Source organism: Pelodiscus sinensis, chromosome 4 (assembly GCF_052426305.1).
Source record: "Pelodiscus sinensis isolate ZL-2025 chromosome 4, ASM5242630v1, whole genome shotgun sequence".
Classification (NCBI taxonomy): Eukaryota; Metazoa; Chordata; order Testudines; family Trionychidae; genus Pelodiscus; species Pelodiscus sinensis.
In genome coordinates this window covers 130,847,350-130,911,570 of record NC_143055.1, presented here as the reverse complement: position 1 = coordinate 130,911,570, position 64,221 = coordinate 130,847,350, and the positions used below count along the sequence as shown (strand labels likewise).

The following is a 64,221-nucleotide window of genomic DNA, read 5'->3' as shown; positions in this document are numbered from 1 at the left end:
TTCTGATCATACAAAATGTCAATTCTGAGTCTAATTTGTCACTTAGTAGCGCTCTCCAGTTTTCTAGAAATCAGTCCGTATCAAATCTGAGGGGATCAGAGTCTGAACGTTCCAACAAGCAAGTCACTTTGTTCCATTTTGGCCAGAATAGATTGGGTGGAGGCATGGCATTTTTGGCCCATCGTTTCTAGAATGCCTTATAGCTGCTTGGACACATTGGTAGCCATTTCAGGCTCCTTATGCCTCTTACGGAGTCTTGCAACCGTTGCACCAAGACCTACCGTGATGTGCGGCTGAACATTGAAAACAGGGTGGCAGTACAGCTAGGATTTCTGCTGTACAACTAGGTACCAAGAAACATTTTTTTTATGGCATGGAATGGCTGGATTTTTTCATTGTTTGTGTAACAAATTGGTGCACGGCAAATACGCCTTTCTAGTTATCACCAGCGCTCTTTGCTGATGGTGGAACGCTTTAGTTACCTGACTGTGCTGGCCTGCTGACAGCATTTTGCAGTGTGGCTTTCATAGAGACTAAGGTCAGAAGGGACCCTTATCTTCATTTAGTCCTGTTTAACATACACCATGAATTAATTCCTGTTTGAAAAAGTCGATGTCTTTTTTTAAATCTAGTATTGCTTTAAAAATTGCCAGTGATGGAAAATCCACCACAAGCTCGGTAAATTATTCCAAGGGTTTTGATTACTATCACTTTTTAAAAAATGCCAAGGTATTTCCAGTCTGAATTTGTTTAGTTTCAGTTCCGTTGTAAGTTCTTTTTAGGGGAATGGTTGAGGTCACCAACATGGACATTAAATGTGAATCTTCCTTTTAATTTTTGGAAAAATAAAATAGAAGAAGTTGGAAAAGTCATCCTACATGGAACAGCATTTTTACAATGCTTTCTAGGGATGGGGTATCCTGACCTCTTAAGACAGGGGCAGCATCACATTACTATAGGGCTTGTAGTCTGGACAGAGGGTGGGAGTTAAAGGCGGTTGCCACAAGGCATGCTGGGAAAGGGCTGAGTGGGGAGGGCATATAAATGATTCCCTTTGCCCATAACTAACAGAAAATCCAGGAAGAAACAGAAGTTAGAGCTACTGAGAGCTTCTGCATTAAAGGTCCCCCTGCCTGTCTGCAGGTGGGTGCTCCAGTAGGGGAAGTTTGTTTGGTTGCATGTGACCCAGGGAGCAACCGATGAAAGAAAGGTTGGGGACTTTGTCATTTATTTGCACTTCTGCCTCAGGCTGTCCAGGGAGCGTCTAACTTCTGGGAAGGGCTAGCAGAAGGGAACCTTTAATTTTTGCAGCTTCTGTGGGTTTTGGGGTGATGTCATTTTTCGGGAGGACTAGAAACAGCTGAGCCAGCGAGTATGTAAAAAGCCCTATGTCAGAAAGAGGCAAAGGAAGGAACCCGAAGAGGCTGAGAGATTCTGTCAAGCTATTGGCTTTCCCTTTAGGGGTAAATGAGGGGAGTTTACTCTTGCTTCTCACTTGTGTACTGCAAAAGAAAAAGGCAAAAATCCCCGAACCCAGGCCAGCCACCAGCCTTGTACACTCAACCCTCGCACTTACCACTGGTGGGCAGGCAGCTGGCAAGCAGGGCTTGCCAATAGTCATGGGAGGAGGCAAAAATATGGGACAATTTGCCCATTGTTAAGAAAAAGTCAGGACTGCAGCAGGAGGCCTTAAGTAAGCCCTTGGCCACCTCATGGGCCTGCTCCCTGCTGCTTAGCCAGGCTCTGACAAGTGTCCCTGAGGAGCAAAGCTGATGAGGTCGACCAGCAGTGTTGAAGGGCCGAGGTTGGTTCTCATAGACTTTAAGGTCAGAAGGGACCATTATGATCATCTTGTCTGACCCCCTGCATAACGCAGGCCACAGAATCTCACCCACCCCCTCCTAGGATAATCCTCTCACCTATATCTCAGATATTGAAGTCCTCAAACGATTCTGGAACGTGATGGTTCCCTGGAGTGATCTTGGATGTACAAATGGATTATGCCAGCCAATGGGGATTGCTTTTTGGTGAAATTAGGAGCTGCCCTGTCCTGAACTGCTCTGGAACTGGCTGTGTGTGACGTGTGGGATGTGTAGGGAATGTGGATCTTTAGCTAAAAGATTTTGCAGTGGGAACAGTGAGAGCCGGGAGCACTTTCAAAGGGGCGTGCTTAGCCAACAGTCCCTCAGCCCCTGCAAAGAAATCATTTATCAAGAAAGCAGTACGGAAAATATATCTCCCCTGGGGAATGAGGGTGTACACATTTGGAGACTAACGTTGGCTATTTAAATAAAATAGAGAACATTAAGTTCTGTTTCAAAAACAAATCCAGTTGCAACCTTCACGATGGAGCCTATCAGGTTGGTTAGGGTTGCCAAGTGTCTGGTATTGACCCAGACAGTCTGGTATTTTCGCTTCCTGTCCGGTAAAAAAATTCAGAAAATACCAGACACCTAAAATGTCCGGTATTTTCTGGTTTTTTCCCTGCCAGGAGGCAAAGATACTGGACACCTGGCAACCCTATGACATACTCAGCAAGTGGGCACATCCCCCACCTCCTGGCCCGCTACCCCCAACTTGGTTCCACAGGGAAGCTCCCGTCTGGCTCGACCAACAAAACAAGATGGCCGCCGGGAAAAACCTAAAGACCCGAGCTAGGGGAAGTGATGCCTTCCCTGGATCTTAGTGATCAACCTTCTCTCTTCCTATCCCTATTCTGACTCTGCACACAATTGCAGGGGCCGTGCTGTTTTATTTATTTATTTATTTGCTTAACTCTTGGAGTCCTTTTTTTTTTCCTCAACAACTTTGGTCTCCCCCCTCTTTTTTCCCCCTCAACAGAATGTTTTGGTTTTTTGGGAGGGGAGAGGGTGTTTGGTATTTTTGTTGAAACCATCTGGCAACCCTAAGGTTGATTCCTCCTTAGGGTGGCCTAAAGGAACTAAATGTCCAGTTCTAATAGACTGGTGTGCCCCAGGCTGTTTGTCTGAAAATCCCAAACCATAGTAGTGGGTGTACAGACCTGTAAGGCTTGGCTACATCTACTCCTCGGCTTGGCTGTGGAATGCAAACTCTGCCATGAAGCTGAGTCAGCACTAGTGAGCAGCAATGAAACTAAGACTCTGCAGGACTCCAAAGATGCCCGCTCATTCTGGGACTCTGCTGTCGTTAGTAGCAAGTTAATTGCAATTGGTAAATAAGCGGGGGAGAGGAGTGTGATATTCCCTGCTGGTGTAATTCCATAGACGTGACTGGAATAAACGCCAGTAGAGATTCTTGCCCGTTGTGGTAGAAAAACACAACACCGGTGTGTCACCATGCTGTTTTCAAAACAACACAAACATAACAATACGAATAACAACGCAAACTCCCCAATAACTCAGAAGACTTTTCCCCTTACCAAGCACTGGGGCAGAGTTAATGCAGGAATAGCTGCTTTGCTTGCCTCTTTTTTTAAAGTTTTTGACGCTGGAGATGCAGGATACTGGCTCCTGCTCCAGGAGCTCAGCGGCCTACACTCCTGGCAGATCAGTGTGGGACCGTGAAACGGGTGGTGCTGGTCTGTCTTTTGGAACTCCTGTTGGACCTTCATTGCTTCTCTGGAGCAAAAAAGCTGGAAGTGGCTCTGAGGAGCCCAACCCACCTGAAAACGAATACCGTTTTCTAGGGCAGGTGAGGCCGGGAAGGCAATTGATGCAGGGTCAGTGCACCCCCGCTCTTTGAGGAGGGACAGGCATTGAGATGCTTGGACAGCGTCCTTCAGCCTGGCCGACAGCCTGCAAGCGCTTGGGGCAGGTTTACCGTTAAACCTGAGTGTTGTCGGACGAGTCCTGTGCAACTCTGTGGGAGGATCTGCATGCTGCAGGCGAGCGCATACAGCTCTGCAGGGTTGGCCGCGAGCTCCGGCCGCCCCTTGTCTCCTTTGTAGCGGGGATGCATTCCTGCCACCCTAGGCTGCTCGGCGTTTAGCAGGGCCGGGAGGAAGCCGTGGGCCTCTGTGCACCAGACCTGTAGTAGCTACTTGGGAAGCTTCCTAATCAGGAGTCCGCTGGTCACCAGATCTAGGCAGAGGCAGAAGGTGCTCTTCATGTCCGCAGGCCCCTACCCCCTTCCTCTCTCCAGATGTCAGCTTCTTTTCTTGTCCTGTACTAATCACTGCCCTACCATACTTCTCCCTGACTAACTGTTTTCATCCCTGGACGGGATCTTGCGATGTAGCGGGGTTACCCACTGACATGCCTAGAGTCTCTCCAGGGTTTGATTCTGCCCTTGGGGAAGAATGCAGCTTCCTCATAAAAAGGGAGTAAGAGCTGGAGCATTGATGCTTCTGCTGCTTCTAGCAACCAAGCCTACATCTATGCTGCAATTCAACATCCACAGCTGGCCTAGGTCAGCTGACTCAGTCTCGGGGGACTCAGGCTGCCAGGTTCTAAAATTGCTATGGAGTGGTTGGAGCCAAACTCCGGGATGCCACAACGAGTGAGGGTCTCAGAGCCCAGTTAGCTCTTGTGGTTAGCTAACCTTGAAGCCATAGGACAGCTGTTAAGTTTTCTGCATGCGCCATATGCATACGTGATTATAGGCTGCCATCTGCTGGTCAGCACAGTTCAGCCCAATTAAAAATAATCCTATGGCAAAGTCCCCCCACGTTTCTTGCCTGCTATGAATGTCTTTAGCTTGCATAAAGATTGTATGTGTCCCATGATAGTATTGCAGTCAGCGCTAGCATGTTACAAAATCACAGAAATCTCTGTGAAACATGCAACATCAAACATTCATCTAATAGCAACGCTAACAGTGGGTTATTTTTGTACTGTAAACCTGGTTTTCCAAAATTAGGTTTGTCATTAAGAGTGTTGCTATTTCAATTGTTGGTTGTAGTCACAGCTGGGACGGGCAAACTAAAGTATTTCCTAAGTTTATAAAGGTCATAAAAACAAGAATAGAAGACTATACCTCCTGCTAGATATTGTTTTCCACACGGGACTCCCAGACTTTATTAAAATGCTTTATTTTCACAGATGTTGCCTGTCTACACTGGCCTCTTCTGGAAGAGCTCTTGTGCAAAAGGGCTTCTTCCTGAGAGAGAGCATCAGAGTTCTGGTGCAAGAAGCCCTGATTTTCTACAGTACAATGTCAGTTTACTTGCGCAAGAACACGCGGCCAGTGTAGACAGGCAGCATGTTTTTGTGCACGAGCGGCCGTTTTCACGCAAGAACACGCCAGTGTAGACACAGCCTAAATGTTCTATGAAAACTCTTCCCTTAATGCAAGATCCCCCCTCTCAATTTTTTATGTTCTAAATTTTTTTCTTCTCTCTGGAAATATTAAAATTACAGAGAAAAGTGGAGGTCTGAGTCCAAAATCAAACCTCCAAATGAATGCTGGTCTGTGCAGATGCATTTCTCTGTCTTTCTATTAATTACCCCATTGCAGTGAATATGTGGGTTTCAATATGTATTATCCACTCCTGTTTTTCCATATAGATAGAATACAAATGACATGTGCCAATGAGTTTCAAATAGTCCCCTACTTGAACCACTGCTGAGAACTTAGACTAGGACGTCTGGGGTGCACACAGTGGATTTCTTAATGTTATCTGCTGTTATAGAGCAAAATCCCTCTCGGATTTCTTTTTTCACTGAGGATCTTCCTGCCCATGGTGGTTGCTTCACAAATACAAATGAAATTTAACAAATCCCCACCACCCCAAATGAAGGCAGACAGTTAATAAAACACAGCAAAGGGGCCAGGATGGAAGCTACTAAATCCTTGTTGGAAAAGAGGAATTTTCTCCTGCCGGACGTCCGTCTGTAACGACACTCTCTGAGTCACAATTGTTTCCTCAGCACCCGTCCACTTCTCAAACCAGATTACTCTGCCGAGGCCTGTGGGGTCTCTGAAGTGAATCCACCGTCTGGACCTCCTTTGCTGCACCTATGGACTCTCATTGTCCGTAGCTGTGTACGTTACTTCTCTCCACATGTGGTGTCCTCAGGAAAGAGAGCCAATGTCCTTCTCCCGCTTTAGCTTGATGCCTCCTGAAAGGCAGGCCCCGAGGGTGTACACAGTACTACCTTGTTGCAACTGATACAGCAAGGTTAGATTTGAAACAGAAAGCAGCTGGCAACCTGCCATGCCTCCTGCATGCAAAGCACGTAATTATTTAACCATTGTGTTGTCCTATTTGTTTCTAATCTACGCTCCTGGCAGATAGGGGTTTTAAAAACCACTTCTGGCATCATCGTCTTCAGCCACGATGCTTGTTACATGTAGGGATGTTAAAATGCGTTTATTTAGGTAAACGTGTAACCACTGAAAATGCCAGTAGCTTACACGGGGGGAGGAAGGGGAACTTTTAAGCCGGCTTCCCGTGAGCACTGGCTCCTAGGGAGCCACCTGCCTCCCTGCACTGCTGTCTCGGGGCTGGGAGGGAGACTGAGGTTAACCAATGAGCCCAGACTTATTAGGCTTAACTCCATAAGAGGCATGTGAGAAATAAAGTCCTTTGCTATTTGTACTAGCCCCCTCTGGGTCTCCTCTGTTTCTCTCCCACCGTGCCTTGTAAGGCTGCTTGGCCTCCGGTGACTGAACCAACACTTCCAAATTGCCGAACTGGCTCATGAAGCAGGAGCCGCTATCTCTTAACTCGCCACAAGCCCTTTGTGACTCAGCTACACTTCACCATGGTGGCTGCTTTGTGATTCAGGCTCCAAACCACATGAGTCGCAATCTACCAAGGAAGAGGTAATCGTCGCTTTCCTTTAGGAATTAAAAACACGAGTCAATATTTAACCATGGTGATCAGAGATCTCACACCTGTGCACCTGGTCTGATACACTGCTGCTGGCCTTGACGGCAGATTTGACACTTGGAACAGCAGCGGGCCTTAAATCCCTTGAAACAAAAGACAGCACTATGTAGCACTTTAAAGACTAACAAGATGGTTTATTAGGTGATGAGCTTTCGTGGGCCAGACCCACTTCCTCAGATCAAGTAGTGGAAGAAAATAGTCACAACCATATATACCAAAGGATACAATTTTAAAAAAATGAACACACATGAAAAGGACAAATCAAATTTAAAAATCCTTTTCAAATGTGTTCATTTTTTAAAATTGTATCCTTTGGTATATATGGTTGTGACAATTTTCTTCCACTATTTGATCTGAGGAAGTGGGTCTGGCCCACGAAAGCTCATCACCTAATAAACCATCTTGTTAGTCTTTATAGTGCTACATCGTCCTGTTTTTTGTTTCAGCTACACCAGACTAACATGGCTACATTTCTTTCACTATTTTAAATCCCTTGGGCGCTTTTCAAAATGTTACCCTTTCTCCTCAATAACAGCACTGCTGTGGGGCCAGGAAAGACATCGCGGGCCTTCTACCTTCTAGGGAGGTAAATTCCTGGTTAAAAAGTTAACCAGTTAACTCTGGAGCAGCGCCCCACCCTCGGCGCAACACATCGGGCCGAGCTGGCCTGCTCCAGCCTGTCCAGGCCAGCCATACCATGGGCAGTTCCAGCCAAACCGGGGCGGGTGTGGGGCTGCTCCAGCAGGGCTGAGCTGCCAGTTCACCAGTTACTGGGTAAGCATGCCAGTAAAGCTGATGCTTAGCAGGTAACCGGTTAATCCTCTGCATCACTACTGCCTTCCCTTCATACCCAGCTGGGCACTGAGGCTGATGCTGTGCAATTGTAACTCACACCGTGTGGTACGTGGCATGGGATGCTTTGTATAAAACACCACCCTATGTGGCCATTTAGTCTCTGAACCTGTTAGGCAGGGATGAGGAACCTTTTGGGTCGGGGGCCCCTGACCCACAGAAAAATCAGTTGGGGACACAAAAAACCCTCCTTGACATGACACCCGACTGGGAAGCAGAAAGACACTCCCCACATTCCCTCATACACCAGAGCTTACGGGGGGCCAAGACAACTCCATTTTGTGTGTGCCAGTCCTGTGGTGAGGCAGGGGGGCTCTGAGTTTGGGGGCTGGATCCAGGCAAGCTGGGGGCTGCATCTGGCCCCCTGGCCTGAGGTTCCCCACCCCTGCTGTTAGGCATGGAAGGACCTGGCCTTTTTCTGTTGACGGTTCATTTAGTATCACTCTCTCCAGCTGTTCTAAGGTTGGTTTAATTTTCATGTGAGAAACGGGACACTTCCACCCACTCAATTAGCCTCATTAGCACCAGCGCTACAATTGACAGGTAATTTTTTTTCCCCTCTCCCTTCTTTTTCTGTTATAAATTCTGGGTTCCTGTTTTTTCCACTCCAGCTCATCTAAGGAAATGGGTTTTGCCCACAAAAGCTCAAGATCCTACATATATTTGTTAGTTTCTAAGGCCACTGCGGCGCTATTTTGGGATACTTCCGGTAGCCTGAAATAGCGTTTTTTGAACAAGCCCGTTATTTCAAAATATAACGAGCTCACTAGTCCAATGTCCTGGTAAACCTCATTCCACGAGGAGTAAGGGACATTTCAGAATAGTGGGTTATTTTAAAATTTGGCACTGTGTAGACCAATTTGGCCAAATTACCAAATAAGCTATTTCAAATGGACTTTAAATAAACTATGCGTAGCTTATTTCGAGCTAACGGTGCAGTGTAGAGCGTAGATGCCCCAGGACTACTCTTTGTTTCAGAGATGGATAGGACAAGGATCATATTTATTTCAAAGTCCTCTTCCAGCAGCTTTTCGCAAGTGCTATTTATGGATGCTCTTGAAAGCGTTTTAGCGGTAAGAAACTGACTAACCAGACTTGCATTTTAATGTGCACGGTTGCAGTTGCATGGCTTAGAAGTCTACTCTGTGCTTTACCCGACATTTTTTGTAGTATTTCTTCCGGTGGTTTGTGATCTCCCTGCCTTGATCGATCGCTGCCCATAACGCTCATGACTAAAACAGCTTGCATCTAAATCTGATTGCCAGCCTTCCTGGGTCAGTGGGCGCACTGCTTTGTTGCTTTAGTCAACATGCCAGCCGTTCCCTAGATCTGCTACATCGACAGCCGGTGGATCGATCTCATCGGCAGTGCAGACCAGTCGTCTCCAATTTTTTTAACCACAAGATCACTTTTTCAATTTAAGTGTAATGTCAGATCTACCTCAAACCCAAATAGCCTCGCCCCACTTCCTTCCTGCCCCTTCTTTGAGGCCCTGACCCTGCTTCACCCCTTCTCCGAGGCCTCCCCCTGCTCACTCCATCCTCCTTCCTCCCCCATCCTCACTCACTGTCATCAAGCTGGGTGGGGGGTGGGGGGCAGGCTCTGGAATTGGGCCAAGGAGATTGGAGTGTGGGATGGACTAGCCTACAGTGAGGGATTAGGGTCCAGGAGGGGTTTCAGGGTGCACGCTCTGAGAAGGAGTTTGGGTGCAGGGGGACACACATCTGGGGCAGGAGGTTGGGGGCAGGAGGAGGTTCAGGGCTGGGGCAGGGGTTCAGGAAGCAGACTCTGGCTGGGCACCATTTAACTGAGACGGCTTCCGGGTGGTGGAGCAGTGGGGTTAAGGCAGCTTACTCCTGCACTGGCCCTGCACCGCTCCTGAAAGCAGCTGGCATGTACAGCAATGGTGCCATGTGCTGCCCTTTATCTACAGGCACTGAGCCTACAGCTTCTACTGGCCACGGTTCCCTGTTACTGAGCCTTGGCAGCTGCTGGAGTGGTGTCTGCAGGCAAACACAGCGTGTGGAGACCCCCTGCTCTGCTTCTTTCAGGGACAGCAGGGACGTGCCAGCCGCGTCCAGGAGCAGCAGTTACCAAAGGGATAGTTACTCCAGCCGTGCCAGCTTAGGCATTTGAGAACTCACTACCCAAAGAATTAAATATGAGTCAGAGAGACATGAAAAGGATGAAATGCTCAGACCAGTCACAAACCAAAACGAACCCACTTTGCAAGCAGTACAAGGAGTAACAACGACCCCCCATGTATGTGTTGGGTTGGAAGAGGGGAGGGAAGGACAGAGAGAGTGTGTGTGTGTGTGTGTGTGTGTGTGTGTGTGTGTGTGTGTGTGTGTGTGTGTGTGTGTGTGTGAGAGAGAGAGAGAGAGAGAGAGAGAGAGAGAGAGAATGACAAAGACACACACAGGGTGTGAGAGTGACAGATTTGCATTGCTAAGCTCCCTCCATCCCCTTCTCTCTGTGTGGAGACAGGGTACAGGAGTGGGGGGGGGGAGAGACACTCTGACATCAGCCCTCCCCCTCTTCTCCCACACCCTGCCCCGCAAGCTCCTGGGGGGCAGCTCTAAGGCAGAGGGCAGGAGCAGCAGGACAGTGGGTAGAGGGGCAACTAAAGTGCCAGCACTTGACAGCTTCCTGGCCAAACCAGTCCGGATCCCCTGTCAGAGGCTCTAAGATCTACCGGTAGCTCCCGATCTAGTGGTTGGTGACCACTGGCGTAGCTGTAGCCTGAGACAGTCGGCTGAACTCTCATAAGGACAACGGACCATCACAAATCTCCCCACCTTTTGTTTCCAGCATGGCATGTTTCTTTTGCTTTGCCTTGGCTGACAGAAATACAGAGCAAAACGAGTATTAGCGCCCCCCCCAAATAAAAACAAAATCAGCCTTCCTCTGCTCTCCTACTGTCCCCCTCCCTGCCCCAAATCCTCCTCTTCCGAAACAAGACACCCCCCTGTGCTCGCTTCCCTTTCTGGGCGGAGGGGGAGAAGATAAACCACGTGTGACCAGTGTGCAGTCAGTTGCTGGACGCACTCGTGGCAGGTGCTCGGATATTTCCGATCCGACGGCGATGAGCGAGGAACTCCCTCCCGTAAGTCGGCTTTCTGGGATCTAGTAAACTGGCACTTGCCTGGCTAGCTGGAGCAGAGGCCAGGATCCATCCTTTTGAGTGAAAGAGCAGCTGCTGCACCTGCAGCTGGAAAACACGGAGTGGAATAGAAGTGGAAACTACAGAGGCAGTTGTGCCAGGGCCGGGTTCATTTTCACAAAGGATTTCCCGGTTTGCTGTTTCACATGTGCCCCGAGGCGGCTTTGCTACCCGGTAAGTGCCGTGTGGCTGTTCCAAAACTTTCAGTGGAGGATTCGTTAGCATAGCGGGGATGTGATTTGCAGATTCGCTCCTCGGGTTTAACTTGGCTTCCTTCTGCAACTGCCCAACCCTTCACCCAACCAGGGCCGGCGTTTCATTCCAGCCCTGCGTCATGGACCGCAATGAATCTCGTGCATTTTTGGCCCGAGGCCAAATTGCATCCCTGGGGCCCTGCCAATGACTGTGTTAATAATGTTCATCTCCATGTAATGTTACTGTTCCCTGTGTCCTACACCTCCTCCAGAGACTCAGCCAAGCATTTAAGCATGTGCCCAACTTTGAGCCGATCCAAGTGCAGGCAAGGGGTTACTCACCCCTGGTCTCCTGAGGGACTTACTCAAAGTTCTGCAGGTTGTGGAGGGCGATGTTCCTTTTAATTTTTTTCCTCAACCAGGTGCAGAATAAATTTTGTTCTGTGCACCGGGCCATGTGCAGATGTGCACCACCAGCAGACACACATGCTGCTGACTGTGGGCGCTCTGCTAAATCAGCTGGGCAGCATGACCATCTCTCCTGGGCAGCTTCCCAAGTGCTCAACTTATAAGGAACACAGGGGGAGGGGGTGGCATGGCCCAACCACTCATAAGCCGTGATCCTGCCCCTCTGTAGGAGCAGGGGCAGGCCCAGGTCTCTGCGGAGTGTGGGGAGGAGTGTGGAATGTCTCCCCCCATCTTGAAATATCTGAGCTGGCCCCACGGCGCCTCACACCCTTAAAGTTAGATCCGTGTGTCAGTCTCTTGCTTGAGAGGACAGGAATCTAATGACATCAGCTGGGAAGTGGCCGCGGAACAAGCTGTTAGCTGTGGCATCCAGCAAGCCCACTGGGAGCAGAGTTTGCTGGCTGGGTTCGGAGCATTGGCCGCACGCGAGGGCTAAGTGGCACGGCAGGAAGCTCTGCAGCAGACTGGAAATGGCGCCACCGCTTCATCTCCAGCAGTGTCCCGAGGGCCGGCTCGCCTGTCAGCCGGCGTTCCCTCGTGTAGCCCCCCAGCCAGGCCAAACTGCAGGCGCAGAGGTGCCTCTGGAGAGAGGGGAGGCCAGCGCGGACGGCTGTGACCTGTGGGACGGGCTACCCGGCTGCCTTGACAAGGTGGCAGCACGTGGGTGGCCCGGCGTTGCTGTGGCTCGTGTTAGTCACCCCGGGCCGAGGCCTGGGCGTGAGCCGGCACCTGGCAGGGTTGAGCAAGGCAGCCCTTTCCCACGGCCGGGGCGTTCGCAGCAAGTTCTGCTCATCCCGTCAAGCTGGGAGAGGGTGAAACCAAATGCATTAAAGGCTCGTGTTTGCCAACAGGCCCCACCCCGCACGCCTTGGGCGAGCCTCAAAAGCTGCAGCCCAGCCCGTCTGTCCTTGTTTCTCTCCTCTCCGCCTCCCTCCTCCTCCCGCCACTAGTCCTAACAATCCCCCCCCAGAGGGTGACCACAGCACAGCCCGGCTGTTTGGGACAACCCCAGGACTCAGGGATTTATCTGATCTAGGTGCCTCTTTTCCCTCCTCCCCTCCCTGATTTTTCTCAGTTGCTCCCTGGTCACGCGCTTCCCTCCCTAATAGCTTTCTGGGTCATTTCCATCTACTACAGGGGTCACCAACCAGTCGATCGGGATCTACCGGTCGATCTTGGCGCCTCTGACAGGGGATCCTGACAGGTTTGGCCAGGAAGCTGACAAGCACTGGTACTACAGTTGTCCTTCTACCCACTGTCGTGCTACTCCCCTGGATGCCTCCTGCTTGCTGTGCAGGGCGTGGGAGGGAAAAGGGGGGGTGCTGATGTCAGGGTGTTCCTCTTCCCCCAACTCCTGTACCCCATCTCCACACAGAGAGAAAGGGATGGAGAGAGCTTGGCAATGCAAATCTCTGTCACTCTCTCACACACACACACACACACTGTCCGTCACTCTCCTCTCCTGACCCAACCCGTACGTGGGGGGTTGTTGTTACTTTTCCTGCTTGCAAAGTGGGTTAGTTTTGGTTTTTGACTGTCCCCACTCTGAACCCCATCCTACACCCAACCTCCTGCCCCCGATGTGAGTCCCCCTGCGCTCAAACTCCTTCCCAGAGCTTGCACCCTGAAACCCCTCCTGGACCCCAGTCCTTCCCCCTGGGCTAAGCCTGGAGCCCCTCCCACACTCCAGATCCCTTGGCCCAAGACCAGAGCCTGCCCCCCAACCCCCTACCCCAGCCTGGTGACAGTGAGTGAGGTTTGGGGAGGAAGGGGGATGGAGGGAGCACGGTGAGCCCTCGGAGAAGGGGTGGAGCAGGGGCAGGGCCTCAGAGAAGGGGCGGGAAGGAAGCGGGGCGAGGGTATTTGGGTTTGAGGTAGATCTGACATTGCACTTACATTGAAAAAGTGATCTGGTGGATAAAAAGGTTGGAGAGCTCTAGCATAGACTCTTTCAAATATATGTCTGTGTGTCCACCGGTCTATCTGTTCAAGAACTCATAAATGGTAAGAGCTAGGACCACCAAATTCGGAATGCAGCTTCCTCCGATCTTAACTGAAAACAGGGTCAGGGGTTGGTGGTGCCAGAAAAATGGGAAGTGCCTGGAATGGGATTGTTTCTCCTAAAACCATACAGAAAAGAGACAATCACCAGGCTGGCGAAAGGAGCTGGTTGGGGGCCTTCCCCTCCCTCAGCCAGGACTGCCCCATCCCCCCACCCCCTAGGCACCCATCTACAGATCTCCCCTGACACTAAGGCAGGCTCTGGAGTCTAGGAAATTGACCAAACTGGCTCCCAGCGCCTGAGCACTACAGTCTGACAAGGCTGCAAGAGCAAAAGGAAGCATGATGTTCGGTTTGGCGCACTGCAGCCAAGCGTTAAATGCCCCCGATTCCCAAAGCCCCTCACCAGCGCAGGGCGGACTGGCCATGAAGGAGGGAACAGTCCCTGTTGAATTGTTTTCTACTTGCCCCAAAAGGGAGTTTTGCTACTCATGCCAGGAGGGCAGGGCCATAACCCTGTCTAAATGAGCAGACAGGGTCGATCGTTCCGCTGGATTCAAAATGCATGGGGGTGATTCTCAATCATACTAGGGCTCCTCGACATGCCTCTGCTAATAGCGGCTGGCGGGCTCCATTTGCTGCCACAGCGGTGACACAGACCCTAGTGGAAATGTGAGCTATTGGTTCACTGTGGCAGATGGCTGCGGTGAGTTACAATAAGTTAAAGGTGTGATTTCCACTCTCTTGGGGGAGTCACTTACCCCCAGGCCAAATGAGCAGAACATCTCTCACATCAGACCTGCAGTGACATGTGCTTGCCTCACACGCAGGTGTGAGAGATACACAAGGGGTCGAGGCAGCGGAGAATCAGAGCCCGGGTATTGTTGAATAGGCTCCTGATTGGAAACTGATACACTACGGATCCCAGCCCAGTTTTATACTGTGCCGCTCCACTGACTTGAATGTCGTCGCTCCTGCTTTAGACTGGGCTAAGAGAGAGGGGCCGCTTGCAGTCTCCTTTTCTACTGGTTGGCAGAAGAACAGATTGAAAATGACTCAGAGGGGGAACCATATTAGTCTGTAACACTGAGGACTCACACAACTGCACTCCCTCTAATGTGATCAATGCCTCTGTGCTGTGTACATTGGCCAAACTGGACAGTCTCTGCGATGAGGGATAAATGGACACAAATTAGACCTCCAAAAAGGTAACACACATAAACCATAAATCATATAGGGGAAGATTTTAACCTGCCTGGTCACTCAATCATGGATTTAAAAGTAGCCATCCTTCTACAAAGGAATTTCACTAACGGATTACAGAGGGAGAGAGTCTGCAGAACTGGAATTCATCTTCAAATCTGACACCCTTACCCTGGGCTTGAATAAAGACATTAACTGGTTAACGCACGACAAAGCCAATTTCCCCGTCTTTGACATTTGCATTTCCGCATCCAAAGCTAGGATTGGGACACATCCAGTCCACTTAATTAGCTTCATTAACACGGGTCCTACAATTGACAGGTAACTGCTTTTGCTGTTCTGTACATACCTTGGATTATGTTATTTCCACTCCAGCTCATCTGATGAAGTGGGCTTACCCACGAAAGCTCATGTTCCTATATATTTTTGACAGTTTCTACGGTGCCACAGGACTGCAAATGGTGACTGAAAATGCCTTTTGCATGGGAACCTTCTCGAAGGAATTTAACTCCTCTCTGCCGAGGAGGAAATCAAAAGCAACGTTAATTGCCCAGGAACCACAGGAATTGTGTCCCAGGCCTTACGCAGCATGTGTCTCCCCATCCCCAGGTAGCGCAAGTGAGCCTGGAAGCGGGTGGGTGTCAGGAAGGGGCGATAAAGGACACTGACTAAAACTATCTGGATTATTGCATCCAATTCTGGGCCCCCTATTATAGAAAGGATGTGGACTCATTGGAAAAGGTCCAGCAAAGAGCAACCAAAATGATTAGGGGGCTGGAGCACATGACTTATGAGAAGCGGCTGAGAGATTTGGGCTTGTTTAGTCTGCAGAAGCGAAGAGTGAGGGGGGATTTGATAGCAGCCTTCAGCTTCCTGAAGGGGGGTTCCAAAGAGGATGGAGAGAGGCTGTTCTCAGTGGTGGCAGGTGGCAGAACAAGGAGCAATGGGCTCAAGTTACAGTGGGGGAGGTCTAGGTTGGATATTAGGAAAAACTATTTCACTAGGAGGGCGGGGAAGCACTGGGATGGGTTCCCTAGGGACGGGGTGGAATCTCCATCCCTGGAGGTGTTTAAGTCTCGGCTTGACGAAGCCCTGGCTGGGATGATTGAGTTGGGTTGGTCCTGCCTTGGGCAGGCGGTTGGACTCGATGACTCCTGAGGTCTCTTCCAGTCCTCGGATTCTATGATTCTAATCATATCAAACAAGAGGATACTGAAGGCTACAAGTGCTCAGAGAGGTCAGTCGCTGATGCTGCAGTAGGGAAAGGGGCGTGGGACCATCTCGGAGCGCTGATTAACCTGCGTGCACCAAAGTAAATGCTGATAGACGGGCCCTGGGAATATCCTGGAGAAATGTGCACTTGTGAACTCAGCAGTGTCGCACCAGCATAACACAGGGGCTTGGAGCTCACTGATGAGTCCTGAGGGGCCCCGACGTGTGTTTACATTAGCAGCATTTGCCTCAGACAGGCGTTGTCAAGCCGGTACCTTGGTTCTGTGGGGAAGGAGCCGCGGTGGGGGGGCAGCAGACCCGGGACTGTATTCTCAGCTTCGCTCGCCGTGCCTGGCCTCCCCACGGATGTCCTGGTGATGACTGTGCTTATCCAGCTCTGCCAAGTGCCTTGACCTCTAGGGCTGAAAAGCATAGGAGGGAATCTGGGTCATTTTGCTGTTTAACCCAGCCTCTGGCCCCTGCTGTGGTTATGGGGCAGGTTTCACTGCACAGCCCTGGCGTGCCTGTATTGGAATGTCCCACTCCTCACGGCCATTGGGGGGGCACGTCTGAACAGATGCAGCTGCCTTTAACAGGGTGCCACCCCATGACGTGATTAAACATCTAGCGGAAAATATAGTGCTTCGAGAGTATGCTGTTCGAACACTTCCAAGTCTATTAACTCCAAGCCAAACGTCTGGCCGCAGCGCCTCCTCCTCTACCAAGACTTTTTTATTTTATTTTATTTTTTATTACAAAGGCAGTCACACAAAAATGAGAATTTCGGAACGTGGGGAAAACATTCTATTCCCTGCATTTAGATCAGCTGTTCTCAAATTTTAGCTACCCGAGGAAGCTCCCGTTTTGATTTAAAATTTTTTACAGACCCCCCCACTCTCGCCCTCCGCCCCAGCCACCACCTCCACCCCTTTTTCCAAGGCCTCACTCTGCCCCACCTCTTCCTGTCTCCACTCCACCCCAGCCCTCCTCTTCCCTCACCTGAGCGCGCCCCATCTCTGCTTGCTTCCCCCCCCCAGCACCTGCCTCACGCTGTTTCCCTGATGATCAGGACAGGAGCACTGGTAGGGAGGGGGAGGAGCTAATCGGGGACCTCCTGGAACACCCCCATGGATCCTCTGGGGACCGCGGACCCCCATTTGAGAAACACTGATCGAGGCGATTCAAAGTAACCCAAAACCGATTTCAGCAAACGTCCATGAAAAACAGCACCTCTGATGTGAGATCGCAAGGCAAACACCTAATTTCAGATCCTCACTTTCCGCCCAGCTTTGTTCCAGAAAACAGGGTTTTATAATGAAAATGCTTTCCCGGTGAGCTCTCCGAGGACTCGAATGGTACCTTCTCAGTCATTGCAGAAGCTGAGAACGTCTCAGTCGTTCAGAGATTTTAGCTTCAGAATGCCCGGGCAGGAAGAGAAGTGGCAGTGTTCCCATTGTGCAGAGGGGGAACGGGGGCTCTGAAAAAGGAAGTGACTGGCCCGCATTCCCATGTGAGGGTCTGTGACAGAACCAGGAACTGGACCACGGTCATTTGACTCCAAGTGTACTGTCCCCAGCCCTGGGTGCTGGAATTAGAGATGGCGGGAGTGGCGTGAAGTGATTTCCAGCACATACAGTGTGGTTCAATACCTCCCAGCAGCCTCACTAAACTGTTCCAGCACCAAATTGTTCTAACATGAATGCAGCTACCTATAAGCATGCCTGTGAGGGGGTTCAGGGCCGATAGGGTGCTCTACTAAGCCAGATCCTGCCAGCCGCTCTGTGTGGACAGCCCCCTGTCCCTCTGAAGGCAACGGGCCTTGGCAAAGCAAGTAAATGAGAGGATGGGGATCTAAGAGATGTACTGGAACAGGGTCTTTGTTTGTTTCTAGAAGCCTGCTCTCATTTCTGGCCCTCAACCTGACAGTCACTAAAGCACTTTTCAAGGTAGGATTTCAAAAGCACTAGGGCTTGGCCTAATGCTGCCCTCTTTGAAATGGATAGTAAATTTCCCATGGACTTCCCACACCCACATGACGTCCTCCGAGTGCCTAACGAGTAATTGAACTGGCTGCCAGCTCCGTGAGGGCAAGAGGAAGAAATGATGGAAGAAGGGCAGGCTCTGGGTGTCTCTAATGCTAGAAAATCTAGCTACCAACTTCCTCCAGTTTTGTGCAGCTGCACTGGTGCTAGGTCACTCATGAAGACATTTTGCAGGCACTTCACTGCTAGGTCATTAAAACATGCTCCGTTGTACAGCTGCCCCAGACTCATCAACATAAGCACCCCCTTGCTACCGAGTGCAGGTGCCCGGTCGTGAGAGTTTCCGTAATGCTGGGTTGTGACTCCGGTATCAGTGGATCTCAGCTGCTCTGACCCACTAAATGGACCCCAACTTGTCATTGTCATCATCTGTATCTTAAAAGGATCATGCAAGGATCGTATTGGAACTGGTCACATGCTGGCCATTAATACTCTTGAGCGGTGCATGCAGAGGTGATATATGGAAAATTATAAATATGTGATGGCCCCTAACGTGGTTGGCCAGCAAGGGTGAAGTCACCCTGCTTTCGACAAAGGAATGTGGACCCGCCTGCTTGAATGTCTCCAGTAAAAACTGAGCAAGGAGAGACAATGCAAGTACATTTACATCAAAGGCCAACAAAGCCTCCGAACTGGCAAGTGGGGGAGATAGCTAAGAAGCTATCTCAATGCAGGACCACTGCACTAATCAACATCAGCTCGCTGATGGGCCCCTAGAAAGACTTTGAAAACAAAGATACAACGGGGAGGCCATAAGCAGAGAGAAAAAGCCATTTGGGCAGCTTTCTCCTGAGAGGAACCAAAGAAACCCAGATGCATTGAGCTCCATATTTTGGGTCTTGGCTAAAGAATGGGCCAGCCATGCTGCAAGAAGGTCAGTGGTGACAAAAAGTTCCTGGGACTCTGGGTTAAGCTGCGTTGTAGTCTCAGGCTATGTCTATACAGCTTCCCTCTTCCGCAAAAGCCTATGCAAATGAAGCACGGATGAGCATATTGCTGCACTTCATTTGCATAATTAATTAGGAGCTGTTTTTGCACAAGAGGTTTTTGCGCAAGAGCCGTTCTTCCTGAAAAAATGAGGAAGAATGGCTCTTGCACTAGAGGGGGTTTTGCACAAAAAGGCGCTGCGTAGAAAACCGCTCGCGCAAAAATGGCTCCTAATTAATTATGCAAATGAAGTGCAGCAATATGCTAATCCACACTTCATTTGCATAGGCTTTTGCGGAAGGAGGAAGCTGTGTAGATGTAGCCTCCGAAGCGTCTTTTTTTCTTTCTTCGTTCTGTCTTTGTTCCTAAGTTCCTTAACCCTATGTCCTATTAGACATAACCTGGTTTCACAGAATCATAGCATTAGAAGGGACCTCGAGAGGTCATCAAATCCAGTCCCCTGCCCTCCTGGCAGGACCATGCAGCCGCTATCATAATCTTTTAACCGTAAGCCAGTGCAAGGCCTGGATGGATGTGGGGAGTTTGTCAGCTGCTGTGAATCAGCTGCTGTGCTATTGCTGTTAGAGTTGCCAGGTGTCCGGTATTTTTGCCTCCTGTCCGGTAAAAAATTCAGAAAATACTGGACACCTAAAATGTCCAATATTTTCTGGGTTTTTTCCCTGCCAGGAGGTGAAAATACTGGGCACCTGGCAACCCTATGACATACTCAGCAATGGGGCCCCAGGACCCTGCCCCCAGACTCCCTGCTTACCTGGTTTTGCAGGGAAGCTGCTTTCTGGCTCGACCAAGAAAACAAGATGGCCACCGAAAAAAAGCCTAAACTTAGGCCCCGGAGAGCTGAATCAAGGGGAAGCAATGCCTTCCCTGGGTCTTAGTGCTCAACCACTCCCCTCTGCCTAGCCCTGTTCTGACACCACACTTAAAGGGGCCGTGCTGTTTTATTTTATTTATTTATTTATTTTTGCTTAATAGCTCTTGGGGTCTTTTTTTTTAGGGGGGGTTAACAACTTTGGTCCCCCCTTTTTTCTCCCATCAACAGAATTTTTTCCAGGTTTTTTTTTTTTTTTGCAGGGGTGTGTGTTTGGTATTTTTGGTCAAGCCATCGGGCAACGCTAGTTGCTGTAAAGGAGCCACCAACCTGATAGGGTTTTGTGAGTGCTACAGTCTGAGGGGCTGAGCTCTGCAGAGCATGATGGTTTGGGGGGAGTACTCGGATGGAGGAAGATGACTAGGGCCACTGTGCTGTGTGCAGGCTCTGAGCCAAAACCCCTTACTTGGGTCAGTTGGACCCCAGAGGGTCACATTCTCCCTCCCCCGAATATTTTTTTTCTCTATTTGTGGGTGAGGCCTCTTTCCAGTCATCGGGTGGCATTTACTATACACCTGGGCACACAGCAAACTCACCCCCTGCTCTGGATCAATGCCAATCCATTAACACGCCCCCCCTCCCCCAGCGTTTTCTTCTATTGCATCCCACGGAATAACAGATTTTAAGGAGCAAGATGTTGATCAAATAGCAAATTTGGAATTTGTCCACAAATTTGACACTGTTTCCCTGGGCTTGAACCAAGACATTAACTGGATGTTGCATTATAAAGCCAGTCTCTGCTGCCTTTAACAACTGCATTTTTACATCAAAAGCTAAGAATGGGACACTTCCTGCTCACTTAACAATAGCACTGGCACTGCTATTGACAGGGTTGGTTTTTTTTTCTGCTATAAATATCTTGGTTTCTGTTATTTCCACTCCAGCTCTTCTGATGAAGTGGATTTTACCCATGAAAGTTTCTTATCCTGTATATTTTTGGTAGTCTCTTTTGAGAGAGGGTTGCAAATGAAGACATTCAAAATTGCAAATGAAGCCACAATTTAAAAATCCCATGCTTCATTTGCATAATCATGTTATGCAAATACAATATAAATAAATAAAATATAGCGCTATTTCAAAATACAAAACGCAGTGTAGATGCGTTTATTTTGGGAGAACACCCTTCTTCCGAAATAACCCTTATTCCTCATTAAAATGAGGTTTAATAGTTATTTCAGAAGGGTGTTCTTCCGAAATAACCACATCTACACTGCATTTTGTATTTCGAAATAGCATTATTTTGAAATAGTGCTATTTCTAAGTAGCACCATAATGTAATTATGCAAATAAAGCATGGGATATTTAAATCCCGGTTTCATTTTCAATTTCGAATGTCTTCATTTGCATCCCTCTCTCAAAAGAGGATGCAAGTGTAGACATACCCTATGGCGTTACAGGACCATTCGTTGTTTTTAAAGTTACACACTACCACGGCTACCCCTCTGAGACTTTTTGACAGCAAACATATAACAATATCACCAACCCCAAAGAGTCAAAAGTCCTGTTACCCCCCCAACTCATACAACTGGTTTTAAATCAACTCAACTTAGCGCCTCCTCCACTCAGTTTTATTTGCTTTTTGTTATTTTAGCCATCAGTTTTGCTCACTTGCTTCATGTTTTAAACATTTCTCTGTAACCAGGATGGCTAGGGGCTGGGTTTTTTTTTTAAATTGAAATGTGAGATTCTCCTGCTCTCTCTTGGCTTCAGCAGCTGGGCCTTAAAAAGCAGAACAAAAGCACATAAGACTGGCCAGAATGGGTCAGACCAAAGGTCTATCTAGCCCAGTATCCTGTCCTCCAATGATGGCCAGTATGAAGTGCCCCAGAAGCAATGAACACGCAGAGGATCCTCAAGTGATCCACCCCTTGTTGCCCATGTCTAGCTTCTGTCAAATAGAGGCTAGGGACACTACCTCTGTCCATCCTGGCATTGATGGGCCTATCTTCCATGAATGTATCTAGTTCTTTTGTGAACCCGGTTAAAGTCCTGTAAAAGAAAACACCAACCCCGACAAGACATGGGGTAAAATTGTGACTTTGAAAAAGAGGCTGAATTACAAACAGGACGACGCCATGTCCTCATTACTAACATTGGTGGTGGGTGCATGAGCTGTAAGGGAGCCCTTTGGGGGGGGAAATGGGGGCTGCTCTAGGGCATGAAGCCATACCCCACCAGCTAAAGGTGTGATTTCAAACCAGTTGTTTTACACATACACACCCTGTGGCCACGCTCCTATCCCTGTCTTACACCAGTGCAGCTTGCAAGATGCTTGTAAAACCTGTAGGGCTGTGTCCCGTCCCCCGCCTATTGCAGCCAGCTTCCCCGCAGGTGTGACTTTACACCCCTCGCCCCCCGTGTGGACAGAGTCTTTCATACACGTGGCCTGGCCCCGGCGGCAGCAGCTGGAGCGCGCCCCGCTGCCAGCCAATGAGGCCCAGGGGAGTCGGGCTCCCAGCCCCCGCCAGGACCAATGGGAAGCGGGCGCGCATGGAGAGGCGCCGCGCCCGGGCCGCCTGTAGGGGGCGGGCTGCGCTGGTTGTTGCGCTGCGCTGTTTGGTCCCGGCTGCGGCGGCCGGTTCCTTTGCGCTGCGCTGCGCTTGGCTGCGCTGCGCGCTGCTGGGGGAGGCTGCGGCGCCCCCACCCCGGGGCTCGCATGGAGGCAGCAGCGCTGGGCGGCGGTCCCGGGCTGCTGCTGGGTAAGCAGGGGACGGGCTGGGGGGTGGAGCAATGGGCAGTTCCCACGGTGGGAGGGCAGTTTTCAGGGGGTTGCAGGTGGGGGGAGCCCCGGGAGCAGCCCCCCCGCCTGGAGCCGGGAAGCGGGGGGGGGGGGCTCTCCCCGCCTGGCGCCCTCCCCCCCCGCTGGTTCCCCTGCCCAAAGCCCCCCCACTCCCGAGTGAGCCGGCCCTGCCCTGGGGTGCCCGGGGGCTGGCTCTGCTGCCTGTTTGCAGGAGTTTCTGGCTTTAGCAACCTGCCCAGAGCAAGAGCCTGGGCCGCTATTTTTAGCTGCAGAACAAACATTTTATTTTAAGGCACTTGAGGATTCACGTTCTTTGTGCATTAGAATTATATTGAGGGGGGGGGAAGGCGTGTGTGGGGTTGGGCAGCATGGTAGTAGCCAGAGGGTTTGTCCTGCCTGCCCCGAATGCTCCTGTAGCTCCAAACCTGGTTATTTCTAGCAAACTGAGGCCAAGTAATCGGGGATGGGGGTAGAACCTTGACTCTACAAAACTCCTGATGTGTCCGGTTTGCAAGGTGCAGTTTTCTTCATAGGCCGCTGAGATATTTTCAGCTGCAGAAGTCATCAGGTTGAGTTGTTTTATTTTTGGGGGGCAGCTGCTGGTGGCAGGAGGTGGTAAGAGCCATTAGCAGTCCAAGAAGGAGACCCCAATAAGCCACTGGACTCCTTGGCCAAGCAAGTGAAACATCAGTCGCCCTATATATCAGGGGTCCCTTTATAAATGGCGCGAGAAAGGTGAATAAGTGATAGCCATGGTTGATCTGTTCTAGCCAGCATACAAATGGCTTATAACAATCAAGAACCACGTTGACTGATGCGCTTATGAGGATGTAGAAGGCAGCACTTTTGTTTGTAACAAGCTTCTAACCGCTCTTAATTCTTATTAGCCACTTATATTGAAGCTACTTTATAGAGTGTGGCCCCAAAATCTCCTATATGCAAAATGTGTTTTGGTTTAGGCTTTCAAAAAGTGAACAAACAAACTCCCAAACTTCTGTAGGTGACTGGTGGCTCTTAACATCTGAGAGTAAATAGCAAAGGGTTTGTTTGGGTAGCATGTAAGTTGGTAAATAACATGCAGTTTTAAACAAAATACATATCAGTTAATGTTTGAATTACTACTTGTTAGCCTAAAAGGCATGCTTCAGATGTCACAGCTGTTCCGCTCTCCTCTGTGTGGTCCTTATTCCGTCTTGCAATGGATTCATTTAAACAGTTGTTTAAACATTTTTTTTAAAAAAAATCTCACTTAAAAGAGAGAGAGAGAGAGAGAAAATGAAAACACTGCACCTGAAATAAGTTGATGGCCCAAACTGGGAGAGGTCTGGTAACACTGGAATTAAAACGATCAGAAAGGGCTCTCAGGTAATTCTGAGTGAATGTGATTCCCAGTGGGTGTTCCATGCACGCATTTGAGGGTTGATAGGTTTGCTATGTTGTTAGCAAATGTCATGGTCTCTTTACCCCTCCCTCCCTTTCTGATATATTTCCCCCTAAAGGTGAACCGTGAAGGATTTTAAAAAGACTTGGGCTTATCTTCTCCTTTAGTCCTTTAAGACGTATAAAGAGTGTCCAAAAGATTTTTTTAAATTTGTTTTTCAGCTTTAGGCTGAAAAGTTCCATTGGTATAATGGGGTGTGAGTTGGGTTTGATTTTTTTTTTTTTTTTTAGCAAAATAGTTATTCCAGTAAATCCATAGGGTGTTGTATGGATGGAAGGGTGGTTTATATTAGTGCAATTTATTCCTCGTCCTGAAATGGAATGAGTAAGACCAGGATTAGCACTATGATACTGGTGTAATTATGTCCCATCTGGATTTTCATCACTGCATCTTGTAACAAGCCCAGCAGTTTACTAACATTCATTACACCTATTGGAGTTAGTTACACAGAGGTTAGCAAAACTAGAGATGTAAAGGGATGGACTGGTTACTGGGTGATGCTTCTGTCAGGCTACAGAAGCCCCTGCCCGTGGTGAGGTGGCACAGTGGTCACAGCTGGGCAGGAGCAGCCCCCCGTTCAGGGGATCCTGGTTAAACGAAATGTTTAACTGGTTAACTTTTAAAATGGGATTTTACATCCCTAAGCAAAAGCCGAGTTTAAAATGTCTGGCTAGCCTTGTGGTACGAGATAAAGAAACTAGCAAGGAGAGAAGTTCATCATCTTTCCCCTTCAGTGGGTCTGGTGCCCTTCCCTGTTTGAAGAGGTACAATTTTCAGTTTGATGGAGGGGGCTTTAAACTTGCGATTCAGGGAGACATTAATGAGAGGTGTGGGAAGCTTTTTGTGTCGTGAGGTGGTGATCCATGTGGGGTGAGTCTGTGAACACCACTGAGTCTTTGGAAGCTCAGGGGTTAGAGCATTGGCCTTGTGAACCAGAGGTTGCGAATTCAAATCCCACTGGAGCCTAAGGGGCAGGTTCTGGTCGTGCGTTTTTAATGGGTAGCAGGTTTAAAACAAACACAAGGTGTTTTTCTTTACGAAGCTCACTGTCAACCTGTGGAACTCCTTGCTGGAGGATGCTGTGAAGGCCAGGACTTTTATCAGGGTTCAATAAAGAGCTAAGATACATTCATGGAAGATGGGTCTGTGGAATGGCTGTTAGCCGGGATGAGCAGGAATGGAGTCCCTAGCCTCTGTTTGCTAGAAGCTGGGAAATAGTGGCACGAGAGAGATTTCCTGTGTGTTCATTCCCTCCGGGGCACTGGCCACAGTTGGCAGACAGGCTACTGGTCTAGATGGACCGTTGGTCTGACCCACTATGGCCATTCCTATGTTTATATGCTGCTACAGTCCTATGAAAACTGGAGCCTTGATCCCCTGTAGTCATCTGTCCCTTTGTCTTTGCTCTGACAGCCCTCGCACTGGCTTCGGTGGCAGTTGGGCTTGAGTAAGAAGCTACCGACCTGAGCCCTCACTACCTGTCTAAGCAGAGCGCGGGGTCAGTTGGGAACGGCAGGTTGAATTAAAATGCCAAGTAAAAATTCAGTCACTGTGCTTGGTCTGACATCAGCACTTGGCTGTCTCAGGTCAGAGCTCCCTGGTGCGAGGTGTCGTGCTCACGTAGTACAGGCCAGCCCCTGCCCTGAAGTGCTCATGGAAAATCATGGGAGGGAAGGAGCTGAGAGGGGAAATGCTTTGCCCGAGGTCTCACCCCAGGTCTATGGCGGAGAGAAAGCATCACAGCCTGAAGTCAATCAAACCAGCTGTCATCCAGGCCCAGAGAAGAGCAACAAAAATGATGAAAGATCTAGACAACATGAAGGCTGTGTCTAGACTGCATCCCTTTTCCGTAAAAGTGATGCAAATTAGACACGTCGCAATTGCAAATGAAGCGGGGATTTAAATCCCCCCTGCTTCATTTGCATAAACATGGCTGCCGCTTTTTTCCGGCTCGGGGCTTTGCCGGAAAAAAGCTCCAGTCTAGACGGGGATCTTTTGGAAAATAAAGCCTTTTCCGGAAGATCCCTTATTCCTTTTTTTAAGGACGTGATAGCGGTTTTCATGTATCTAAAAGGGTGTCATGGGGGGGGGCGGGGAGGAGGGGAGGGAATTGTTCTCCTTGGCCTTTGAGGATAGGACAAGAAGCGTACAGCAAGGGAGGTTTCGGTTGGACATTAGGAAAAACTTCCTAACTGTCAGGGTGGTTAAACACTGGAATAAATTGCCCAGGGAGGTTGTGGAATCTCCGTCAGTGGAGATATTTAAGAGCAGGTTAGACAGACACCTACCAGGGGTGCTCTAGATGGTGCTTGGTCCTGCTGTGAGGGCAGGAGACTGGACTTGATGCCCTCTCGAGGTCCCTTCCAGTTCTAGTGTTCTATGATTCTCTCTGCTGACCGTTGCAGGAGCAAGGAAATGTTCTCATCCTAGCCAGGTTAGTCAGGGGGCTTGGCATGTGCAGGGCTGTGCCCTAGGCATGGAACTGACAATGAAGTCAGGCTGCAAGCAGTAGCTTTACAGCAGCACTGCCTTGGGATAGATTGGGTGGGAAAGGCTCCCTGAGAGCGGACTGGCTCTATATTTGACCCTTTGGGGGTAGATCTGTGACCTGTCGGTTGGAACGGGATTGCTGCTGTATTAACAATTCAGGAGAGACGAGCGTTCTGCCCGGTTACAATTACAGGTTCACATGGCTTTATTTTCCTGAATTGGAGTCCTGTTAGACGTTTAAACCAAGATTTTTGAGAAGCGGCTAACAATTCTGGCTGCCTTCAATTTTAGAGACCCTATTGGAAGGGCCTTGAGAAGAGCTGGGTTATTCAGAAATTTCTAAGTGCTGCCCCTTTGAAAATCAGGTCAATCAAAGGTGCCTTAAAGTAGGCATGCAAGATCTCTAATGACTTGGCTTTGTAGGGCCGCAGGTTGCTCATGGGGCTTGCCATGTGCAGGATCGTGTGTCCAAGATGCTTCAGGTCCTGCTGTTGCTTAGCGCTGAACCTCACATGCTGTACGCTAGGGCTACGTCTACACTGGCAGCTTCTTGCGGAAGAACAGCCGTTCTTCTGCAAAAACTTGCCGACTGTCTGCACGGCACGAGGGTTCTTCCAGAAGTAAGTTTACAGTATAGCGTTGTAAACCAGGGCTTCTTCCGGAAGAGTTATTCCTCTCCCCACAAGGAATAAGCCCTCTTGCGCAAGAGCTCTTCCAGAAGAGGGCAGTGTAGACAGGCAACATGAATTTCTTGCGCAAGAAGCCCCAATGGTTAAAATGGCCATCAGAGCTTTAGTGCAGAAGAGAGCGTCTACACTGCCATGGATGCTCTTGTGCAAAAGCATATCTCTTGTGCAAAAGCACATGGCAGTGTAGACGCTCTCTTGTGGAAGAGTTTTTGCACAAGAACTCTTCCACAAAAGAGTCCTTGTGCAAGAAGCTGCCAGTGCAGACGTAGCCCAAGAGTCTAAATTCTTTCGTTCTCCCAGTTACCCTGCCTTAGTGTTTTTTGTTGGCAGATTTACTCACTCAATCACCATTTATTTTAGAGAGTTTGTGTGTCTGTCGGTGCTGAAGAGCTCCTCCTAAGCAGCAAGAGCGAGGGCCACCAAATTTGGTAGGCAGCTTCCTCTTCTCCTGACTTAAAGCCAGGTCAGGGTTTGTTTGTGCCAGGACAATGGGATGTGCCTGGAATGGGATTGGTTCTCATAAAATGGAAAGGGAAGGCTGTAAGAGCACGGACAGCTATACTCACAAATGACCACCGGGGGGCAGTAAGCGCTCCAGGGCTGGCCCAGGGGAGACACCAGCAGGGATGTGAAAGCTTAACTGATAAGCATCACCCTTAACCTTAAAGGGTGATGCTGATCTGTTCCAGTTAACCGATGGGGGCTGGAGCAGCTCCCCGTGGGCAGAGGACAGCTCCAGCCCCGTGGAGACTGTCGCAGGCAGAAGCACTCCAGCCCGGCCTGAGCAGCCTCTGTCCGCGACGGGCCTGGCTAACCAATTAAACAGGATCATCCCTACTACCAGGTAGATGGCCTGCATGGCTACCGCCCACCCTGGGCCGCTGGCTTCTACCCAGGCCTGGGCAGGCTGCGTGGTCCCTGCTGCCCCAGGCAATGCCAGGTCCATGTCTCAGTATCTACGTGTATTTTTTTAAAGGGCACCAGTGAGGGGATGGTTCTGCCCCCGTGTCTTGAGCGTCGCCCGTGTCTGTAGGGGATCGGGGAGCTGTGCCAGCAACTTGCGTGGCCTGCAGGGCGCTGGGTTGTGTGTGCCAGTGAGCTGGAGGCAGGCGGGGCGGTGAGGAGCTGGAATCTGCCATGCGGATCCACCCACCTCTTCCTCCGCCCCAGCCCACAGGGAGGCGGGGGAGGAGGACGCGGGCAGAAGCTACCACAGGCTTCCCACCGGCCGAGAAGCAGCCTCGGCAAGTGAGCCCCAGCCTGCATTGCTCTGGCTGTGGGTGTGGAGGTTTAGAGTAGCTACATGTGCTCGGAGCAGCCTCCTGCTTCCACCAGCCACTGCCTCTCTCTCGTGCCACTGGAGCGTGCTCATTCAGGAGAGGCATGCCTGGGGAGGGTGCGGTCTGTTCCCAGGGCGACTGGCATACACACACAGCCACCTGCAGAGCAGCAACCCTGCCCTCTGCACCACACGCTGGCTGGCAGACGGGCTCCCCTCCCCTCCCCTCCCCTCCCCTCCCCCCCGACCATTCGTGCCCAGCCGAGACCGCGCTCCGAGGACACGGCGCCGAGGAAGGGGAGGGAGCCGTCTCTTCTTGGAACAGGTGTAACTCGTCAGTCCCCCCCTTCCTCCCTGGGCCCTCAGATGCTATTATGGCAGGCTTCAAGTAAGGAAAAGAATTGTTTCTTTAGCCCTTCCCCTGCAATTATCTTGGATCAGTGCCGGAGCACAGCAAGCCAGGCAGAAAACACGGCAAGGCACGTACGCGCAATAGGTGATGTGTTAACTAGCTGGGTACTCAATTGTGCGTTTCCAGGGGCATGCCGTTCATCCGACGGATCTCCCGCTTCTAACGCCAATGCTGTAGGTGTGACGCTCTTGCTAAGTAACGTGGGAAATAGATCCGTGATGGCGCCTATTGACTCTTTAAACAGTGGCGTGCCACGGTGCATAAGGGTAGCCAGCGATGGGCAAGGAGTCACCTGGGGCTGGAGTCTTCAAAGGCACTGAAATGGGTCGTGTCCACGCAAGCAGGGGTGGACTAGCCGGGCAGCTGCCCAGCGTGCCAACCTATGAGGGGGCACCTGGCTCCCGGTGGGCTGCAGCGGCTGCCCAGGGTGGGTGCCGTGTTAACCCCCGCAGCACCTGCCAGCAGCGGCCTTCCCCCTGCGGCCGCAGGGCCCTGCACGGCCAGGCGCAGCCTGCCCCAGGCAGCCCCGGACTGCACGCCGTTGGCGGTGGCTGGGCCGACTGGGCAGTGCATGTACCGTGTGTCCGCCCACGCGCCCCGGGGGGCGGGCCCATGCATGCGTCGTGCGCCTGGAGGCGGGGCCACATGTCTTGGGGGCGGGCCCATGCATGTGCCCAGAGGTGGGGCCGTGTGCCCTGGGGGTGGTGCCGCACGCCTGGGGTCCGGGGCACCAAAATGGCTTGGGCCAGCCCTGCATGCGAGCTCATGATACCATCTACGTGTTGTGTTAGTCTCTAAGGTGCTGCAGGACTTCAATATCTGAGATCTAGGTGAGAGGATTATTCTGGGAGGGGTGGGTGAGATTCTGTGGCCTGCACTGTGCAGGGGGTCAGACTAGATGATCATAATGGTCCCTTCTGACCTTAAAGTCTATGAGGACTGTTAGTAGTTTTTTAAGTTTTTCCAGTTACATACTAACTTGGCTCCCCTCTGTCGCTCTTGATCTGTCGGTGAAATTCCTCACTGACATCAATTAGAAATACATGTGAGTTAGGAGAGGGTTGCTCGTGGGTTTCCAGTTCCCAGAGGGTAGGATGCACCCTGCACCTACCCAGAGCAATCGGAGCCCTTTGAAGACTCTGGGGTAACCTATTTTTGTGTTAATTGCAGGCCTAGCAGTTTTCAGCTGTGTGGGTGCCAGCTGGAACGGGACTGCTGACTACGGCGCAAAGGGGTTCCTATGCAGCTCTCCGGAGAACTGTACAGGTAACGCTGAGTTATGACAAGATGCCGATTGGTTAAAAACATACCGCTGAGTTGAAGAGGTACAGTCGGGATAGGTCTCGGCGGTGCTTTCTGGCCAGGTGTTGCAAACAGTCAGGGCCAGTGTCCATTATGGGCTGATTTCTGGGGCAGACAGGCAGGCCCCCAACAGCTATTACTGCGTCTGCAACTGGATTTTAATAACGTTGTCTTTGTGATCGGGAAAGGAAAGATGATGTGAACGAGCCCCTTGTTGTCTGCCTTGGAGACATTGCAGCTCTGCGTACGGCTCCTGAAATACAGCTGGTGATGCGGCAAATGGTCTGGATTCCGTTGTACAAACCGTTTCTCTCCCCCCCCCCCCCCCCGAGAACTAATTGTCCTGTCTCTGATAGCCTGGCCCGTGTGCCACGCTGGCCATCGTCCTGCTAGACTCCCTTGCGGTCAGTCTGTTTTGTTGCTGCATCGAGGGAGGGAGAACTCAAAACCACGTCCCTGAGCTGACGTGAGGTGCTGGTTATGGAATGTGCCACTGGGGTCTCCAGCCTTCTCCGAGTGTTGCGCAGTATAGGTTGAACCTCTCTAGTTTGGCACTCTCTGGTCTAGAAACAGCCGTTGTCCAGCATGGTTTTAGTGAGCGGGATGTCGACTTATCATGGGTGTAGCCAAGTTTACCACTGTCCCATAAAGTTTGTTACAGCCACCTGTCCTGGCTCTCCATGTTCTGGGCTGTTGTTTAGCTCTAATTTACCCTTAAATGTCCTCTAAGCAGTGGAAGTGTTGGTAATGCTGCAAGACAATATTGACCTCCCATGGTCTGGCAAACTCTCTGGTTCGGAACCAGTCGGATCCCATGGGTGCCGGACAAGAGAGGTTCAAGCAGTAGCTGCATTTTGGCTTTGCTCATCTGGATGCAGCTCGTAGTATCTAGGAAGGGAATCTGTCCCCCGAGCTGGTTAACCATGACTGCCGTGTGATGACACTTTCTTACGCTTTCTGCATATCCTTCATCCCAGTTTTTTTAGCCTTCTGATATGCACATGTGGGCCCCATTGACTCCAATGTGATTTATACACCCGAGCCAGGATGGTCTTGAAGTATGAGAATTGCCGTTGCTCAAACACGGGTCTCTTGCTTCCCTGACATGCAGGCGCATTTCTTGTGAGCATGTGGTTAGTAGCATTGTGCTTCGAAAAGAGCAGGAGAATGGAGAGAAACTCCTGTGGGGAACCTCTCTAATCTGGCACTCTTGGGACCTCATAGGTTCTGAACTAGAGAATTTGCCGGACCACGGGAGGTCAATATTGTCTAGCAGCATTACCAGCACTGCCACTGCTTGCCAGGCTCTTAGAGACATTTAGGGGTAAATTAGAGCTAACGAACAGCACAGAACACTGAGAGCCAGGACTGGGGGGCTGTAAACAAACTTTATGGGCCTGCCGGAAACTTGGCCACACCCATGACAAGTGGACATCTGGCTAACTAAAATTGTGACAGACCACGGATGTTGCCGGACCAGAGAGTTCTGGACTAGAGAGGTACTGTGTGTGTGTGTGTGTGTGTGTGTGTGTGTGTGTGTGTGTGTGTGTGTGTGTGATTTTTGTATGTGAAAAAAATTTAAGCCAGGCAAAATCAGTTTATTTTGGTGTCTTCTTGCCACCTTGTCAAAAGCTACTTTTCTCCCCGGATGAAGTCAAACTGGTACAGCTTGATAACAGGGAATCACTTCTTTTCTTTAGGCTCAGTTTTGTGCCCTTGCTCCCCACCTGTATGGAACAAAGCACCTGCATGAAATCACCCAAGATCTCCCCCGTGCAGCAGTGGCGCTGTTTGAAGATCTTGTTAACTTTGCTTTGCCTGATACAGAGATGCCGGATTAGAAGGGGGCGTCACTGACTCCCCTCCTGGCTGATGGCAGGAACTGGGATGTGTACAGGCCACGCTTCTGTGGCAGCAAGAGGACAAAGTCTCAGCCACTAGCACAAACAGCATAGTTGCAGCAAAAATTAGGTTTCTACCGAAATGAAACTATAAACAGCAACAGTAATATTTAAACCCCCATTTGTATTTTGCACAAATATAAAGATGGGGTTTTCAAAAGCTGCTTCGGCTTCACTTTGCTGTTGTCATAGTCTAGGGGAGTGTGATGGGGTGCACCAGCCCTGCACTGGTATGGAGAGGGTTAATCCTGCTCTTTGGGCTGAGGAGGCCACGCCTCCGAAGGCCCTACTGGGCATGCTCCAATGGGGGAGCGGCTATAAAAGGTGGTAACTTAGCTCAGGCAGGGCGGATGCTCGGACCTGAGACGGAGGCTCCTGCTGAAGAACCACTCATACCATGGCAGGGAAGCTCTGCCAGCCCATGGGGCCTACCGCCCAGAAAGGCCTGGAGCATTTGCTTTGTGGAGTCCCATGACCCCAACAGCCTCAGGATACAGGTTTAGGAAGTAACCCAGAGAAGGCGAGTGAGTGGCACCTCCCACACGATTCAGTCAGCGTGTTACGGTTGAATTCCCTGCTGACCTGGTGGTGGGCCACCCTCTGCCATTAAGACTCTAGGGTGGGGCCTAAAGGGTGGGTGAATGGTGAGTGACTCTAGGCCTCGCTGCTCTGAAGGCAAGGGCCGCTGCAGCTGATCCTGGCATTGGGCCACGTGGCCCTAAAGGCAGAGACTAGTCAGGCTTTGGCCAATGGGCCGTGGCATCTCAGATGTGAGGGTGGGACCACGGGGAACATAAATATCCGCCCTCCACTCTGGATGGGGCAGGACACACCAAACTCGTGATGCGGAGTTGACTTCAGTGAGAGCAGAATCAGCTCAGGAATACGTGCTTCTGAAAATCCCTCCAGTTGCAGCATTACACGGTGAAGAGAGAGATCCTAATGCCGCATGCACACGTCCCGTTGTTAATGGGCCACACTTATCTTCACTGGGGACATGTAGGAAGGATTTAGAGTGGCCTTTAAAGAAGTCCTACCCACTGAGAGTGGCACTATGTTGGAGAGGTAAGTTAGATTCATGGCAGCCATAAAACCGGTGAATGCCCATGCCAGGAAACTCTGACAGTACGGAATGCATTGATAATGGGAGGCTTAATGAGCTGGGGAAAGGCGCTGCGTTGCCTGTCATGGGATGATTTTAGGAACTGATTTCCAGCTGCTTTGCCATGCCCACGCTAGAATGTTTTCCCCTGGCAGTGTGGGGTTCCCACTTTAGACACCTGTTTTGCCGCGTTGTCGCAAGATCAGCTACTTTTCCCTCTTTCTGGGTTTCCCAGACAGGTGGCCGCTGTTTTGTAGGCTGGTATTACAACTTAAAATGAGAGCAGCTTCAATCAGCTGCTTCTGACAAGACAAACTCGCTCCTTTAAACACCAAGTGGTTTAAAATACCCCCATCGGCCCTTCCTGATGTCATTGATAGCTATGATCTCGTGGTGGTGATGTATTTGAGATCAGCTGTCAAATGCAAGTTTGGGCGTGAGAGAATTCTGAATTTCAAGACCCTAAATTCAAAGTCACTGCCTGCTGACATCACGTTGAGCATTTTGAGATATGAATGCTTATTGCCACCTCTTCCTGATTCATTAGGCAGGTGAGAGCAAAACCACTTTAATTGAATTTCAATCCTTTTTAATGAAAACTTCCCTAATATTTTGTCATGGAACATAATTAGCTAGGGGGTACATGTGTGTTGTCTGTGTCTTTATACTTAGGGAAAAGACAGGTGTATTAGCACTCAAAGTTAGACAAAAGGTATATTTTTGTACTCAGAACATGGTCACTTAACAGTCTTCCATATTCACTCATGAAAATTTTCTCCTCCCATACGGAACGGCTAGAGACACGAACGTGAAAACCACACACTATGCAGAAGAGCCACGAAGAAGAAATGAAGCCTAAGGTTATTGCGGGTGCCGTGAATACAGAAGTCATTGGTGAGAAGGTAGAGCAATGCATGGGCTCCTTAAACCTAATAGCAGAGCGACGCTTGTGACAACAGGAATTTGCTAAATGCCAAAGTTTGAATGTATCTGGTCTGCCGGATTCTATGACACGATACTACTGATAGTAGAGAGGCTGGCAGGGACGAAGCAGTATGTAGAGGGTGGTCCCACAAAGTTCTTTGACACTAATGTTATGTATTCAAGAGTGCTAGGCCTACAAGCAAGTTCATGGGAGGTTAACCCCAAGAATATTTTTCTCTCAGGCACTCCCTCAGTGCCATTGTCAGTGTTCACTGCCTCTGGTGACATCTGGGTGTCCAAGGCTAACTGTAACCTGAAGAAGCAGCTGCTGATGGAGTTGTCAACTAGACATATTTCAGAAGAAGTCATCTTCATAGTGGGGATGTTAGATAGTGGGTAATAGAACAGTCGACCAACAGCATGAATTCTTATCGGTTACTTAACTGTTCTCTAGTCCCCAGGGGTGGGGCCAGCAGCCAGTGCATGCCCATCCCCCACTTCCAGGGAGCCCCCCTGCCCCTCCTCCACACGCTGTGGTCATCAGCAGAGAAGAGATATGGCCAGCATGCATGAGGAAGTCCACAATGTCCTTGCACAACAAATGGAGGAGGGTTGCAAACGAGCAGCCCTTGGAGATTACTAGATGACGCTGATGAACTTGCCCGACTCTTGTGCCATGAACTTGAACAGTGCGTAACGTTTTCAGCAGTCACGGAACCCCCAGTCCGAGAGAGTTGAAATGGATACCGGTGATACCGCAGTGCGACCCTGGGACGTTGCACCAGGACAGCTAGCTGGCCAGGCGCTCTTAGGCTGTGATAAAGTAACTTCCGATTTTGGCCTGGACCTTAACTAGACTCGCTAAATTGAACTCCAGAAGATCGATCCCAGCAGCGTCAGTCTTCCATTTAGTGAAGATGCGGCTTGCATGAAGTATTTGCTTTAAGGTAGTGTTAGAATGATTAAATTTGGAATGTGTGTGTAATATTTGACAGTGTTTTCCCATTAAAAGTAGGGGGCAGTGTTTCAAATGAAGATTGAGGTTAATCCCTCCAATCCCCTCCTTTTTATACCCCTTTTATTCAAATGTGGTATTGATTGATATTGCAAATGTTAAATATATGCCTTGAAAATACTAACTCTTCTGCCTTGATTTTTGTATACCTCCTGTCAGCCAAATTCTTACTGATTATGGGCTGGTGAGAGAAGGATGAAATGTCAGAATTTCAAAATGCTCTGCAGTGACGGTGTCATTGGCAGATGTTTATAATGTATGATCTGGGCAGATAGAATCCACCAAAAACCTCAGTAGGGCGCACTAGGTTAGCTGCTGTGCTGTTCTGCTGGGATACAGTCTCTTGGACTAGGGTCCCTCTCTTGCAAACCGGGAAGAGAGTGATTAGGTTGAGCTATCCAGGCTGTTAAGAACATAATCCCCTGGGGTGTTGGAGTTGTGCATGTAAGAATATCGCCTAGTATCAGCCCAGTAAGGCGACACTCCAAACTAATTATTCTTTTGTACTAGAATTAACTCTTCACCCTTGTGACGATAGCTTCTTGGGTGGAGGAGAGCTTAGTGTCTGTTCTGCTACGTCACTAGCATCCTGATCCCAGCTAGGGGGCGGAGGTGATTGCCGGTAAGGTTGCTTTAGTTCAGTGTTTCTTAAACTTTTTAAGACTGAGGAACACCAAAACACCAAAAACATTTTTTTGAGGAACACCAGGGATTTTTTTGTTGACCCCCCCCTCCCCCTCCCGAAAAAAAAAGTCACAGAGAGGGGCTTGTCCTGGTAGACGGAGGATTTACACAGTAGCTCGCTTGGCTGATGAGACGAGACTTCTTATTCGGTAAGTACCGTGGCCAGGGACCAGCAGGAATATTAGGCGATGGAGTAGTGCTGTTATCTTCACTACCGCAGTGACTGAGAAAAGGCCTGGACGTTCCATTCCTCCTGGATGCTTTCTGAGATCAATCGGCGTAACCGTAACAAGGCCAAACCAGTAAGCGCCTCAGGCGGAAGAGCTTCCCGTAAAGGAACTAAGCAACAGCTAAAGAGGCCGAAATAGACGCTGACAGCACTGGAACTACTCGGACTCGGAGCTTGCAACACTTCAGAGCTCTGCCCAGGGAAGATCAACGTAAAGCCCTTGATAGTCTATACCCATCCTTAAAATCTCACGCCTATCCTGGGCGATGTTATCATGTAGGTGAGCTGGTCCGCTTTCCGGCTTTGAATTTGTTAGTGCTCAGCTAATGCCTACGGGCTTGGCAAGAGCTGGCACCTGCCTTACCAGCGTGGCAGGATTCCCATCTCCCTCCAGATGGTGGTTTTAGGGTGGCACCCCCTGTCATTCACTAAGCTGGGCCCTCTCCCCAAGCAGGTCTGACTCAATCTAGCACACGCAGTTCTGCTGGCCTGGGTGTATGCCAGGGTTGCCAGTGACCTGCCATCTTTCACAGAGCACAGTCTGCGTAGGACAAAAACAGCCAGAGACAACGTCGCACCCCAGAAAACAGTGGGTACGCTTGCTAAGCTTCTCGGGTGTCAGCCGTTTTTCCTTTGGAGGCGCATGCACGTTCCAGTCCTTCCCAACCTTTCCAGTAGGGCCGTGCTCTCACTGTTAGTCCTAAGAGGTCTCTGAGTCAGGTCTGTCTGCTGCTTTATAGCAAAAGCCAGTCCTCGCCTGTTGGGCCCCTTGAACTCTGCCTGAACCAGCATATGCAGTTCTGCACTCCAGTGGAGGCGTTTACCTCAGAACGGCCAGGCTGGGTCAGACCAACGGTCTGTCTAGCCCAGTATCCCATCTTCCGACAGTGGCCAATGCCAGGAGCCCCAGAGGGGGTGGACAGAAGAGGGAACCATCCCATGATCCCTCCCGTCACCCATTCCTGGCTTCTGGCAAACAGAGACAAGGGACACCATTCCTACCTGTCTGAAAACTGGTAGCAATTCCCCCTGCTGATTTCCGTTCCTGGAGGAAGCTGTATCCTTCTGTCACGGAGCTAGACTACAATCCCTAGCTCGCACAGATACCTCTAACCAGAGTTGTTGACTCGAGTCCCATGACTTGAACTCGAGTCCGACTGAAGTTGCCTAGGTGACTCGACTTGAGACTCGACTCGGGGTCATTGTGACTTGAGACTCACCTTGAGACTTGCTAATTTTGTTACATTGACTTGGTGAAAAAATTGTCCGTAAATGCCGATATTGATGTCTTGTACAAAAGTGACTTGACACTTTTTAAATTAAGACTCGACTTGGGACTTGAACTGTAGTGACTTGGGAGTCAGGTGTTTTGAGATGGTGAATAGCATGGGGATAGGCCATGAAGATGCAATGTTTGTTTGGCCTGGTATTACCCTAGGAGACATTGTTTTCAGCTAAGTAGAGACCTAGCAGTGTCCCAGAAACGTTCTTCCGTTTCCCTCTGAGCCGTCATAATTTTAGCATCTCTTTGTTCCGCCATAGCTAGGTCTGTTTCTTCAGGGCCGTGAATTTCTGCCGCGATTCATTCATGGCCCTGTGAGTAGCCTCTGTCCTAAGATTTTAATTCCTTTCCTCCCTTTTCACCTTGGGGTTTCTGACTGACTCTTTGATTCCCCCCGAGAGATCTAGAACATAGTTATGTGGCCATCACTATTGCTTAATGGCCCAGCCACGGTGACTTATTAAATAATATATAATAAATAATTGAACCCAGTCCTGTGTTACTTAGGACTCCGTCGATAACAGCCACCTCTTTTGCACGCTCGAGAATGAGCTGTACCGAGAAGCCCTCCTTATCGGTGTTGAGAAATAACTTTGGCAATCTTTGCCCTACTGGGGTCTTTATGAGAAGTAGAAGCCACCCATTGGTCTTTCCTGATCTGGAGATCTGCTAGCATATGTATATTTCTGTCATGTGAGGTTTGCGGCCATATACCTTTTACTGTGCAGTCAATTTCCCTCCTGTAGATTTTATGGAATCCTTCAGCAACTTAGCTGCTCCTCTATCTCTGACTAATCTTTCCCGTTGCCAGGTATTGTGTCCTATTGATTTGTGTCATTCCACCATGTTCCCATAATGCCTGCTCTATTGAGTCCCTGTTCAGTTGCCAATGCTTCAAGCTCAACTATTTTGGCTTTTAATCCTCTTGCCGCTATCAGGTTGTGGTTTGACAATGTGGCTCCCTTGGAATTTTACCTTTTGTTTTTTGTGTTTGTGGTTTTTGTGGTGTTGGTTGGTTGTTTTAGGATAGGGATATCTGAGAGAAACAGCCAAGGTTTTTGTCCACCTAAATAACACAGACTGGAAGCGTTTTGGAAGGTGCCTGGCAGTGAGGTTGGTTGCCTGTAGCTTAAACCTGGTTTTGTGTCCTCTTGAAAAAGTGCTCTTGTTTTTTGTAGACAATATCACCCAATTTCGGATGAGAAGCCATTTTTCCAAGTGCCCGGAGGAGTACAAGCATTATTGTGTGAAAGGGAAATGTCGCTACGTCACAGCAGAAGAGACCCCATCTTGCATGTAAGTCCAACTTCCAAATCCAGGGGAAAGGACATAAATTGCGCTGGCTTGACACGATGGAAATATTTAGCGATCGGCTCCTAACTAATTTGGTCCATGCAGCCCTCACCTGCTTTCTCTGCCCTGAGGGTTGTTCCGAAGTGTCAGAAGCTTTTTGAACGGGTGACGCAGACGCTCCGACCGAAATGTGAGAATACAAAAATCTTGACTCTGGTTCAAGGTTGGAACCGTTCCCAGGTTGGCTGAAAGCTTCTATGTCAAACAGGGTTTTGGTTTTTCAGTAAAACAGACACACACGGGTGACAGTGAGAAATGGCCTTATGTGAAACTGGAATTGGCATTGAAAATGTAAACAGCAAGCGTGACTGGTTGTCTCTCCCGGGCACTGCGAATACGGGTCAGTCCCAGAGTTAACCAACTTTGAAATAGAGATCAGAAATATTCATAAAGGGCCTGATCTTGCTCGTGTTGCACTGCATGACAAAGCTCTTGTTGCCTTCGTTAGCAGCAGGATCGGGTTCCGAAAGCAGCCTGGCAAAGGGGCAAAACTGCACGCATGAGCAGCCTGAAGGGTTTGATCCGTCCCCTGCTGTTCTAGTTATGCTGCTGTGAAATTCCGATCAAATCGTGGCCGCGTGCCGCTTCCCGGCCTTTTTCCAGTAAAGCCACCATTCCGGTCTCTGCTGGGACGGGCTGCTGACTCAGCTGGGTCTGAATTGGAGTGGTCAAACATGTGGCCGGGTATCTTGTGTGTCTTTTATGTCAATCATGATTTTGTCCTTCATCCAGTGTGAGCGCACAGCGTAATATATTTCTCCACTTGCAGGAATTAGCTGGAGAGAATTATCCAGCTTAGCCAACAAACCTATATTTTTATAGTGTGTTTTTTGCATGTTGAAAATTGGATGGGAATGGGGTGGAAACACTGTACATTGCACTCTTCAAACTGTGCCCTCCTTATTTCATAGCCACTTCCTGCTTGAAAACGTGGCCCATAATGCTCCAGTTCTATTAGTTAGGTCTCCGCGAGACTCATAGACTTTAAGGTCAGAAGGGACCATTATGATCATCTAGTCTGACCCCCTGCACAATGCAGGCCACAGAATCTCACCTACCCCCTCCTAGAATAACCCTCTCACCTATATCTCAGATATTGAAGCCTTCAAATAGTTTGAAGACCCCAAGATGCAGAGAATCCTCCAGCTGTGATCTGTAGCCCCATGCTACAGAGGAAGGTGAAAAACCTCCAGGGCCTCCCACACCCAACTGGTCTTACTTGCTGGTTAAAGTCTCAGTAAATAATCCCGTTATTCAATACTGATCCACAAGAAGCTTGTGACTGTCTCTCTAATCTAGGCTTCCATCTAACACAGAAATAAAAGCAGCCTTCAAAACTGATGTCTTAGGCCAGGCCCACGCTAAAAGGGAAGGTCGAATTTAGATATGTAATTCCAGCTATGCTAATTACATAGCTGGAATCAACATACCTTTTCAAGTTTCCCCGCTGTCCCCACCGTGGGAGGCCGACGGGAGCAAATGCTTCCATTGGCTTCCCTTACTTCTCGCAGAAGTACGGGCTACCCATGGTGGGGCACCCTCTGAGTTTGTTTTAGTGAGTCTTAGTTAGACCTGCTAAATCGAACTCCGGGAGATGGATTGTGGCAGGGTCTCTCGTCCGTGAAATGTAGACATGGCGTTAAGTACTTGTCTGACCCCAGTGCCGCAGAGTGAGTGCTTCATGTTCTCTAGCGCCTATATATTTCTCCATCGTCCGCAGGAGTCTTTGTGGAGCAAGGAAGTGAACCAGTCTTAGTCTGTGGAAAGTGATCGTTAGCCCTGATGATTTTGGGAAGTGGGGGGGGCGGGGCAAAGGTTTTTCCACTGTCCCAACTGAGCTGCCGTTATCCAGGACTTCCTCTCGGAGCAAGATAGCAAATACATGGAGTTAGCCTTCAGGATGTGAGACAACTTTCCAGGGACTCAATGAGACAACTTGTGCTTCAAGCACCTGGCTGAAGGGGGGTCTAAAAAGTGTGCTTCCCTCACTTGTCCGTGTACTCACCGAGGCCAGCTCTTCACTACAGAGCTAGGTTGATGCAAGGCAGCTTACGTTAACCTAACTATGGAAGTGCCTATGCTTCAGTTTTCTTCCCACCGACGCACCCACTGTGCTGCCTTTCGAACTCCCTCTCTATGCTGGGCTCAGAGACCAGGTCCGCACTGTCTGCGTGGACGCAGCGTTGTTTGTGTCGACTGTTACTGGCATTCAGGAGTCCTCCCTTGCTGGCAGTACAGCGATGCAAATACTCCTGGTGCGGATGTTTGTTGCTGACACAGGAACAAAATGCCCCTGCACAAGCGATGTAGTTATAGTGACAGCGGAGTTAATGGCATGGTGGAGATGTGGCTTCATACACTGGCAACAGGCTGCCCCATGAATGATTGAGGGTAGGAGCAAAGATCGCTGTTCTTCCTGCTCTTTGCCCCTCTCCCTGGTTTGGTCCAGCTGCAAAGGTAGCTGGAGAAGGTGGGATGCAAGGTTGGGTAAACGTTTGCCTCCAGATCATGAATGCAGGTTCGAGGTGTATGGGACCCGCAGCTTTTGGCCTCTGAGCCATTCACACCTTTCTGGCCTGGAATGGCTGTTGGAATGACGGCTGCCTGCTTCACATAGGGGTCTCTCGTGGCTCAGGGAATAAGTGAGCGTCAGATCATGCTCTTTCCCCTAATCCACCCGAACAACGTGCAAAACCTCTGCCGGCGGTTTGTGGCCTGTTTGGGCAACTGTGCATTGATACAGTGTTCGCCATCGGCTCTGCCCTGGGCAGGGTGCAGAAATAGACTCCCTCCCCAGGGGTCAGGCGCGCCTATTGTCTGAGTGTGTCTGACTTTTCACGCTGTTGCTCCTGCAGCCCCGCCAGTACACACGGTGGGAGATGGGCCGCAGGTATTTATACCGCTGGGGTCCTCTCGCCCGGTCGGGGCTCAGGGGAAAGGCAGAGGCGGCTTTGCGTGGCGCCCTGTGATTCCTGGCGGGCCGTGTGGACACCCAGCAGCGTTCCCTGCCTGATGGCTTTCAGTGAGCAAGTGGGGCGGAGGGGGAAGGAAGCAAGCCCCAGGGGAGGCAGGGAGGTGTTTATAGTGCCCCAACATCGCTACCCTGTTGGCTGCAGCGCTGGTTCAAAAGGAAAAAGAAGGGGGCCTACGGTGCTTCAGCGACTCTGGTCCTAACCCTTTTGTAGACAGGCCCTTTCATACCCACTTGCCGCGGATGGCCGCTGTGCGGAGGGTGCGTTGCAATTGATGGAGGGATGTGTGGCTGGAGACTGTGTGGCCTAGTGGCTAGGTCAAGTGGAAAAAGAGTAGGCAAGTGGAAAAAGAGTGTCGGGGGGGTGTACCTCTGTTTCCTGTGCTCCTGGCCCAGGACTGTGCTCAGTCCTTAAGGCTGGGGTGTGGCCCCAAGAGCCCCCGATTCCCATTAATTGGTGCTCGGTAGGATCCCCCTTTTCCTAGAGGCGTGGGGGCTGGCTTGTTGCCAAGCGGACAGGGTCTGGCTCGTGTCCTTGGGCTGCCGAACGGGGCTTCGGCCTCCTCGCTAGCCAGCATCAAACTGAGCCTGGCTCCATCCTTTCCTCCTCCCTCCAGGCCTGGCATTGGCCGCAGGGACAGCGGGGCAGGGCTCGCGGGGCCCAGCGCTTTCTTCAACCCCGAGATGCCAGCTCCTCCTTTCGCCGGTCCCTCGCAGGCATTACAGTGGATTGATCCCACAGGGCCTAACGGGCAAAGCAAAGAGACGCGGGATTAAGATTTTAGTCCTGGGCGCCTCCCCCGTCGTGCTGTGCGCATTCTCTCCTGACCTGCCGTGGTTTCATTCGCCCCTTTGACCAGACGCGTGGAACTGGCTTCCCCGGAGCGCTGGGGAGGCGTTTCCTGTGAGTTCCAGTCATGCCGCTTTTTGCTAGCACGTCGTCGGGGCGGCGGGGACGGAGCTTGCAGTGGCCGGCTCACCAGTCAGCTAATGCGATTATCCGGCCATCCAGTTCTGCTGCAAACAAGCTTTTAAAGGCCAAGTGTGATTGATTTTTTTTTTTTTGGCAGTTGTGCCGTTTCACACGGGGGAGGGGGAAGTGACGCCGCCTGTTCCAAGCCCTGTGTAACTCGGCACCCCCCTGCAAACGCTGCAGCTAACCCTGAGACATCCGAGCGCCGGCTGAAATCTGTGCAGGGTTTGGCCTAGGCAGTCTCTTTCCCAGAATGCACTGGCTACCCCGCCGCGCCACCTGCAAAAAGGAGATGCTCTGGGCTGCATCCGATGGATGTTGTGCGAGTGGTCCATGGGCGGGTTTGCTCACTCTCTGCTGTGAGCCACGGCGGCCCCAGGTAATTCCAGGGAGGTCTCCTTGGAGAGCCAACGCCCAAGAAGCTGCAGGAAAAACCAAACCATCGGTCTCCGCTCAGTGGCTCGTGCCCCATATGCTGCTGGGGTCATGCTCAGTGGCTTGGGGGTGGGGTATTAACCTTTTGAGTGGTACCTGCTCCACCAGCGTATGTGAGCAAGCTTGGAACTGCCAGAGGGTCGGCTTGGCATTAACCCCTCCCTGACCCCCCGCAGCAGCCTGGTGGCAGAGTTGCCCCCCAAAGGCTCTTCTGCGCCCCAGGTTTTGCTGCCAAAGATAGTAACAGGCAGCCTGATCCTGGCTCCTAGAGGGCTGGATTGTCACAGCCCTTGCTCGGGGGAGTCAGGACCCATCTCTCGCCCCCTGCTCCGGTTCTGACTGCTGGTGAGTGAGTGGCCCCCCCTTTCCGCCTGCCACCCCCACTTGTGAGCTGGCGGGGGAGGGGGACATGCTGGCTGCCGTAGCTGAGTGGGGGCCCGTCAGCCTGTTCCCCGAAGGGAAGTAACCTGGCGATACCTCAGAGCGAGCCGGGCCATGTTTTGTGCGGAGCTTGGGTCCTCTCCCCCTCACACAGGGCAGCGGGCGGCGCGGCCCATGACGACTGTGTCCCTGTGTGTGTGAAGGACCGGGCCTCCGCTCCACGTCCTCCTAGCGGCATCAAGTCGTCACCTCTCCCGCTTTCCCTCCCTCTTGCAGCTGCGAGAAGGGCTACACCGGCGCCCGATGTGAGCACGTGGACATATTCTACCTGCGAGGCCACGAAGGGCAGGTGGTGGTGGTGTGCCTGATAGTGGCCATGGTGGCGCTCATCGCCCTGGTGATCTGCATATGCACCTGCAGTTAGTAAGTCGGGGCGCGCGCCCGGGGGGGTTGCATCTCTGCCCGCTGGGCTAGTGCGTCTCAACACGTGGGAGGTCTGTTTGGCCCTGAGCCACGGGGGCTCTGGCGGGGAAGGGAAGCATCAGGCATGTTTACATACGCTGCACCCTCTGTGCTCCGGCCTCTCTAACGCAGCTGGGGGAACGGATGCGCTCTGCTGGGGGCTTTCGGTGGGGGCGGTGCCTGGTAGCGGCGAGGTGGGGGGGCACACAGAGTGCCAGATAAACACCCATCCCCCCCTCCCTCCCTCCCTGGCCTGGCAAAATCTTTACTCCGGCAAACCCGGGTTCCCAAGCTTGCCGGATGAAAGAGGCTCCAGGGTGTTACTAACAACCTCACTTCAAGGGATTCTTCTCATTTCATTCAAGCAGGAGACGTCACTTTGACCTCAAACGCATCCCTCTGTAAACTGCGGAGACTAGTTAATGATCTCCTGGGTGGGCTGGAGGGTTCATCGTGTTACGAGGGCTCCCTAGCGCTCCAGTGGGCGGTAAATATTATTTTAAAGGCGTGTCTTTAGGGATGCATCTGATTGGAGCGAGCGAATTCCTGCTCCAAGTTAGCTTGGGTTAATCACTGACTTTTTTTTGTTTTGCTTTGCAAGTCACCGTCGGAAGCGGCGCAGGAGGAGAAAGGAAGAAGAAATGGAAACGCTACAGAAAGATTTGCCTCCCAAACCCGAGGATGTCCTAGAGACAGACATTGCATGAAGGCGAGTTCGCATGGGAAGGGGTGCGGGGGTGTGCTGCAGAGAATTGAGCCCTGCCGGTGTCGGGTTTAAAGTAGGATGTAATCGTATAGTCGGTTAACCGATGTAATAGGGACGTAATAGTATAGTCGGTTAACAATTAACCGATACGCAAAAGCATATAGGTTAATGCTATAGACTACACACATTTCTCCCCTTCCCACTGCCAGTTCATTGTTTAGCAGGGTGGCCAGCAGCCTGGCTCAGTTCTGGCTCACGCCAGGTCTGGGAGCTCAGATCCTTCCTGGACAGGGTATACTGCCACTCCGCACTGCTGCCTCTGATACAGTGACGGGGGCTCCTCAAGAGTGGGGCTGGAGCGCACTGGCTGCCGGCCCCGCCCCCAGGGACTGTAGAATAGTCGAGTAACCAATAAGAATTCACAAGGTTACTCGACTAGTCAGTGAACCGATATTTAACATCCTGTAGTTTAAACTCCCCAGGCAGCAGCTGGGTTAGGAGTGACGCGGTAAAAACAGCCCTCGGGGCGTCTGTCTGTTGGTTTCCCAGCGACTCCGCACCACAGTGGCTCAGTCTAAAACTAAAAAGTAGATGTCTGTAAAGAGCCAGCCCTGCTAGCCAGTGGTTTGCAGAGCACTCCTACACTGGCGTTTATGCTATTGGTGCACATCTGCACAAGCCTCGGTGCACATGACAAAATTGATTCCGCCCAAGGATGGAAAAAATGAGGGAACACAGTGGCTAACCCAAGCGGGGCTGTGAAAATCAAGCAGCGTTCTTTCCAGCTCCTGCACTGCCCCCCGGTGGGCTTGTGCATGCCAGGGGGACCCCACTATAGCTCCCTTCAGAGGGCTGGGGAGGGTGGGCGGGGTCAAAGTTCTGCAGGGGATGAGTCGAACAAGACCCCCGGGAGTCTCCGACAGCTGGGCTGGTTGCGCCTGGGCAGAGGGGAGTGAAAGGAGGGACACATGGTGGTGTAAGAGTGAGGAGATATGGCCACAGGTGCCACCCCGTTTGGTAGAGCAGAGCCACGTGTCTGACACGCCTGCTGCTCGCGGGTTCTAGCCTGGCTTCCCTGGCTGGAATCACAAGGTTGCCCTGCCTGCTTACAACAGGCATCTCCCCTCCAGGATTGGAACGTGGCACGTGCCTGTCGGGCTTTTATAGCTCTGTTGTCTTCTCTCCGGAGGTCAGGAAAGGGGGGAGAATCCTGCCCCCATGCACACACGGGGCTTGCCCCAATGGAAGAGCAGAGAATTCCCTGGCCCTGGGCTCTGGTGTGTAGGTACAGAATGGGGGAGGGGGTGGCCCAAATTTGGTGGATACCTGGGCCAGGGGCTTGAGAGAGCAGACGTCCACTGAAAATCCCTGTGGCAGTTACTGCTGGCGGTTCATTGCAGCCTCTCTGAGGTGGGGGTTTATAAGGATGATGAATGTGTGTTAGCAGTGCCCCGTTGTACTGGGTGCCATGTAAACCATTGGTGAGTGGCTGTTCCTGCTCTCAGGTGTTTGTATTCAGATTGTTACAGGTTGAGATGAGCGAAAAGCTACTTGGTCCCTACAGTGGGAATAGGGCCCTGTGACTCATACCGGGGACGGTCCTTTGCTAGCACGAGCCAGGTTCTGTGTGGGCTTTCCTGGCTTCATCAGTCTTCCCCTTCTCATAGGCCCAAACTCCTCCTCCTCCTCCTGTACCCGGGCACTCGGCGTTGGCTAACGTGGCTCCCCCCGAAGCTTTATCACCAGAGTCTGGCCAGCGCTGATTTGAAAAATCCTGCACGCACAACTCCGCTTCCCCCCTACAGTGTTGGACACCCACTCTTTGAGCTCTGGGTGCATGTTTTACCTTCTGGTGGGCTTCCCTGTGACAGGATCATATGCAATCGGCCGGGGTTTCCCCCAGTCAGTGTAGAATCCAGGTGATACGCTCACCATCCTTCCACACCCCACGCATCAGCTCATTTCAGGTCTCCTCCTTTGGCCCTAAGCAGTTGACCTCTTCCACTCACTTAGACTTGTGGATGTTGGTTTTTAAACTCGGGAGTAGCACAGTGCTAGTAAGCCCTGTCTTCATGCTGCCGTTAAACCCCCGTTCTTGTTTTTAACCTCGACAGGTTACTGAAGGCGCCTGCTGGCAGGTTCCACATGGCACAGGAGCTCAGCTGGAGAGGGACACAGACGGGCTCTGACTAGAATAATAAATGCAGCTGAATGATAACGGGTGGTTTTTTTTTTTTACGTTGTTTATTTGTACTTATGACTTGTGTAAACAAAGGGCAGGAGGTCTTCTCCTAAATCTCTTAGCCTTAAACATTAACTATGCTTGATAAAATGTATTATCAAGGTAATGGATAGGTCGTTAGTAGCAAATTAATGAGCTAGTGTTCTGGTATATGTAGTGAGTATTTTATGTCAGGGTTCCCAATCTGTGTTACTGTTTGGGTCACATGCCGTTGCTTCCCCGGGACCCTGCCTCATTCAGTACTCTGCCTAAGCTGAGTAATAGGGTAATGTAGTGAAGGAGGCTGTGGTCAGCCCCTGCCTCATTTGTTGCAGTGGAAGGGTGTGTAGTAAAAGAGGCAGGGAATTATGGGGAGAGAAGGAATAGGCTCCTGCTGAAGACAATGGGATGTAGACTTGGATTCTAGCGCTTCCTCTGTCACAGAGGTCCTACGTGATGCTGGGAACGTCGGGCAGGAATGACCAGAATTGTGGTCTCAAACAAGGCACCCAGAAAACAAGAACACTTGAGACCAGGTTGGCAGAGGTGCTGAGTGCTCAGATCTGCAGCCAGAGTGAATTGGAGTTGTGCTTTCAGCATTTCAAATGCTGCATGAGGCGAAGTTCTCTGGAAGATCAGGCGGTAGGCTTCCAAAACCGGGCACCCAAAATTGGTGGACGCTTGATGATAATCTTGACCTTAATCTCTTTGCCTCGGATCCCCAGCTGTAAAATTCTAGTCCCCAACCTGAAGCATGGAGGCACTAGACTCAGTTTAACAGCTGTACGAATTTTTTTCCAGTTTGGGCAAAACAAAGTTTTTTCCTAAACTTGTCATCAGAAACAGCTGAACTGTTTTAGCTGAAGGTTTCCAAAATAGAAACCTCCACCCTGGGAAGTCTCAACCAAACAGTCTTACAAAGTTACAAGCAACTGAAAACAGTCGTATAATGGAAAGTGTCAGGCACCCTTCACTAGAGTCAGGCTTGGCAGTGTTAAATTTTTATTTTTTATGATTTTGACTGGCAGTAACATAGTTTATTTTAAAGTCTTTTTTTCTATTTTTATCTATTTAAGTTTTCAGTCGTGGGAAATTATGGCCACACAGTAGGAGGGGCCAGACCAAAAAATATTTAATCAGCAGACACGGAGATTCAAAAAGCTAGTTTTATAACCATTAAACACATTGTGAACATCACATGTCAAAATATACTAAGTAAATATTCTTACATTCAACTCCAGGTTCTTAAGCAGTGTTTTTCTTTCTTTGCCGATCTGTAGAGTTAGATGATCATCAATCGATATATTTTTTTAGGTGTGTGCGTGCGTGCTTGTGTGTGTGCGTGTGTGCGTGTGCGCGCGCACGCAAGGAATTTGGTGATTACCCTCATTACAGGCTAAAATTCTCATCCTTCCAAACTTCAATATAAGCATCGGTATCAAGTCCATTAGGGTATGTCTATACTAGCCCCCTAGCTCAAACTAGGGAGGCTAATGTAGGCATTTGAAGTTGCAAATGAAGCCCGGGATTTAAATATCCCGGGCTTTATTTGCATCTTCCCATCCGGGCGCCATTTTTAAATCTGCTTAGTCTGAACTAACTGCCCGTGGCTACACGCGGCAGTCAAACGTTAACTCGAATTAAGTCCTTAGTTTGAGTTAACGTTTGGTTGCTGCGTGTAGCCGCGGGCAGTTAGTTCGGACTATGGGGATTTAAAAATGGCGCCCCGATGGGAAGATGCAAATAAAGCCCAGGATATTTAAATCCTGGGCTTCATTTGCAACTTCGAATGCCTACATTAGCCACCCTAGAGAGAAACTGCGGAGCTACAATTCATTTGCAAATTTGATACTATCATTTTAGGATTAAACAAAGACTGTGAATAGCTAGCCAACTACAAAAGCAGTGGACCTCACCCTCCTTGACTGAACTGACCTCTTTATCTCTAACCTTACTCTTGATTGGAACTCTTTTCTTATGCCTGTATATTTATACCTGTCTCTGGAATTTTCACTACACGCAGCTGATGAAGTGGGTCTTTGTCCACGAAAGCTTATGCCCCAATAAATCTGATTGGCTATGTCTAGACTGGCATGATTTTCCGGAAATGCTTTTAACAGAAAAGTTTTCCGTTAAAAGCATTTTCAGAAAAGTGTCTAGATTGGCACGGATACTTTTCCGCAAAAGCACTTTTTGTAGAAAAGCGTCCGTGCCAATCTAGACGCGCTTTTCTGCAAAAAAGCCCCGATCGCCATTTTTGCCCGAACGGGAGCAGCATAGTATTTCCGCAAAAAGCACTGATTTCTTACAGTAGGAAGTCAGTGCTTTTGCGGAAATTCAAGCGGCCAGTGTAGACAGCTGGCAAGTTTCCGGAAAAGCGACCGATTTTCCGGAAAAATTGGCCAGTCTAGACACAGCGATTGTGTATAAGGTGCCACAGGACTTCTCATTGTATAAACACGAATAGGACACTTGCATTTTTGACATGTCAGTGGTTGGCTGCATCATGAGTAACACACAGCGATATTGCCTACAATAGCCAAAATAATGCAGTTGATTGGTGCCCTTGCAGAAGAGAACCCGGCGATTGGACAGTGGTCTGTTGCATCTCAGGAAACACGCAGGTGAAGAAAATGCGTTCAAAGCACAGGGGTGTGGATGTGGTGGAAGAGCTGTCTGCTGTAGCTGTGTTCACACTGGCTTCGAGACGGGCTTACTCTGCAGTGCATGAGAGCCCAGCCTTTCCATAAACACACAGGGCTGGTTCTCCTTACACCATTCCAGTGAAGTGAGGGATGAATTTGCACCATGGCTTTTAAAAGGCTTTCCTTGGAGTGGCCGTCGCTGTGTGGTGCTCTGGCATGTCCCACCGAACTCAGTGGCCTTATGCGGGTTGTGTGGTGACTTGTCTTCTGGATGGTGGCATTGACCTATGTCAAGAGCCTCACAGGGCAGAGTGCCAGTGGGACTGCCGTGAGGTTTTGGTTTCTAAAGCCTTAAAAGTAGGTGCCCGAAGGAACCAAGCTGTGAACACGTCCCCCTACGGCCTCGCCTCTGAGGGGAAACAGGTTGATGGTGTGGATGTTACTGACACTTGCAAAGCTTCAACTGCTGCTTTGAGAGTTTGCTGGTGGCAATAAAGGGATCCCAGAGTACGTACGGGCTGCAGCACGTTGTAGGGCCACGCTCTCAAAGACGTCCGGTGTCAGTCTACAAAAACAGGAGCTGCCTTTTGCATGCCGGGGAGTAAAAAGAGGCTGTTTTTTTTTTTCTGTAAAGGAAGGCTGCCTGGCCTGGTGGCTAAAGACTCAGGAGATGATGGTTCTGTTCCCAGCTCTGCCTGCTGAGAGATCTCTAGCAAATTGCATTCCTGCCCCGTGCCTCAGTTTCCCCATCAGTAAAATGGGAATAACAATGCTTAATTCCTTTGTAAAGTGCTTTGATATCTATAGATGGGAAGATTCACTAGAACAGGCATTATTAAAGCAAAGGGGAAACGTCATGCCGTTCCTTGTCTTAAGCTAATTGTTTTGTTTCTGGAGTGACTATGCATCTGTGAATTCACCTTTTAGTCCTGTTTCAGGAAAGGATTGAAACACAGGCTTAAGTTGTTTGCTGAGCGAGTGCCCTTTGATGCATGTTCTGTAGATGACATCTGTGCTAGTGGGATATTCCTCAAGACTCCGAGCCTAAAGCATAAATGGGTTTCAACTTCCAGGCAGCTATGCCCAGTAGGTAGTGATATGGTGCAACACGGGTTTTTAAAATGTGCTTTTTATTTTCACTATTCTGTGAGCAGGTGATGCTTGTGTATAGGCAGAGTGCACCTTGATGGGCAGGTAACTATAATACCAGGGAGCACAGAGCGATTGCTTACCCTACTCGGAGGAACAACGAAGTCTTTACTAACTAAACTCTGCTTTGTGGGAGGCCGGGCAATTGCCATCTCGTTACTGTTTTGCTGCTTGTTGGATCTGAAATAGCGTTTTATGAAGCCTTCTGTGTGAACGCTTGGAGCAGACTTCTAGCATCATAAAGCGGCCTCAATCAGGTCTTCCAGCGGAATTGCACCGTGTTCTATTTTGAAGGGCCCACGCTGCGAGCACCCTTTGCTGTTGCTAGGGCTGAAAGCTTTCTCAGCAGCTACTGTGCCGTTGGGATGTAGTGCCAAGCAAACAGTGTGCTATCGCTGTCAGCACCGCTCCTCCCTCCCCCCGGAGGGATACGTACTTAGTTCCGCGTATTCTTGCGTCGAAGGGTGGCAGTGTGGGGGCCGAACGAGTTCATCTTCGGAGGGCGGGTGGCTTCTGCGAATCTCTATATTAGGGAAGTTGAACGGCGAGTGCCGTATGGCAGTTTATCTTAACAGGTAGATTCTACTGCAGTCCATCAGCGACCGGGCATTTCCGAGTGTTTATCTTTGTGGGCCGTCTGCTCTAAATATCCGTGCGCTGTCGTCACTGGGGAAGAACAAGGAGGTGAGGAGGAGTCTAGGCCAGCGGTTTTCAAACTGTTTCCCTCCCTCCCACCCCCCTACAACCCACTTGAAGAAAATTACTAATGCCGCGGCCCAACATAACTTGAATAGAATGTGGGCTCTGGGGTGAGGCTGAGAGATTTGGGGTGTAGGAGGGGGGGCTCTGGCGTGTGGGGGGGGGGAGGGACCAGGAGGGGTTTACCTTGAGTGACTCCTGGTCAGCAGTGCAGGGGGGGGGGCTAATGTAGCTCCCTGCCTCTCCTGGCACCACAGACCAGGCTGCGTCCCAGAAGTAGCTGGCAGCAGGTTCGGCCAATGGGAGTGTGGAGCCCTGTGCGCTACCCACCCCCCGCCATCCAGGAGCCAGTTTGGCCTCTAGCCAGAAACTCGAGCATCCTGCTCTGAGAAGAAACTTTGGGCCAACTATTCTCTTTTCACATGGAAGGCCCGTGCCCAGCTTGACTGTCTTTTGGGCAGCTGCAACGGCCTGACACCTAAGGCTACACCCACGCCCGCCATGGAACATCAAAACGTCTGTGGTTCGGAGGTGCTCATTCTCCCCTCCACCCCAGAAGCCAAAAGCTTAGCGGGGGCAAGTACTAGTGAGAACGGCACCTGGTCAGTAGGAGCGTTCTGTCCACGCTCTGCGCGCTGCTGCCCTGCCCAGCTGTGTGCTCTGCGGATGGGTGAGGACGGCTCTGTCTGTCGCTTCCCCCCGTGGAACGCTGAGAGGGAGGCACGTCCTGCAGAAGAGCCATCTCGTGGTTGATTAGTAATAAGATACTGGTTTGATGCTTTTGATTCGGAGGTGTGAGGGGCTACACCAGCCAAGCACTGTGAGGCACCCGCCGGGGCAGGGCAATGGGGGACCCAGCCTCCTGGGGGCTGCAGCCTGGGATGTGGCAGAGGGTTGTGGAGGAATATCAGCAGTGAAAGGGGACCCCGAGCTCTGACTAGACCCCCCCCCCAAGCTGGTGCTTCGCACGTCGCCACCTTCAGGTGAGAGGGTTTTGCGAGGGGGGGGGAGGGTTGAGACAACACCCAGGAAAGCACCTGACTCCATGTTACCACCTGGCTTTTGGGGTTCGGAATATGCCCCACTCCCACTGAAGTCAACGATCTCTGGTGAGGAAGACCCTGGGCCCCTGCTCCCATCCCCAGTAAAATCTGCGCTAAAAGCTCTCTCCGCCAGCCCGAGCAGGAGCAGGCCTTTCGAACGTTGGAGCCTTGCCTGCCTGACAGGTGTAGGCAACCGCGCTGCTACTTTGGTACCCAGGGCTTGGAGGCCCCTCGTTACCATAGTAACCTCACGGGCAACAGAAGTCCTCCCCTCTAGGCTTTGCAGGGCCCCACTTTTTCTACAGGCTAATGGTTGACACCCCCCAACCCCTCTGGGCATCTCCCTGGCGTGCGTAGCACTGGTCCACTGAAGATTCTCAGTACTCACAGGTTACTGCTTCCCTGTTCCACCTCCTCTCACCCCTCTGCTTCACACACAGCACTTGGATAGGCCTTTAGTGAAATCAGGTATCAGCTTATTTAACAGAGCAGAAGTACTGGAATCAAAGGGTTACAAATAAAATCATAATGTGCATTGTAGAGCCTCGTTCTATGCAGGAGTATTGTTTGCGCCAAATCCTTCAAGCACAGTACAGCCAGGGTGGTTGTGACCCTCCTTTCACAAGCCAAGTCTGCTGTCAGCTTGCCACCTCCTGCAGTTAGTTTCATCCTGTGCATTGCCTCGCTTGTAGGTTTTATTTTCCTATCCCTTCTTTTGCCTGCGGCTCAGTAATGCAAATACGCATATAGCATGAAGCATGCAATACACAAGTGACCAGCAAAGGAGATTAGTCTCTGTTTTCTCCTGCCGCAAAGGCCCTCTCCCAAAGACTTCTTTTAATTGCAAGAGCTTATGAACATCATTTTAGGTAGCGATAGTGTGGCAGACTCAGCCAGTTGGCTGCAGGAGACTGATCGAAGGTAAGCAGGCGGGCCACTGGACGAATAGTGTTCTGTTCCCTGAGTGACCGGGGCAGGCGCTGCTCCAGAGCACTCAGGAATGTTCCAGAACCCGTTAAGTCAGGTGGCCAGCATAGAACACCTGTAACCAATTAAGAACTTGCTAGAAGCAATTGGGAGAGGCCAATCAGAGCACCTGCAGCCCATTCAGAACCTGCTGGGACTAGTGTAACAGGCTCCCCTTCAGTGAGGGTGTTGGTGAGGTGGTGCGCTTGGAAAAGCTGGGAGGACAAGAATGAGCAGGTACCGGGAGCACGGTGCTGGGAGGGGCCGTTTGGGGGAAGTGGCCCAGGGCAGGCCTATAACTTCGGTAGTGGAAGTAAAACTACCTGTTGCCAACTGCCATTAGGGTCCCTGGGCTGTAACCTGGAGTAGAGGGTGGGTCCGGGTTCCCTCTCAGGTAATGTGTCTGTGGTGGAGTGGGGAGGGAAGATGGAGGCTACGGCGGGTTCTCATGCCAAACCATTGCCTGGCCTAAGATGAGGGTCAGTAGGCTGCGACCCTTGCCTCCAGGGAGGGAGAGAGGCTAACGCTGAGGGTCGCAATGAGTCTCTGAGGCCAGCACTAGCTGCCTAGACGTGTGGGACCCCTGAGGCAAAATACATAAGGCCTTTATTCTCTGCAGGGGCAGATGACCATATTGCTGGGCCCAGGGCAGCACAATTTCACGGGGCCCCCCTTTGCCACGGCGCATGGGGTCCGGAGCGGCCACCCCGCTCGCCCTGCCCTATATCTGCCCCTGATTCTCTGTACGTGTGTTTCACAATGTTTATGGCCACGAGTGGGCTATTGGTGTTAGTAGAGACCTCATCAAGGCCACGCACGCATCCTGCTGGTGCTAGTTGGCAGGAGGTTGCTGGGGCACAGCAAGTCAGGCAGCTGTAGAGAGGAGCCTGCCTGAAGTGGTGTGTGTGCTTGTGAGGCTCTTAAATGCCAGGAGTGGGCTGAACGCTGCACCCTTACTCACCGGGGTAGTGCTGTTGACAGGGCGGCAGGTTTGGGTCTGCTGCTGCATACTCTGAGTCTGTGCACGGAGGGCCCGTAAGTCACTTCTATGGGCAGTGCCCTGTGCTAGTGGCGAACAACTGCTCTCCTCGTTAGGCAGCTGCCTCCTTAAGGAACTAGGTTTGCATCACGGTCCGAAGTGCAGGTCAGGTGAAAGACACGTCCTCTCTACTCCAGCCTTTTATACTGTAACTCTGTTGTCCGTGCTAATGGGTAGCAAACAAAGGTCCACGATTCATCGTGGTTCTAGTCTTGCTGGTGGGAATTAACAAGCTGCTCTTAATAAACAGACTTCATGTCCCTGGCTAAAAATATTGCAGTCAGGCATTTGCTCAAGAGACAGACATGGCCGGAATCTGTCACTTTGACAGTCGTGACGTAGGGCCTGGCTTACTGTGCCAGTCTCTTACAGTAACCACCAGAGATGTTGGATTGCCCTCCTATGGCTTATTTTTCTTGAAATAAGAGCTTGGGGAAATTTAGGTTTAAAGTGACAGTGACATGAAATAAATCATGGCCAAAATTTTCAAACACTAGGCCCCCAAATGCATATTGAGTCACCTATATAAGTGACCTGATATTTGCCCCTCCTTCTCCCTGGAAGATATTGAACACTCATTAGTTCTTGAAGTGAATTAGAGGGCTAAGTGATGTGACATTTTATTTTTGTTGCTAAGCGTTTTCAGTAGCACTTGCAGCTCTCGTCAGTGGGTTCTGTGTGTGCTTAGTGCCTTTGCAAATCCCAGAAGGGTAGTTGAGTTTGTAACTGCAAAAATAATGAGGACCCTACCTCTGATTTTCACATCATGCATCTGATGAAGTAGTTTTTACCCACAAAAGCTTACGCCCAAATAAATCCCTTACTCTTTAAGGTACCACAGGACTCCTTGTCGTTTTTGCAAATCACATTACTCATGTAGGTACCTAAACATTGGGGCTGTGTCTACACTGGCAGCTTCTTGCAAGAGATGTGCTTTTGCACAAGAGCGTCTATGGCAGTGCGGAGGCTCTCTTGCGCAAGAAAGCTCTGATGGCCATTTTAGCCATAGGGGTTTCTTGCGCAAGAAATTCATGTTGCCTGTCTACATTGCCCTCTTGTGCAAGAGGGCTTATTCCTTGTGGGGAGAGGAATAATTCCTCTGGAAGAAGCCCTGTTTTCCGATGCTGTACTGTAAATTTACTTGTGCAAGAACACGCGTGCAGTATAGGCACCTGGCAAATTTTTGCGCAATAACAGCTGTTCTTGCGCAAGAAGCCACCAGTGTAGACGTAGCCTGGGTCTTTGGGAGTGGAGGGAACAGATTCAAGTTTTAAAATTTTGGTCCATGTATTTTCAAAAAGGCTTTACGCTCATTGTTAATAACTCTTAAATCATTAACATTGAAAGACTTCTCTGGGTGCAGTCTACTTCTCACACGATACATAGTTTTATTTTTCTAGGCTGCATTTTGCAAAGTTTGGATAAAGGAAAATAGCCTTTTCTTTCTGCCATTACATCTGGCTTCTCTGAAGTGCTGTTAGGGTTGTTCTTTTGCACGGTGCTTGATATGTGAGTCTGCGTCAGCAAAACCGTTTTACGTAACTTTTTCATTCTGCAAGTTCCCCACTCCAGTTTTCGGTTAAAAGATAAAGTGACATTTTATATCTCATTTGCTGGTTCACGGCCCTGTTCTGGGACCTGGAGGAGGTTAATCATTCAATGCCTCAGTTCCACATCTGTAAAATGCATTAACGACACTTAATCTCTCTCACCCTGTAGTCTATCATGTACATTTACGTTGTCACCTCTTTGGGCAATATCTGTCTTGCTGTGTGTCTGTAGCAGACTGAGCATGCTGAAGCGCCTATCTCACTTGGAGCCATTAGTTACGGCTGTAATGCACAATAATAACCCCATGGAGTAAGGTACCATAAGACATTCACAACCTGGGCCAAAGTTGTCTATTGACAGCTGCCGCTGATCAGGAATGAAACGAGTCTCTAAAGGACCTAACCTTTTCACTACTGACTCTCCAAACATGAAAAGGAAGACTGAGCATTTTTATGAGTGTACAAAGCAAGTCAGTAGTAGTTCTACACCATTAACTTGTAGTGTTTTCCAGTGCATCTTGCTGCACCTCGCAGGAGTGCCGATGCTTCAGTTTTGTGTCCTGAGGACTGCTGCGGAAGCAACCCTTTCCCTCTTGTAACCAAAAGGGCCAGTTTCTCTTGTGCACACCCTGCTGTTTGGTAAGCACGACAATCAATCCCATAGATCTGACCTGCTGCTCTCAGAAGCTATAGGAAAGACTCCTGTTGTCTTTGCAGCTTGTTCCACCAGTTTCAATTTGTTTTACAAAGTGTCAACATTACAGGGATGCTTCCATTGAACAAGGAAGGTTTCTGGGTGTCTTCTGCTATTCACAGCTGCTCCGACACTTAGGATCATTGTTGCTGGATGTAGCTGGAGATGATCTGTCACTAAAAAGAGGGACAGTTAATCATAAACACTCTTGAAAACAGGCAGCTGATATGCACCTGGTGGCAGCATGCTGTGGGAATTGTCCTGGGTGTCTATGAACTGAGCAGCAAAAATAGGAGTCAGGCCCAAGACCCCAGCCCACAGGCGAGTTTTCTTCAAGTTTTGGCTCTCCTGCCCTCAGCACTGGGGTGGGAAAGGGGTTCCTGTATGTCACAATGCCATGGTTCATGGCCTCATTATGCCTTTTCAAAACCCAGCTCCCACTGGGCTCTCTGAGGTCCTGCCCTACGCTGGAGTAAGCAATGGGCTTTTTGGGCATTTCAGACCGAATGGGCCCCTCTTTCCGCTCTGTCTTATCGGCCCCAAGCTAGGAGACACAGTCAGCGCAGACTGTCCCCCTGAAGTTACAGTTCCGCAGAAGATGTTGAGCTGTCGAAATGGACCCAGCTGCTGCTTGTAGTCCGTGTCCCAGACAGCTTGGCAGAGAGGAAGGAGAAGAAATGACTCTGGAAAAGAGCATGGTATTTAAGATCACAGTGTCCTATCGCAATGGGGACACGAAGGCTCCAGTGCTACCGCATGATGAGCTGTCAGGGCTTTGCTTATTGGATGTGTTGTAGATGTGTCCTGAAACCCAGTGGAGCATGGGACTGTGACCGTTTTATTCCTGCAAAGCATCCGTGGCCTGAACGCAAAGGAGGAAGGTCTGATCTGGTTAGCACCAGAGAGCCCTGTGAAATGTGGATATGAGCCTTGTTTGTTTCAGCCAGTAGCTCCCTGCCTTTCACTGAGATCCAACCAAACTCAGCCAGAACCTGGTTTACTGTGACATTGGTGAGCTCTGACTTCAGCCCAGAAAGTCACAACTCTTTCCCCTCACCTACCCCTCCTGGGCCACCTGACAGATCCCCGCCTCCCTTGTGTCTCTGGGGGTGCTGTCTGCGGGCCTGTGATGGTCCAAGGCGATGTGGTCACGGAAAGGATTGCTGAGTACATCCTCCTCTCAGTGGCTTTGCAGGGTGGCCCTCTCCCAGGCAGTGGAAGCATCTGTCCATTATGCTGCTGTTTTTTGTTTTTTGTTTTTTTGCAGGGGGAGGGAGGAGGACAGGTCAATCCAACCAATTAAAAAAAAATCATAGTTGAGCACCCTGCTTTGCCATCCTGAGGTCACTGAGCAAAGGCACCAAGAGAAGTTTGGCTGCCTACTTCTGGGCAGTATCTCTTCAGTCTAATAGGTCCTTCTCTCCTCTTTGGTCCCCACACTGGTACCTTGCACACACCTCCTCATGCAGTGACCTCACCAAACCCCACAGTGGTTCACTCTGGTCAGTTTGTCACCACCTGTCCCTTGCTTCTCTCATGGCTTCCCCCTGCCCTCCAAGGGGCAAGATTTGCAGTCTCTACTGAGACTGAACTCCCATTCCCTCAGTCACATCCTGACAGCCGTTTACGAACTGGATTAGTTTTCGGTGCAGCAGCATGGGTGGGGGTAGTAGAATTGGATGGCTGGAAGATACGCCATGTCCCGTTTCCAAATCGAATGCCAGATTTGTAGACGTGTTTGCGGCTCAGAGTGCGGGAGTTGATTCGCTAGGCTGCAGGTAGGGTGTTAATTATTCTGGCTGGAGCATGCAGATAACTTCTGGGAAATCAAAGGGTTTGTGGAGCCCAAGAGTGGTATGAATCTGTCACGCAATGAGCATGTGGAACTCACTGCCACTAGGTAGCACTGCAACCAAGAGATTAGCTGGATCGAAACAAGGCTTAGATACTTACCTAGAAAAAATAGCTAGAGTGAGCATAAATGCTAAGACACCAAATGAATACAGGAAGGGAAATCCAAACCTCGTTTCAAGGCATACACTGCTTTCTAACGCTTGGGGAAGGGGGGTTGGAGGAACGTTCCCAGTGTGCTGGTTGTCCCATAACTGTTTGAATTATTTTGTTGCATCATCTTCTGAAGCAGCGGTTCTCAAGCTGTGGGTTAGAACCCCATTTTAATGGGGGTACCAGAATTGGGGTAGACTTGCTGGGCCACAGAGCCGAAGGTGGCACCTAAGCCCTACACCCTCGGGCTGAAGCCAAAATCTGAGGGCTTCATCCCTGGGTGGCGAGGCTCAAGTTATAGGCTTTTTGTTGTCAAAGGGAGTTGCAGTGCAATGAAGTTTGAGAACCCGGCTCAGAAGCTATTTCAATGTTCAGAAGTTTCTCAGCTCTGCCACTTCAGTGGGATGACTTAAATCTTAAGATGAGCAATTGCACAGGAAACACATCCCTGGGCACCATTCTGCAACAAATCCACCACTGCAAATAACCACCGGTACTAATTCATCGCTGCAAGGTTGCAGAGCCAGGATTCATATGTCGATCCTTTAACTCCAACCTCGGCTCTCTGCCACCTGCACTAAGGCCAAACCTCGGCAGTGGTGACACAGGCCAGACAAATCCATTTGTTCTTTAAGGTTTTGCCTCTAGCAGCCAGTCTGCTCCTGCACACTTCTGATCACGACAATCAGATGCTTTAATAGCTTTGTTTAATTATGATGAACTTTCTTCAAATACCGCTGGCGGAGAAGTTTTCCAGGAGATATAAACAATGGGGATCATTAGCTGGGGGAATGAAAGACAGAGAAGAGTCATAACTTCCTATTGGGGTGGCTTTTTTTAAAATGACCTTTTATCTCAAGCATGAGACTTAGTCTTCTCAAATACAGCCGAAAATTTCCCCTGTTGAGGAATTTTCAAGGCAAACCCCTTGCATCAGTCAAATTTGTCGGACAACGGGTTTATCTGAAACTAGGGCTAGTACCAGAACCTGGGTGCACTCTTCCGCTATGGAGAGCTGCTTGTTCTAACAGGTTAGACAAACCGGAGGGGCTGTTCTCTCCAAGAGAGAAGTAATCTTCAGGGGGTAGCCGTGTTAGTCTGTTACAGAAAAAAATGACAAATGGTCCGGTAGCACTTTATAGACTAACAAAACATGTAGATGGTATCATAGAACACTAGGACTGGAAGGGACCTCGAGAGGTCATCGAGTTGAGTCCCCTGCCCTCATGGCAGGACCAAATACTGTCTAGACCATCCCTGATAGACATTTATCTAACCTACTCTTAAATATCTCCAGAGATGGAGATTCCACAACCTCCCTGGGCAATTTATTCCAGTGTTTAACCACCCTGACAGTTAGGAAGTTTTTCCTAAAGTCCAACCTAAACCTCCCTTGCTGCAGTTTAAGCCCATTGCTTCTTGTTCTATCCTCAGAGGCTGTGGATAGAACACGTCTTCAGATGGTTGTGCCCATGAAAGCTCGTGATACCATCTACATGTTTCGTTAGTTTGTAAAGTGCTACCAGAGCATTTGTGAGAAGAAAAGCCGCTCTGAGACACATTTCACATGTGGGTTTTCTATGGACTCTACAGCCATGTAGGGCTGTCATTCTACCACAAGAGGGCACTGTAATGTAAGCTGTACTTTCATTTGCCTGGGGGCGAGCAGGCAGTTCACCTAGGTCTTAAGTAATTAGCCAGCCATCATATTTCTCAGTCCTACAGCTGGGTGACATGTTTTTAGCAAATAGAAATCTTGTTGAAAAATACTTTTTTGGGAGCTGGGCCATAAAAATGATTAGACCCAAGGTCAAATTCCCCCAACAGTTTCAGCTTGAAGGAAACGCTGAGGTGTTAAAACATTTCTGTGGCAATTTCAAAATGAAACCTTTTCCCTTTTCATTTCAAAAGGATTTCACTTAGAAATTTGGCTTTTTTTAAAAAGGTTAAACCCTTGTACAAGGAAATGAAAAACTGAAAGTTTCTTTTTTTGGGTTGAACAAGAAGGTTTGTTCAAATGGAAATAGTTTATTCTGTGCCATGGCCAGGAAATATGGAAACTTCAGCTTCGGTTTGTAAATCACAAAAATGGTTTGCCCCATTCCGTTTGGCTACCAGGTTGAAAAATCCATTATTCACTCAGCTCTACTCATTTCTAGGTCCTCTTTGTCCAGCCCAGCCTTTAAACACTGGAACAGCGATGTGCTGGTCAGCCCAGAGAATGAACTAGAGAGGCTTAGCTCGGCTGACCCAAGACAGAATAGCCACCTACGGGACTTCCCGTTCAAATTCAAACCCAGCCTGACACACACCACTAGAATAATGCATCCACGCACATTGCCACTGGCCTGGGAACACCTGGACTGAGGGCTGGATCATCCTCAGCTGAGCAGAACTTGCGGCTGTTCTTGGCCTGCACGTGAACAGCCAACCAGGCTGTGTTGTGGGGTACCAAGGATTTCCCACCTGCCCTATTGGCTGGGGCGAACCTGGGAAAGTAGCTTATGCGGTATGTCGGCTGGGTGTCCATCCTCTCTCCCCAGGTCTGGATCTGACTCTTGTGGGGCTGGGTGGGTGCATGGAGGGCAGGCTGCTCTCCGACACGTTGAGATGCTCCGTAGCTACCCATGGTAAGATCTTCCACACCTGTAGCCCTGTATGTCTTCATAGTCCGAGTTTATGGCCAGAAGGGACCATCAGAGCGTCTAGTTATCTCCTGCAAAGCACTGGCTACCCACGCCATCCGGCTCCCATGTGCTAAACCCAACAACCAAAACAAAACACCCCACAAGGCACTAGCATATGTGGAGCCCTCCCCACATACTGGGCGGGTAGGACGCCAGCCCTACCCAACCCTCTGGCTTTTCTCTGCCCGGAGCTGGCTCCCAGGCCCTGCAAACTTGTGCAGCGCAAAGTACCGGATGTGCCGGTTCCAAGGCTACGGGGCTGTACAGGCAAGGCTGGCATTCTCCTCTTTGTGTTTAGGGTCAGAAGAACTTTGCGTCTCTCATAGCATTGAACCAGGATCCTCCCATCGCGCTGGCTCCTCCCTTTCTGAGCCAGGGTAGGCTTGACGTTTTCCTACAGCTAGTTTCCAAAGCCAGGGGCCAAAAGTGCTCTTCGGTATGTCCACGCCGACTTCCTGGATTTCCTGGTACAGCGCGCTAATCAGCAAGTGCAGCCTCTTTGCTGGGTTCTCGGGTAAAGGTGAGCATCCGTTTGCTTGCATCCTCCTGCCACCAGGTCCCTTGGCCTGAATAAAAGCCTCTTTGTTCCCCTTACCAAGTTCCATTTCGAGCAAGCGCTGTGAGCTTTGTGGATTCCCGCCAGAGCCTGGGTTCAACAGATTGCGCCGTGGCTCTCCTGGCCTCATAGACTGACCCACGGGAGCTCCCTTTGGGTTTGAGCCAGTGTTGGGTGGAGTCAGGCTTAGCACTGGCAGGCCCCAGAGGAAAGTACAGCATCTGTGGTGATGGCTGGTGGAACAGCGGGGAAGCCTGCCTACAACTCCCCAGAGAGTTTTATGCCCATCCCATGAGTTCGAGGCCCCGGTGCTTTTTTTGCTGACCCATTTTAACGTTGAATGTTTGTGTTTTCTTGCACCATAAGAAAAAAATTACATTAAAAAAATCATTTTAAAGAAGGACTTTAGAAAGAGGACTAAATATTGCTGTTTTGTGGGAGCCTTTTTGGGTTAGGTGGCAAGTGTCACTGTCCCCTTGATTCCATGGTCTAGTCTTATCCTTGGCCTTTCTAGAGCCTTTAGTAGCACCAGAATCCTACACAATCAGTTCACAAACAGAGCAGCACCAAGTGTGTGTCTCTTCACTGGAGATGGGCAACACTTTTCCCATTTCTCTGCAAAAAAAAAAAATGCAAATTTCAGTCCATGGAAAAATTTCACAAATTGCTGTTGACTTGGCCAAATTGTTTGTTGGCAAAAAAAAAAAATGCCCCAAAATGTGGAAACGTGTTTCTGTGGCGCTATCAAACTGAAAAAGATCGAAACGCTTCCATACAAACTAACTTTTCACTTAGACATTCCATTTGCTTTATTTTAAAAGGAAAATGGCTCAAAGCCCACAATAAAAATTTTGGTTTGGATCCAGTAAAATGGTTGGTTTCACCCTCAATATTTTTTTTCTATTTTTAACTGCCAGAGAACGGAGAAATCATTTAGTGGCCTGGCTCTTCTGTTGGATCATGGATCATACGTGGTGGTGATTGTGCCAAGAGAGTAACTGCATAACCCCGTAGCATGGACACGCACTGCACCGGCATGGCCAACCTGACTCTGAGAAGGGGCCAGAATTTCCCAATGTACGCTGCCAAAGAGTCACAGTATTAACTTAGCAGCCTCCCATTAGCTCCCCCTTGCTCCCAGCACTTCCCGCCCATTAGCAGCCCTGTCAATCAACACCTCCCTCTGCCTCCCACTGCGATCAGCCATTTTGCAGTGTGCAGGAGGGGCGGGGAGTGGGCCAGGGCTGGGTCAGAGCTGGGGGTTGAGCAGTGAGCCCCCCCACACACTGGAAAGTTGGTGCCTGTAGCCCCCTAACCCTAGGGTCACCTAAGCGAGGAACCGTATATTAACTTCGGAAGAGCCGTACCTGGCTCCAGAGGCACAGGTAGGCCACCCCTGCACTATGCTGACAGAAGCAATTGTTCCACTCCCTGAGGTCCCGTAGCTAGCGCGAGGGACACGTTTGTCACCCTCCCTGAATGATCAGCAGCATGTTCCAGGGCAACAGCCACTGGGATAATCCCCATTTCTGCCCCGTCCCGGGGTTACTTCACCAACGTGCCTCATTTCCCCCTCCCATAAGAAGGTGCCACGGATGCGGTGCACCAAGGCAGAGTGAGGTATTCTTCTCTAGCTGCCTTGCTCTGGTCCCCTGCTCCCCCCCGCCCCGGTCTCTTGAGCTTGGTCTCTCGTGTCTGACACTTTCCTTACTCCCTTGCGTCAGCTCCATGCCTCTGCCGTGGTGACTCATCGCTTCCTGAATTTGCCCCTTCCTGCCCGGCTGGGGAAGCCAAAGGGGATGAGTCAGCATGCGGGAGGGGAAGGCTGCCAACCGCCTGTTGCTTTGGAATTGACAGTCGGCCCTTGGCGGCAGCAGACTTTGGCCCAGAGGAGCAGCCGGGCAGCACCTGGCTGTGCTTGCAGGAGATAAGCAGGGGGTGGTGGCAGTAAGAGAAGTGTTTGTGTAAGGTAATCGTGTCCCTCTCCCTCATAGCTCCCTAGGGACGATCTTTATAATAATCACACAGGCAATTGCACGGATCGTCAAAAGGCCTGTTGAATCATTCTCCTAAGTATCTTTCAGCAGATTAACTTGCACAGGCCAATTATCCATTGTTTGGAGGAGGAAATGAGAATTGTGCCAGCAAGCCCAGATTGGATGGGTAAATACCGCAGTGAATGTGGCAGCAGGTTGATTTCGCCCACTGCTCCAAGAACGCCGTGCATGTGTGAACTTACCTCTTATCTTCCACACACCTCCACTCAACTTTTGTCATAGTCTGGCTGGAACGGATCTTATCAGGCCTCTTCTTACCAGCAGCGCCCTTCCAGGGATGGAAAGGGTTAGGGTTGAGAAACTGACGTAAAGAGAGTTCACCTTCTGAGCAACCTCAGTGGCAGGTAGCCAGCACATTCCTCCATCCCTGCCAGG

The 64,221-nt window shown here is 50.3% G+C and overlaps 1 protein-coding gene across 3 annotated transcripts; it reads left to right on the top strand.

The window, feature by feature from the left end:
• Positions 1–10,960: 10,960 nt before the first annotated feature.
• Positions 10,961–47,997, top strand: BTC (betacellulin). 3 transcript variants are annotated; one of them, XM_075929367.2, is made up of 6 exons: positions 10,961–11,003; positions 29,987–30,082; positions 38,434–38,551; positions 43,645–43,791; positions 44,432–44,539; positions 46,651–47,997. In XM_075929367.2, exons 1-5 carry the CDS (start codon positions 10,976–10,978, stop codon positions 44,535–44,537), a joined length of 495 nt encoding a protein of 164 aa, XP_075785482.1. In that variant the 5' UTR covers positions 10,961–10,975; the 3' UTR covers positions 44,538–44,539; positions 46,651–47,997. The 3 variants fall into 3 exon arrangements, with proteins under 3 accessions (XP_075785482.1, XP_075785481.2, XP_075785480.2); XM_075929366.2 differs by lacking the exon at positions 10,961–11,003 and adding an exon at positions 22,298–22,464; XM_075929365.2 differs by lacking the exon at positions 10,961–11,003 and adding an exon at positions 28,756–28,792.
• The last annotated feature ends 16,224 nt before the right edge of the window (positions 47,998–64,221 follow it).

What these genes read in the sequence shown, in the direction of transcription:
- BTC (XM_075929366.2), top strand. Translation starts at nt 22,422, where the DNA reads ATGGAGGCAGCAGCGCTGGGCGGCGGTCCCGGGCTGCTGCTGG. An exon ending in CGGTCCCGGGCTGCTGCTGG is followed by an intron (nt 22,465 to 29,986) that starts GTAAGCAGGGGA and finishes TGTTAATTGCAG; the next exon opens with GCCTAGCAGTTTTCAGCTGT. An exon ending in TGCATATGCACCTGCAGTTA is followed by an intron (nt 43,792 to 44,431) that starts GTAAGTCGGGGC and finishes TTGCTTTGCAAG; the next exon opens with TCACCGTCGGAAGCGGCGCA.